Source organism: Triticum urartu, chromosome 5A (assembly GCF_056163025.1).
Source record: "Triticum urartu cultivar PI428250 chromosome 5A, HENAU_Tu73, whole genome shotgun sequence".
NCBI classification, from domain to species: Eukaryota; Viridiplantae; Streptophyta; class Magnoliopsida; order Poales; family Poaceae; genus Triticum; species Triticum urartu.
Window position 1 is genome coordinate 330,501,148 of NC_141877.1, and position 72,089 is coordinate 330,573,236.

Consider the following 72,089-nt stretch of genomic DNA (forward strand, 5'->3'; position numbering starts at 1 on the left):
AAACAGGAGTTAACATAGACTAGTTGAGGGCGAGGTGACGATGTGTGTTGGAAGTAATTCCAAGGTTGATAAGATCACCATCGCACACTCCCTTTACCTTCGGGATTAGTGTTGAACCTAAAATAAATGTTATTTGGTGTTTGCGTTGAGCATAATATGATTGGATCATGTTTATTGCAATACGATTATTCATTTAAGTCAAATAGTAATTGTTATTCTATTTACATGAATAATATCTTCTGTGGTCATACACCCAAGGTGAATGGTTTATTGAATCTCGATCGTAGTAATACACATATTCATAATATTGATGCCAAAAGATGCAAAGTTGATAATGATAGTGCAACATACTAGTGGCACTGCCGTTTAGGTCATATTGGTGTAAAGCGCACAAAGAAACTCCATGCGGATGGACTTTTAGAATCACTTGATTATGAATCATTTGATGCTTGCGAACCATGCCTCATGGGCAAGATGACTAAGACTCCATTCTCTCGAACAATGAAGCGAACCACTAACTTATTAGAAATAATACATACTGATGTATGTGATCTGATGAGTGTTGAGGCTCGTGGCGGGTATCGTTATTTTCTGACCTTCATGGATGATTTAAGCAGATATGGGTATATCTACTTAATGAAACACAAGTCTGAAACATTTGAAATGTTCAAAGAAATTCAGAGTGAAGTTAATAATCATCATAACAAGAAAATAAAGTTTCTACGATCTGATCGCGGAGGCAAATATTTGAGTTACGAGTTTGGCCTTCGTTTAAAACAATGTGGAATAAATTTCACAACTCATGCCACCTGGAACACCACGGAGTAATGGTGTGTCCGAACATCGTAACCGTACTTTATTAGATATGGTGCGATCTATAATGTCTCTTACCGATTTACCACTGTCATTTTGGGGTTATGCATTAGAGACAGCTGCATTCACGTTAAATAGGGCACCGTCTAAAAATCCGTTGAGACGACACCATATGAACTGTGGTTTAGCAAGAAACCTAAGCTGTCGTTTCTTAAAATTTGGGGTTGTGATGCTTATGTGAAAAAGTTTCAACCTGATAAGCTCAAACCCAAATCGGAGAAGTGCGTCTTCATATGATACCCAAAAGAAACTGTTGGGTACACCTTCTATCATAGATCCGAAGGTAAGATCTTTGTTGCTAAGAGTGGATCCTTTCTAGAGAAGGAGTTTCTATCGAAAGAAGTGAGTGGGAGGAAAGTAGAACTTGATGAGGTAATTGTAGCTTCTCTCGAATTGGAAAGTAGCTCATCACTGAAATCAGTTCCAGTGATGCCTACATCAATTAATGAGGAAGTTAATGATGATGATCATGAAACTTCAGATCAAGTTACTACAAAACCTCGTAGGTCAACCAGAGTACGTTCCGCGCCAGAGTGGTACGGTAATCCTGTTCTGGAAGTCATGTTACTAGACCGTGACGAACCTATGAATTATGAGGAAGCGATGATGAGCCCAGATTCCGCGAAATGGCTTAAGGCCATGAAATCTGAGATGAGATCCATTTATGAGAACAAAGTATGGACTTTGATTGACTTGCTCGATGATCGGTGAGCCATTCAGAATAAATGGATCTTCAAGAGGAAGATGGACGCTGATTGTAGTGTTACTATCTACAAAGCTCGAATTGTCGCAAAATGTTTTCGACAAGTTCAAGGTGTTGACTATGATGAGATTTTCTCACTCGCATCGATGCTTAAAAGTCTGTTCGAGTTATGTTAGCAAATTGCCACATTTTATGAAATCTAGCAAATGAATATCAAAACTACATTCCTTAATGGATTTCTTAAAGAAGAGTTGTATATGATGCAACCAGAAGGTTTTGTCAATCCTAAAAGTGCTAACAAAATGTGCAAGCTCCAGAGATCCATCTATGGACTGGTGCAAGCATCTCAGAGTTGGAATATACGATTTGATAAGTTGATCAAAGCATATAGTTTTATACAGACTTGTGGTGAAGCCTGTATTTATAAGAAAGTGAGTGGGAGCACTGCAACCTTTCTGATAAGTATATGTGAATGACATATTGTTGATCGGAAATGATGTAGAATTTTCTGGAAAGCATAAAGGAGTGTTTGAAAGGAGTTTTTCAAAGAACGACCTCGGTGAAGCTGCTTACATATTGGGCATCAAGATCTATAGAGATAGATCAAGATGCTTGATAAGATTTTTCAATGATTACATAACTTGACAAGTTTTTTGAAGTAGTTTAAAATGGGATAGTCAAAGAAGGAGTTCTTGCCTGTATTGCAAGGTGTAAAGTTGAGTAAGACTCAAAACACGACCACCACAGGAAATAGAAAGAGAATGAAAGTCATTCCCTATGCCTCAGCCATAGGTTCTATAAAGTATGCTATGCTATATACCAAACCTATTGTGTACCTTGCCATGAGTTTGGCAAGGGGTACGATATTGATCCAGGAGTGGACCACTTGATAGCGGTCAAAATTATCCTTATAAGACTAAGGAGATATTTCTTGGTTATGGAGGTGATAAAGAGTTTGTCGTAAAGAGTTATGCCAATGCAAGCTTTTACACCGATCTGGATGAGACTAAGCTTCTCTCACAAGCAAAACATGATCACACCTTAGTACTTTTTGGGTGTTAATCACATATCGATGTGAACTAGATTATTGATTCTAGTAAAACCCTTTGGGTATTAGTCACATGGCGATGTGAACTAATCACATGGTGATGTGAACTATTGGTGTTGAATCACATGGCGATGTGAACTAGATTATTGACTCTAGTGCAAGTGGGAGACTGGAGGAAATATGCCCTAGAGGCAATAATAAAGTTGTTATTTATATTTCCTTATATCATGATAAATGTTTATTATTCATGCTAGAATTGTATTAACCATAAACTTAGTACATGTGTGAATACAAAGACAAAACAGAGTGTCCCTAGTATGCCTCTACTTGACTAGCTCGTTAATCAAAGATGGTTATGTTTCCTGACCATAGACATGTGTTGTCATTTGATGAACGAGATCACATCATTAGAGAATGATGTGATGGACAAGACCCATCCGTTAGCTTAGCATAATGATCGTTTAGTTTTATTGTTATTGCTTTCATCATGACTTATACATGTTCCTCTAACTATGAGATTATGCAACTCCTGAATACCGGTGGAACACCTTGTGTGCTATCAAACGTCACAACGTAACTGGGTGATTATAAAGATGTTCTACAGATGTCTCCGAAGGTGTTTGTTGGGTTGGCATAGATCGAGATTATGATTTGTCACTTCGTGTATCGGAGAGGTATCTCTGGGCCCTCTCGGTAATGCACATCACTACAAGCCCTGCAAGCAATGTGACTAATGAGTTGGTCACGGGATGATGCATTACGGAACGAGTAAAGAGACTTGCCGGCAACGAGATTGAACTAGGTATGATGATACCGACGATCGAATCTCGGGCAAGTAACATACTGATGACAAAGGGAACAACGTGTGTTGTTATGCGGTTTGATCGATAAAGATCTTCGTAGAATATGTAGGGGCCAATATGAGCATCCAGGTTTCGCTATTGGTTATTGACTGGAGATGTGTCTCGGTCATGTCTACATAGTTCTCGAACCCGTAGGGTCCGCACGCTTAACGTTTGATGACGATTTGTATTATGAGTTATGTGCTTTGATGACCGAAGTTTGTTCGGAGTCCCAGATGAGATCACGAACATGATGAGGAGTCTCAAAATGGTCGAGACATAAAGACGATATATTGGAAGGCTATATTTGGACATCGGAAAGGTTCTAAGTGGTTCGAGTATTTTTCGGAGTACCAGAGAGCTACGGGAATTCGTCGGGGGAAGTATTGGGCCTTCATGGGCCTTGGTGGAAAGGAGAGAAGGGCCACAAGGGGAGGCCGCGCGTCCCCATGGGCTGGTCCGAATTAGACTAGGGAGGGAGCGACGCCCCCCTCTTCCCTTCTCCCTCTCCTACTCCTTCCCTCTCTCCCCTCTTGGAAAAGGATAGGGACTCCAACTACGATTGGGAATCCTAGTTGGACTCCCCCTATAGGCACGCCCCTCCTAGGCCGGCCTCCTCTTCCCCCCTCCTTTATATACGTGGGCAGGGGGGCACCCCAAAGACACAAGTTGATCTTTTAGCCGTGTGTGGTGCCCCCCTCCACAGTTACACACCTCGATCATATCGTTGTAGTGCTTAGGTGAAGCCCTGCGTCGGTAACTTCATCATCACCGTCACCACGCCGTCGTGCTGACGGAACCCTCCCTCGGCCTCAACTGGATCAAGAGTTCCAGGGACGTCATCGAGTTGAACGTGTGCTGATCGCGGAGGTGCCGTGCGTTCGGTACTTGGATCGGTTGGATCGCGAAGACGTTCGACTATATCAACCGCGTTACTAAACGCTTCGGCTTTCGGTATACGAGATACGAGGGTACGTAGACACACTCTCCCCTCTCGTTGCTATGCATCTCCTAGATAGATCTTGCGTGATCGTAGGTAAATTTTTTGAAATACTGCGTTTCCTAACACAAACTCCATCCATTGGTGTCACAGTCATCAAACCACTCGACCTTATCACCTAAATAACTCCAAAGAAAAATCCAAAGTACACAGTGTGACGAATCACCTAAATTTCGAACATAGTTTAATCAGATCTTTTGCGAAATAATCAAACATGATCTAGGGAATAAGGCTGAACATTACAACAATCCTAAACATGACCTAAATTACATAGGTTTAGTGCAAGGCATGTGAATCAAACCACATTAATAAATTTCTTCAACTACAATCCTTACACAGCCGACTATCACATAACCTAGACCTAAATCCTTAACCTCTGCACAAATGACATAAAAGAGCGTCTCATAAAAAATTGACCGGCTCTAATTCCTAAATCAGCGGCGATCAAAATTGCTGATCAAACTTTTACTAGATGTGACCTTGGCCAAATCCCCACCTCGAGTGCACCTAAAACACAAGAGGATCAGATTTACTAACCGTGCCCAGGTGTTTTATCTTCCCATTGACAATGGTGAGCATCAACCGCTTGATGTAGTCTTCAGCTCACCAAGATCATCACAAGTCACCGGCATTGTTGCCGTCACCGCCATGATGAGAGAGGAGAGGAAAACCAAAGTGTCGGGTGTGATCAATTGAAGACTAAATCAATGTGAGGTCCTTTTCGCAGAAGCATATGTAAACGCCCTTCTTTGTCCATGTCAACGCCAACGTAGCAGATTTTTATCCTGCTTGGATGCATTTGCAATTTTATGGCCTCCTGTTATGGTTTTGCAGGTTCATGTACTAAAGCGTAATTTTTTTGAACTGCTAAATGGTGTTCTTTTTTTTGAACTGCTAAATGGTGCATTTCGCCAAGCCCCCCCTCGAAATTTCAGAGTTCCCGCTGGGCTGCCGATTCGAACCAAACAGGAAACTTCCAGACAAATTCAATTCCCCATCGCCATCTCACATCCCCGTTCCCGACGCCGCCGCCTCCGACGACGACTCCGGCGACGGCCGCATTTCCGGGGAGATATACGCATGGACTCTCCGACGCACATCCCCGCCGCCGCCGGATCCGGTGAGGCACCTCTCTCTCTCTCTCCCTCTGCGCGCGCGCGATTTGATTCAGTTATCCAATGGGGATCTTGGTGGGTGGGGGACCTAGGACCTAGATTTTGCGTCCGCGTGCTTCTCCACCGTTTTTAGCGCAACTAAATTTCCCTCCAGGTTTTACTTGGTCCAAGCTGCTGTTATTGTGCGTCCATCTGTACTGCTTCACGCCATTCAGCGATGAATTCATTGGTAGTAATTCTAGATTTCTGATTTGGCACAGATTCTCCTCCGCTCCCTGAAACTTGTGACAAAGAGAATATCTATCAAGACCGCGGCATTGTCTCCGATTGCCCGATGCTGCACAGGGAGGGGGCTGTCTCTGCAAAGAGGAAAAAGAAGCCTGGCGGGTTTAACCTCAGGAAGAGCATAGCATGGAACCCTGCTTTCTTCACTGAAGAAGGTTCGGTAGTTTTTTTTGCAGATCTTCATGTCAGACTGGGCTGGAGCTAACGGTTTTGTAAAATTCGCAGGTGTTTTAGATAACATGGAGCTTTCTGTGCTCAGTGGCTCACAAATGAAGGCAAACAGGAGCCCTGGCTCAGGGGTTGGTGGTATCGTTTCCCCATTGTGTAGGTATGGGAGATCCGACAGTTCATCCGTACTGAAGGAAGTCGTGGAGAACTCTCATGGAAAATTGCTTGTGAAGTATCGAAGCGCCGAAAACAAGGGAAGGAAATTGTTTTCTCCTGCAAAAAATTCTGAGCGGCATGAACAGAGAGAACTTCCGGTCAGTTCGCCACTAAGCGCATAGTTCACTTGTGGTAGTGGTGGACACTAATAATCATGCAATAACATTGCTCTTTCTGACCAATTGCAGGGAAAGCAGGATAAGAAGTCAGCACGAAGCATTCAAAATTCAATACCGCGGTCACCAGCAGGATATGCATATCCTTTGTCAAGTTTTAAGATAATTGGACAATCTTAGTTTTTTGTTACCACTTACCATCAGTAGGTTTAACTTATCGCCAATACTGCTGTATGACGTTTTCTTGATACCTATAAATACTGTTAGTCTTAACGTAGTTATACACAGAAGAAGGTGCCCAACTCAAACACTACAGTTCAAATGACAAGAACACCAAAAAAGTCATTTCAACCTTCTATTCCCACGGTCCCTAGAAGTACCTCATCCGCAGCAAATATTTCCAAACCAAGCACAAAGCTACCTCCAGGTATTCTTGTGTATATGTTTTTTTTTAAAGAAGCTTAGTCGTGTGAACTCAGCGAATATTTTTACCTAAACCCCAGGCTCCATTTAACTTACATTATTGCATTCTTGTATGTTACTACCAACTGGCTAACTCATCACACTGCTAATTTTCAGTTAAAGCCGAGCACCCAAGTAAAATGGAGGCACTCCCGCTTAAATCGAAGATTAAGCCTACACCTTTGACTAAATCCTCTGGATCTACCACAGAGAAAGATGTGGTGAGTGCTTGCACCAGTTACCATTTTAATATGGGAAAATTTCTATGCACGACTGATATTTCAAGCAATGTCAGTTCTATTCCTAAATTTTCGTCACTCCATCAGATTCAAAAAGTCTAAAATGTATGCTACTGTAAGTATTTGAAAATGTGGATGTTTACAGCCTAAAATTTTGAATTGTAAGCACCTCATTCTACATACATATTGCATTTCCTGATTTTAGAATCCATGGCTTTAGATTTACAGATCTTGATTTATCTCAGATATTTACTACTCCCTCTGATCCATATTAATTTTAGTATAAGTACAACTTGAACTAAATCAGAGACAATTAACATGGATCGGAGGGAGTATAAGATTCGTTTAGTCATTTGAGGTGATATTCAGTTGAATATGGCATCTGGCATCCTTTGCAAGAGAAAAATGGCATATAGATTAAAAATTTCAAATATTAATCTTACCCAAGGAGACAAAACTTAGTGCTGACCTGGCTTTTAGAATTTCAAGTGTTACATAATGAAGTTCACATCACCATTTGGAAAATTTGTCTGCAGTCATATTTGCAGTAATGAAGCATACCTATTTTTTTTGCAGGCGCCTCTTGTTACAGCCACCCATGAACAAGGGAGTAGTTCTAGAAACTGTTCAAGTTTCTCAACATATTCACAAAATAGTCCCTCCAGTTTTGTTGGTGTACCTGCATCAACTTTTGCTAAGCCATCAGCACTTCGCATACCTTCACCTTCAGTTGGTTTTTTCTCTCAGGTAGACTGTTACACTCTTCCATACCTAGTAACATGTGATAGTTTTACATCTACATCTTTTTAAGAATACATATCTTTTTTCTTCTGTGATTCAGTTCACTGGTGTTGTTTATAGTTCTCTCCGTTGCATGGTTTTTGAGTCGCTGATTAGTCGCTGTATAGTCGCCGACTAATCGCCAAGTCGTTTTCTAAAAATCAGGGTGACTTATGGCGACTATACAGCGACTTGGGTCGACTAATCGCCGAGCCGCTGGGCTGGCGGCGACTTGACTAGTCGCGACTCAAAAACCATGCTCCGTTGTATGCAAATAGTGCGATTATTCTACAGCTGCTTTGAGTAATAAATACTTAAATAAACATGTGATTCTATGTGATGTTCTTATCTGCATACCACCAAGCTTTGCAAATCAGTTCCCTGCAAATGTATGAAAGATAATGGTGCTGATATCCTAATTTTTGTGGAAGGTATTTCCTTTTTTTTCGATAAAGGGTGGATTTTATTGGCTCAAAATGGAGCATCAAGAGGACACAAACACAATGAGCACACACCCGGCCTCTGCATAGTTAGGATGCACACAGCCAACACCGACGCACGCACATAAAAACATGCAGGCAAATAGAAAAGTCATATAAGAGTATAAGACCAAAGCTATGCATAGGTGATGAAAAAAGAAAAGCCCAAAGCGATTGGCAAACTACAACAATGACCATATCCACACCAACCATCTCATGACACCAAAAGGACGACAAGGTTCTTCAACAACAATGACTTCAGAAAAGGAGCGACGCTCAAGCGCTGTCGTCACCGGTTCCAACCACTCAAGGCTAGAATCTAGGTTTTCACCCGAAAGAACCAGTCCGAGCATATCCGAGCAATGCCTTCAACAAGGTAACGACATAAAAACATTGTCATTGCCTAGGCTTTCACTTGGGAACTCGAGACCGGGTGCTTGAGTATTGTCGCCACCACTTTTCCGCGATCTCAGCAGCTACATGTGATGAGGATCGCCGCTGCTGCACAACCATCCCTCTGCGTCAAGCTGTCGTCCATAGTTTGCTTCTCCCCGCCGAAGTCAACCACCGGATCTAGAGAGAGGAACCCTCATGAAGACCTTTCGGTGGTCACCACAATCCTTAGCTAGTCCGCCGCCGCATGCCGGAGTGGTTGCCATAAGGACCAAAACCGATGAAGGAAAACATAACCGCCAACTAGGCAACTACCACCTCGCCGGAGAGTACCCTGTCTAGGCCCATCTGCCCAGGGGCCGACATGGCCGGATCGGGAGCACCGAAGGCAGATCAACATCGCCCGTGCGGAGCGCAGTCGCCGCTAGATCAGGAGCGCACTGCCGCCAGATCGTCGCCGCGCCTCTCGCCGTCCGGCGGCTGCAGCCCGACCTTTGTCTCAGACCGCTGCCATGGATGAAAGGTGAAGGTATTTCCTTAGCATACATGTAGAATGGTTTAATCATTAGTAGTTATTCCATATGGAGTTTTATATGAAAGTTGCTTGAAACAAGAGATGATCATGCTACAGACGCTACTTATAATTTTTCCATAAAACGAAACTCAAGCAATCGCCTGGTGGTCTTGTTTGTAGAAGAATGACTGAGGCAGGCGGTCTGTGAAATAAAAGTTCTGTCCAACGGGAGTCAAACCCTCGTGGTTGAGTTGGTGCTCACGCACTGCCCGCGAACTGGGTGACGCCCAGTTGTCACTAATAATTTCCGTAGGCAGCACTTAACTACGTAGGGATGCTCAGTACTGATTCTAATGGTGCTGTTTGGTCCAACTGTTAGAATGTGAAAGGCAAGAAACCTATAGTTGTGAATGCTGTTGGAACGAGCCAGCAGTTTAGTTCTGATATATTTCCGTGCCCCAAATGGATCCCATCAACTGAAGGCTGGATGAACATCAATGGGGACAGCTCGTTTGTTGCCACAATGAGAGAAGCCACTGTGTGCTGTTCTCCATGACCACCAAGGGAATGTGATTGAAGCAGCCGGGTGTGTCACGGAGAGATGTCATGATGCCGAGGAAGCTGAAGCTCTGGTGTGCCTGGAGAGAGCTCTACTCGGCACGAGTCGCGCTGTTATGCCCATCACCACTGAAAGCTGCAGCCGAGTTGTCTCGGCTCTGAAGAATGGATGCCAGGACATGTCAAGGCTGGTTGCTATTTATAGTTATATTCGGTGCGAAGTTTCATCTCGTGCCGATTGTAGCTTTGTCCAGATCAGAAGAGGTCAAAACCTTGTAGCCCATGAGATTGCTTCTTATGTGCGTCAGACCAGATTGCTACAGACTGTATTCTCCCTGTAATAGTTTCTGAATAAATACCTCTTTTGCCCTCAAAAATATAAAAATAAACATAATTATATGTCTCTAAGATAGTACACGTTTAGTTTCTCTTCTTTGATTAATTTAGTTTCCAAGTTTTCTTGCCTTTGAACTTCTGAAATCTGTTGGCTTGCCTTTGTCACTTAAATTCTTATTTTTTGAGATGGCTTTATTGTGTTTCATTAAAACTTTATTTCTTGAACATCGTCAAAACTTCACTGGTTGACTGTTTTTTTTTTTCCATTTCAGGGAAAGGCTCTTGTGTCACATGATGCTGCTGCTCAAGGAAATACATCATCACTTGTAAAGCCTCCTAGATATAAGCAGCCGGAGTACCTAAAAAGCAGACTCTATCAGGCTTCTGTGCTGAATGGTGATACTGCTCAAGCAAATGGGCAGATCTGCTTTACTAGAAATACTTCATCACTTGTAAAGCCTCCTAAATATAAGCAGCCTGAGGATTTAAAAAGCAGACACAGTCTAACACCGCAGCTGCCAATCAATTGCCCTGCGGCTTCGAAGCCTCTTGTGCATCCTATAACCAATGAGAACACTCTCAACACTTTGGTCTCTTCATTACCTGTTCTAGAGCATGCTAATGTGTGTTCTGGGAAAGATTCCTTGTCAAAAGGTACAATAACATGCTCAGCATATTCAGGAAATGCAAATAATCAACCAACGCAGAAGGTTGATTGCTCGTCTGCTGGAAGTGGAGATACTACACCGTCATCGAGTTCAGAAAAAAATGGCGCTTCCAGAAATGGCGCGCTAAATGCATATAGCGTTTCATCACATGTTGAAGAAACGGGCATTATAAACAGAACTGGACCTAATAAGGATCCCCACTCTCTTAGAGCTATTTGCTCCTCAATCACTGAGCATGGTGAGGATTCCTGTTCTCATGAACCCATTGGCTCCTCAATGAACCCTATTGCTGCGATTAGATTGTCATCTTCTTACATTTCTTCTCAAGTGTGCACCCTTAATGATCTCAATTGTCAAAGCAAGTCAGACAGTAGTGCTTGTTTAGCAATTGACTTGAAAAATTCTCTTGCTGGAGAGAAAACGCTCGCAGTTTCTTTGTCAGAAGACAACAGTTGCACTCCAGGTCCTGACTTCTTGCGTGAGTTTGATTCCCAGAATCAACAGAATGCTGAATGTTCCACTCTAAGGAAATCAGTAGAGTCTACAACATCTGCAGATCAGGTGCCACAATTTGGTAATCCACTTGATACAGAACCAGCTTCATCTGACAGCACAACAGATTTGCATGGTTCTTTGTGTAATGAAGCGGAGCCTAATTCAGCAGAAGAACCAAGTACTGATGGTGGAGCGGAGTTTGACTCAGATAGTCCACCAATTGGCAATGAACTTCAGCTGTTAATAGAGTGTGACCATGACCATGATTATAGGAGTACAGAATCTTCCCCTATACAGGTAGCAGCACATATGCCTTGTGCTGATTTTAGTGATTCGAAAGAAGTCTGCAAGACAGAAACACATGATTCATTGGCAGTGGGAAGACGGCCTGCTTTGTTGGACGAACCCAATACTGAAGATGATATGGATCTTGACTCAGATAGTCCACTGGTTGGCAAGGAAGAGGTGATAATAGGGTGTGAGAGTGACCATGATTATAGAAGTACAGAATGTTCCCCTATGGAACCAGCAGTACCTGTGCCTTGTATTGATCTTAGCGATTTAGAAGAAGTCACACTTGACTGTAAGACAGAAACACATGATTCTTTGGCAGTGGAAAGACGGTCTGCTTTATTGGAAGAACCAAATGCTGAAGACGATATGGATCTTGACACAAATGAGTTGTCAGCTCTAGAGGATGCATCACCTATAGGGTATGCCTGCACCAAGTATATCGAATGCATAAAGTTAACTGGCTTCAATTGCACAGCGCATTGATTATGTCTTGTTCTTATCTTTTGCAGAAAGAACAAGGCGGCGCACAAATCAGGCGCAAATACCATCCTTAAAGATCATCTAAAACAACTGGTACCATTTTCGGAAGAATGGCTTGCTGTCATGGAGGCTTGTGGGGAGGTCAGTTTACTTGAACACCACTGCATTTCAAACCTGGCATTCATATGAATTTAGTTCAGGTGGTTATCTTAATTCTGTACATGTGATGTTCTATATACAGCTGTAATGTGCCAGATCTCTCCCCACCCTTGAGCGACCAACATAATTCTTTAGTTTTATAGTCCTGCTTCTGTATATTAGTTATGATGAATCCGATGAAGCATCTGCATGCCATATACTCCCTCTGTAAACTAATATAAGAGTGTTTAGATAACTAAATTAGTGATCTAACGCTCTTATATTAGTTTACGGAGGGAGTAACTGGCAGTTACAAGTTTCATCGAATATATCACTATTTTCAGCACGATGTTTTTACCTGATGGGTAAATGAAATACATTTTAACAGGAAGTTCTGGAACAGAAGAGTGGAGCTGTGCAAAATTCTCCTACGGACAAATCTACCCCAGAACCCAGTCCGTGGTCACCGGTACGTAATTGCAAATATGGAACTCATCTTCCCTAAACATGCATCAAGTGTCGCTTTAATATTTCCATACTCCTTAGCTTTAGAGAGTGTACATGCAATGAATCTTTACAGAACTTGCAGTGCTTTGTATAGTTCTTATAAGAAATTCCATTCTTTTCTTTTCTTTTCTTTCTGAGGAGAGAAGCAAATGCACTGGTTAGGATCAGTGGATGCACTTTTCGTTGCATTTCTTGTGACTTTGTTCAAGAGATTTTGCATGTGTCTTTGTAGGTTAAACGCAAAGCTCAAGATGTCGGTCCATTTGACTGTACCAAGTACTCCAAAAGCGTTCGAACATCTGACACGCCTTAACCTGCACTTCACCTTCTCTTGAGGTACCATCAGGGAGCAGACTCGCTGTACAAAGTCACGCAGAGCTCAGCTCGGAGTGTTGTCACTCCTGTGATCTACCACTGGATCTTATTTTGTCCAATCCAACAGCCTCGTTGAAGTGCTTTTGTTGTCCAATCCAACAATCTTATTTTGATTAAATTGTACGTATAATCAACACTGTTGACATCACACGCCACAAGCAATGCTTGTGTGGTAAATAAAGAGATAACTTCTTCTGTTTCTTCGGAATCCTCAATAAGCTACTAATTGGTGTTTGGACATTATGTCTGGCAAGGTAAAATTTCTTATGTCTGAAATCTAATAGAGCGAGCAACATTATGAGATGGAAGATTCCTTCATACAGGGTAAAATTTCCTTGCTGCCATTATGCAATGATGGTTGATGATATATGATAAAACAGATAAAACAACAGCATTATGTACTGGCATCTAATAGAGCGAGCAACATCATGAGATGAAGATTCATTCATACAGGGTAAAATTTCCATACTGCCATTATGCATTGATAGTTGATGATATGAGGCAACAACAGCATTATGCACCGGCATCTCTTTGCGAGTTTGTAATTGTCAAAACTTTTGCGGGAGGAGTGAGGGATCTCTACTCTAGCTGGTCGTCGTCGTTGTCCTCGTCGCCGCCGCCGACGAGGGGCCCGATCCGCCACTCGCTGCCATAGTAGGAGTTGGGCAGGCCGAGCCAGAACTTGAATGCCTCCGCCGCGCGCTTGCGCTCCCTCCGGCGGTCCTGCCTGGCCTGCGACGCGTGCTTGCTGGTGAACATCCTCGAGTGCATCTCGATGTAGATCTTCTTGTACTTGGTCTTGTTGGGCGCGATGCCGTTCTCCTCCATGCACGCCACGATCTCCAGCGCCTTCTTGAAGAAGGCGCCGCGCACGCACACGTCCGCCAGCGCGTCCAGGAGCTCCTCGTCCGGCTTCAGCGCCGGCTTGCCGCTGCCGCTGCCGGCCTCGCACCGCTCCTTCACCTCGTTCCACAGCAGCAGCGCCTCCCCGGGCTTTCGGGCGACGGCGATCCCCTTGGCCAGGCTGCCGTACGTCGCCACGTCCGGCTGCACGCCGCTCTCCTTCATCCTCTCCACCGTCTGCTTCGCCGTCTCCAGCATCCCTTGCTGGCAGTACCCTTCCACCAGCATGTTCCACGCCGGCCTGTCCACCGTCACCCTCGGGTCCTTCTCCATCTCCTCGAACACCTTGTGCGCCACCTTGGGCTGCCCCGACGCCGCGAACGCCTTCATCAGCGTCGTGTAGCTCACCGTCGACGGCGCCACCCCGCGCGTCCGCATCTCGTTGAACAGGGCCAGCGCGCCGGCGCTGTCGTCCATCAGGACGCACCCGTCGATGAGGGTGTTGTACGTCACCACGTCGGCCTCGATGCCGGCCTCCGTCGTCATCTCCTCCAAGAGCTCCCTTGCCCTGCTCATCTGTAGCTGCTGGCAGTACCCCTTGATGAGCACGTTGTACGTCACCCGGCTCGCCGGGACCCCTGCTCTCGCCATCTCGTCGAGCACGGCGTGCGCGCGCTCCATGTCGCCGGCAGCCGCGAGGGTCGAGACCACCGTCGTGTACGTGACGTGGTCTGGCCGGCTCGCCGGCATCGTCTCCCCCTCCCGCCGCATGGCGCGCGCCATGGTCACCACGTCGTCCACGCGTCCGGCGTTCATGTACCCCTTCATCAGCGTGGTGTACACCCTCGAGTTGGGTGGGTACGTTTTCGACAGCAACGGCGCCTCGGTGCCTTCCTCCGGCTTTGGTCCGACGATGTCCTCGAGCACGTCGCTGTGCTCATCGACGACGATAGCAATGCCCTTCTCGTCGTTTCCTTCCACTGCGACATGCCTCAGCAGGAGGCAGACGTCGCTGCGGCCGTCCCGCATGGCCTGCACTATCCTCTCCGCCGTGGGGATGTCGCCGAAGCCGACGTAGGCGGCGACGAGGGAGTGGAAGGTGGTGGCGCAGGGGGCGAGGCCGGAGGAGAGTATCCGCTCGAGCACGCGCGCGACGAGGTCCCGGCGTCCGGCGCGCGCGCACATCTTGATGGCGACGTTGTAGGTGAGGGCGTCAGGGGCCGCGCCAGGCCAGCTGCGCATCTCGTCGAACAGCTGGCGGAAGCGGCGGCAGTCGCCGGCGTCGGCGCAGGCGCTGAGCGCGGCGTTGAACGCGGCCGTGTCGGGGAGCGCGAAGGACGCCGAGCTGGAGTCCGGAGCGCGGCGGAGGTGGTGGAGAACGGCGTCGAAGAGGCGGAGCGCGTGGGCGGGGCGGAGACGGGAGATGGCGGCTGTGTAGGCGCGGCGGTCGGGGAGAAGGCCACGGCGGAGCATGGAGAGGAGGAGGGAGTAGGCGAGGCGGGCGCTGCCGGAGCGGGCCGCGGCGGAGGCGGCGAGGGAGAGGGAGTTGGCGTCGAGGAGGTTGAGGCCGCCCTGGGCGCGGAGGCGGTGCAGCAGGCCCGCGGCGCGGGAGAAGGTGTGGGAGGATGTGGACCTGTAGGAGAGCTGCGCGAGGAGGCGGGAGGCCGCGGTGGGGGACTCGGGGAGGGAGGGGGAGGCGGCGAAGAGGCGGTAGGCGGCGTCCGTTTCTCCGGCGCGGAGGAGAGCAAGGAGGGCGTCATCGTCTTCGTGGGTAGTAGAGAGCGGTGGGGCGGGAGAAATGGCCGAGTGTAGGGTGTGGTGGTTGCGCCAGGAAGTGGAGGAGGTGGCGGTGGCCGGCGAGAATGGCGGTGGCGCGGGGAAAGGGGCAGCCGGAGGGCGGGGCTGGGGCTGGAGGCGGGGCTTGCCGTGCCCGTGCAGCATGATGGATGCGCCGCTCTGCTCTGCACAGGGGTGGGGAGGAGAAGAGGAGAGGGAGGGGATGACGCTGACGTGTTAAACTGTGAGTGTCTCAGACTCGAATGCAAAATCCTTTCTTCTTTTGTTTCTGCATGTGGAGCCTCTCCCAAATCGTGGACGAACCTGTACCAAGCTAGCTAACTTGGCCTAGTATCATTCACAGCCCAATGACTCACTACGAGCATTTATAGGCTCTTGACGAATCCGGCTCCTCAAACATCAAGGGACGCGACCAGGCGTGTCCAATCATACCTTATATTTGATGCTATGCATTCAAGTACATCATATTTCATTTTCTACATCCATAAAAATCATATAAAAAAATCCTTCATATTTTGGACATCACGTTAGCCTAACTCCGCTTCGTCGTCGGAGATGTCCATGGCGTCGGTGCCGGGCGTCGGGTAGATGCTAGAGCATATCTCTCTAATGGTTTTGATGATTGATGACAATATTATTTGCGGACTAACCATGTGTATTGAACATTTCAGATACTCTCACATATGTATGAGAACCCGGAATTAACTTCCAGACCCTCCTGTGTATATTTGTTCACTCTGTGCGCTCGGTTTATTCGGTTTATATGGTTCGGGTTATACGGTTTTTTGGTTTGTATGGTATTAATACTTCGATAAATATGGTATGAAATTAAAATACGATTCGGTTTCGGTATATACCAAATTGTTTCGGTATGGTTTCGGTATATACCATAATAACCAAAGTTGACGCGAATTTGAAAATGATGTAAATAATTTACAAATTTATGACTCAAAACACATATTGTTTTACACAAATAGTATATAACTATATATATAAGTATATACGCATGCATTAATTCATCTGTTGATGGTTATCGACGTGCTTAGCATTTTAAAAAGAGAAAAATGTCTGTTACAAGAAAAAATTACGTGCTTAGTAGTGAATTTGACTCATGTATAAGAAAATGACAACTTGTATGGTTGTTCATCACAAGAAATATAAAATTATTGTTTACTTCGGTTTATTCGGTTAACCGTTCGGTTTTTGGTATATACCATAAAAACCATAGTTCAAATCGGTATGAAAAGTTCATACCATACCGAAACCAGAAACCATAAAAACTGTAAATTTGGTTCGGTTCGGTTTATTTTCGGTATGGTTTTTCGGTTCGGTTTTCAAATGCACAGAGTGAATATTTGTCAACCCCATGATCATTGTTGACAACACAGCGAAATGGTATCATTGCACAATGCACAAATGTATTACAAGTTTAATAAATCTTGCCACAAGGCATGTGAGTATAGAACCACTAGAGGTCTAAACGAATAACACAAGCATCACACATACGAGTGATCATGATAAGATACTAAACTAGAATATGCTCTTAATAATAAAGAACAACTACTTAATAGCCAAATAGCCAGTAGCAATAATATTACCGACACATGCTTAAACAAGAGATCAAACTATGCACACTAGGCATATGAGAAAGATACAACTCAACTAACATGAAAGGTAACTATCATATGCATGTGATGAACTATTGCAACAACTATAGAGCACTCATAATACTAACGTATGACAAGTTAAGCATGTATAAGCAACACTAGAATAACTATAAACATGGAGTATAATAAGGCATGAAAGGTTATTAGCATGACATGTCTCGGCTTAAGCATACCACAACTGCAACAACTAGATAAAGTAAATATGACAAGTAGACATGTATGGTCATCACAAGAGATACGAGAGTATGCTACCAATACAATACTACTCATAACTATGACATAATTTAGTTGATATCAACCAACATGACTATCAAGCATGGCAATAGCACACAAGCCTACATACTAGTTATGACATGTAATCACATTGACTACGCATACAAACATGTAACCAAGTAATAATATATCATGGAATGAACAACATTAAGCAATGCACCATAGTAGCATGAATAGCAGGAACAAGATCATGGCATGCATTTCCTATCTATTACAACTTACACTTGTAAAGAAATAACATAACAACCTGGAATGATCTATAACATGAGTTTTTTTGACTATAAGATCTATAACATGAGTTGATACACCGACACACACTATGCACTCTAGTCATACAATCATAACAACATGGCATAGTATTGATCAAGCAAGAAGTTATTTAATCAAAGAAAGTATGAGATCAACAAACTACTATCATGTGAATCATCTTAATGAAGGCCAACCATATGTGCAATCACACGATAGTACATACTCGCAATGCTATAGCACATGGTAGTAGACAATCAAAACAAGCATTCTACTTGAAGCAATTGTTAACATGGCATGGTAATAAACCAATATAAATAAACACAAATGATAATTACCGGGATGTAATAAGCTAAGTTCTATGCCACAAGAATAAGCTAGTGATAGAAATGTAAACATGACCTAATGAGACCAACCATGTAATCTTGCATAACAATCATCTACAGAACAAAAGAACAACTAGGCGAAAATATGCTATGCGACAAATAACCACAATGGATTTATCCGCAAACAGGAAATCATTTCATTTGACTTCTAGCATAAAGGATCATGACAATGATTTCAAACCAATAAAACAACATGTGACATGGATGTAAATGAATATGCGAACCATATCCAAGATATATCCATGCTAAGCAAAAATTATAATAATCAAGACATAAAGTAATTCATGATTCAATGAACAAAGCAAAGCTTAGAATAATCCTACGAAATTATAAGCATGGCAAACATTTAACAGAAATTGTACGCATGCATAAGATAGCGCGACATGTTACGCAAAAATATCAGATGAGACAACGTACAAATATATAATGAATAAATAAAATAAATACTTATAATAAATCCATTCAATCGCATCTAACTCCTAGAATTTATGGAATAATTAGGAGCAGCTCCTAGTCATATAACGAACATACAAATATCATACTAACATAAAAGTTCCCGATCAACTACTATGCGTGTTAATAAATTACAAGAACTAATGTGAAACAAAAGTTTAACACACTACTACAATTAGGCATGAATTATATACATGAAACCATAGAAAACTATATTAAAATCTATAGACATGTCTAACACAAGACAATAACCATACAAACAAAATATTATCTACTTGCGACAACAAAAACTACAATCGGTAAACAAATAAACTAAAAATTTATTTGTCACGCAAAAATTATGAGACCAATAGGATGCACTCTTAGGCATATCATAAACATATGAACAATAACATATTAATGCAAAATTTAACCGATGAACAAATCACATTCAAACTTGGCCAAGGATGACTATAACAAAAATATATACTAAACTCCTATTGATGAAACTAGCGATCTAAGTCCACCATGGGGTTACTACGGGCATGAGAAACAAATCACATGTTGAACACAAGATCATCCGAGGAACTAAAAAGTACACGGACATGCCGATGGAATCCGTTCATGCATCGGCGCGAGCAACGGTATAGATAGGATGAACGATCATGTCCACGGGATAGAGTATACGATGGCGAGTACCCGTGCAAAAGGAATTTGATAGAGGCTCACCGTGTTTGACGGAACGGTGCGATGAACTTGACGAAAAGTGTAGACGGACATGTCAAATTGTTCACGTGTGGTCAACGGATTGAATCCTTTCTTCTCTGAATGGAGCTGCAGCATGGAGGAGAATCTTCTAGTGCGAGGGTTCATACGAAGATGATCTGTATCATCGGGATCAATCATCGGTGTCCATGGAGCACCATTCTTTGGAGAGAGTTTCTGGAGAGGTAGAGAAAGGGAGAGGGCAGGGGTTGCTAACGTACTGGAAGAGAAGGTGGAGGCACATAATAAGGTGTGTTTAGTTTGGAAACTGATGGAATTATGGGAGTAAGAGGAGGAGGAGAGTCGTTGGCTATACCTTTCTTCTTCTGTGTATATGCTAACGTACAGAGAAGAGGAAGGAGTAGAGGCGCTAGCTGGTGGGAGAGAAAGGAAGTGGAGAGAAATAGGCAGGGAGGAGGAATTAAAGGAAGGACATCAGTTAACATGCGTGGTGGCTGTTGTCAGTTGTGAACGTGAACCTATAGGAAGGAGAGGAGGTGCTCGTTAAGAGAGCTGGGTGTTGACCCAGTTCGGCTAGGCCCAAGTGGGAGAGAAAGAAAAAAAATAAGGCCCAAGTGGGAGAGAAAGAAAAAAAATAAAAGTTGGCCTTTGGGCCATTCATGTTGAGAGAACAGAGAATAGAAAAATAAAGATGTTGTAGAATGAGCTTAGAAAATTTGGCCTAGAGTTTAACAGATGGAAAAGAATTGACTTCTCTTATTGGAAAATATAGAGAACTAATAGAAGCTGAAACAAATATCAAACAATCCAAGAAATCCACGAAAATGCAGACTCACATGTTTAAATGTGTTGAAGACAAAAGATAAAACCCAACTAGAAGAAAAGAACAAAACTCAAATTTAATTTAAGTTCGCATTAGGTCAAATTAAATACTCCAAATTATAAAAGTCCAATTTAAGCTTTGTTAACAAATAAAACAAATGAAATTTCTCACTCTGATTTTTGGAGAACTTTTTCTTAAACATTCGGAGAATCGGGATGTTACAATATGGCACAAGACGGTTTTATTCCCCTCGTTGAAAGAAAGAGCGAAGGCGGGTTTTCGGCGTTTCTTCTTCGGTTAATTTGAGTTGTAGGAAATCCGTACTATTAATAGAGGGTATGTTTTAAAAAGGTTGAGGCACAACCCCATATGCACCCACATACCCTTTCTGCATCATGGAGGATCCATCTGTTAATGCTTGGGCAGTTTTTTAGTACGATAGTACCGCTTGGGCGGTACTTCTGCCTACTACTACCGCCCCTACTTCCGCTTGCTTTTGAGGAGTGCACAAGCTTCTGTTGCCCATTTTGTTTTCGTGCTATCTGGACGGTAGTTACAAGGTAGTACCAACTTGGGCGGAACTTTGGCTCTGGCACCGCTCCAATACCGCTCGCTCATCTGTATCCCGCGACAATTAGCGGTAGTATTGCTGAGCGCAGACGATAATCCTGTTTCGGCGGCACTACCGCTCTAGTATCCCCACTAATCCCTTGCGTATCTTGTTACTCTTTGGGTGTTTGGATATCCTAGACGGAAGAGGTCACCTTGGAGTCACATTCCACTGTGGTTAAGCTTCGTGGTGGTGTAGGGAGCCTCCAATTAAGTTGTGGAGAGAGCTCTAACCTTGTTTGTAAAGATTCGGTCACCACCTTCAAGGGCACCACTAGTGGAATCATGACATCTTACATTGTGCGAGGGCATGAGTAGAATAGGATGGCCCTAGTGGCTTCTTGGGGAGCATTGTGCCTCCATACCACTCCAACGAAGACGTACCTCCTCCTAAAGGGAGGGAACTTCGGTAACACATCCTCGTCTTCATCGACTCCACTTGTGATTATTCCTAACCTTTACTTTGTGCTAGCTTATATTATGTTTATACCTTGTGCTTGAATGTGTGCTTGTTTGAAAGTGCAACTAACCCCAGGGTGGTTTTGGTAATTAATAACAACATATACATCATTGAACACTAGCCTATTCAAAGACTATTTCAGGAAAGTTCAATGTAGGTATGGTAAGGAAATGTGAATGTCGATCCCTCAAATGAAAAAGAACATGGATTTCCAATAGCTCCAAGACTCTAGATTTTTAGTTAAGTGATGCAAGATCACATTGAGTCCTCAGGAAAGCCAATATTATTAAGAAGATGAGATTTTGATCATGAGTCATTTGCTCAAGTGCTTGAAGATATTGCTCCAAAACCCTCAGTCACAATCCAATTTGTCCAAAACCCTAAAGTTATTCTCGGTCCCACCGAAACACTTACATATGGATCCACCAAGGTACATCAGAGCCACTGCCTAAACCTAGAAACTCGGTCTCATCAAGATGACATTCGACCCCACCGAAGTGCGCGTGGCAACTCTCTGTAACCCACCGTGTTCATTCCGGAATTATCGAGTGAAACCGATCAGAACTACCGAGATGTGGAAAGTGCTTAAGTCATCACTAATCAGTCCCACCGAGTAGATTCATTCGGTCTCACCGAAGCGTCTGAAGTTCAAACCTTTTACACTAATATGTCCCTCGAGTTTTTGACCCGGTTCCACTGAGTTGTGCATAAAGGTGTGTAACGGCTAGATCTTTCGTGATGGCTATATATACCCCACCCACACCACCTACTCTCAGTGAGAGCAACAAGGATGAATCCACCACTTCCCATATCCATTTTTGAGAGAGAACCACCTAGACTTATGTTGAGATTAGCTCGATTCACACGAACAAGGACGAAGATGGACACTGCAGTTTTACCCAGGTTTGGGCTACCTTGCGATGTAAGACCCTACTCCTGCTTTGTGGTGGATTGCCTCACGAGGGGCTGAGGATGAACGAGTACAAGGGATGAACAACCTCGCGAGGTTCGGGGGTGAGGGAATGATTCGATCGGGGTTAGATCCCTTATACGGTGGTGGCTAGCCTATACTTATAATGGCCCCGGTCCTTTTCCCCCAAGGCGTAGGCGGGAAGGGACCCCACAGTGGCCAATTTGAAAGGGGACAAGTAGTACATCTTATCCTGATGAAAGGTAGTCCTCGCATGCAAAGCTTTTGGTCGTGACGCGGCGGTGGGCTTGGAGATGACATCCATCCTGCCGTCTTGGTGGTCTTGGTCTCATTGCACCGGAATGGAAACCTTTGCCAGATTCCTCGGGAACCCACGCCCGCGCTTGCCTCCTTAGCACCAAAGAGGAAACTGCCTCCACTGCGCCCGTTGACGCCCGCTGACGCCCGCCTGCCTTGGTCGTCACGGCTTGCCTCATCACAACCTCATGAGGTCGGGTACCTGCATAGAAATCTCCGCTCCTCGGGAGGCCGCCTGGGGAGAGGCCGCCTCCTCGGGAGGTCTTGGTGTCATCCGCCTCGCGAGGCTTGGCCCCTCGTGAGGGTCTTGTCTTGATGACCTTGTAGATGGGCCGTACCAGGCCGTCGAAGGAGCCATGCCGTGGGCCGCAGGCAGGCTAGTCTGGGTACCCTGGTTCCCAGAACACTGACAGTAGCAGCCTTCCCGACGGCAAGGCGTGCCGGAGAGCAACTAAAGTACAAGACCAAGACTAGGCGACTTGAATATAAAGATGACCTCCAAGCTAGACATCAAGAATACAGAAGATCAAGCTTGGCATTCCTGGCAAGACCCTTGTTGGGAAGGTAATGAAGACCCAACAAGCTCTGAGCCTGGCAAGAATCCCACTACCTTGCCACCGCTCCACCTCATCGATCAGGTTGTCACTTGTCGTTAAAGGTACTAGTAGAAGAAGTATCGAGCATGGATTGATCATTATGAAAAAGCAGAGCATAAAAGTTTTGTATAATTATTTATCTTGAGATCTCATGATTGGGGCATGTATGCATCATGTATTTAAGCCTCCCCAAGCTTGAGTGATACTTTCTCCTTCACGAGGCCAAAAATTATATATATAATTCCGATCACGATGAACTAAATGCATAGGATAAAACTTTGGTTCAAATCCTATGTTCTACTATCATCCAATACCCTATACCATGTAAATGACTTTCCCTCTAAAGATAAAGGGAATATCTTATTCTTAACTCCAACCTCGTATAAACCTACAAGCTTAAACAATCCACAAATTTCATCCACATAGATTAAGTGCATATCAGGATGTACCGTTCCATCTCCTGCATAAGGATTAACTGGTACTTTCTCTAACATACCCGAAGGAATCTCATAATAAATATTTTTAGTAGGTTCATTAGGTTGAGGGGCAACTCTTATTGCTTCCGGTAGAGGTGAAGATACCCAGACAAACCCCTCAAATGATTATTTTCCATACTGACAAGTGACAGAAAATTTTAGCACGTAATATAAATGTTTCCTTACCAAAGGCGCTTCACTCCTCGACAACAACACTAGAAAAGAGTCTTGATGACCCACAAGTATAGGGGATCAATACTAGTCCTTTCGATAAGTAAGAGTGTCAAACCCAACGAGGAGTCGAAAGAAATGATAAGCGGTTTTCAGCAAGGTGTTCTCTGCAAGTACTAAAAGTTACGGTAACAGGTAGTTTGATAGCAAGGTAATTCGTAAAAAGTAACAATAGTAACAAAGGTGCAGCAAGGTGGCCCAATCCTTTTTATAGAAAAGGACAAGCCAGAAAGTTCTCTTATATAAAGAAAGGTGCACTCGAGGACACATCAGAATTGTCGTTTACTCACGTTCATCATGTTTAGTTTTCGTGTTCGCTACTTTGATAATTTAATATGTGGGTGGACCGGTGCTTGGGTGCTGTTTTTACTTGAACAATCTTGGAGCAAAATATTGGTGCATTGTTGCCTTGTTTCATGCTATTATATTATCAATCTTGGATGTTTTATATTCATTTTATAGCAACTTTATATCATTTTTAGGACTAACGTATTGACATAGTGCCCAGTGAAAGTTGCAGTTTTTTGCTTGTTTTTACTTCGCAGAATATTAGTACCAAATGAAGTCCAAATGCCACATAACTTTTTGGAGAATTTTTTTCTGCCTAGAAGACAACTTGGGAGCCAAGGAAGTGCTAGAGGGGAGGACCATGGGGCCCATAGGCCCCCTCTCCACTGCCGCTTAGCTCTGTAAATACCCAAATATTCCAGAATCCCTAGAGAGTTGGGAGATCAGAGTTTCCACTGCCGCATGTTCTAGAACCATGAGATCCAATCTAGAGGCCTTTTCCGGCACCTTGCCAGAGGGGGAAACGATCACGGAGGGGTTCATCATCCTCATTGGTGCTCCTCCGATGATGCGTGAGTAGTTTACCACAGACCTACAGGTCTGTAGGCAGTAGCTAGATGGCTTCTTCTCTCTTTTTGATTTTCAATACAATGTTCTCCTCGGAGATCTATTTGATGTAACCTTTTTGCGGTGTGTTTGTTGGGATCCGATGAATTATGAGTTTATGATCAGATCTATGAATATTATTTGAGTCTTTGTTGATCTCTTATATGCATGATTGTTATAGCTTCATATTTCTTCTCTGAATCTTTGGTTTGGTTTGGCCAACTAGATTGATTTTTCTTGCCATGGGAAGAGGTGCTTTGTGATTGGTTCGATCTTGCGGTGCTCAATCTCAGTGACAGAAAGAGACATGACATGCATGTATCGTTGCCATTAAGGATGAAAAGATGGGGTCTATTCCTACATGAATAGATCTTGTCTACATCATGTCATCATTCTTATTGCATTACTCCATTTCTTCATGAACTTAATACACTAGATGCATGCTGGATAGCGGTCGATGTGTGGAGTAATAGTAGTAGATGCAGGCAGGAGTCGGTCTACTAATCTTGGACGTGATGCCTATATACATGATCATTGCCTTGGATATCGTCATAATTATTTGCTTTTCTATCAATTGCCCAACAATAATTTGTTTACCCACCATACGCTATTTTCTCGAGAGAGAAGCCTCTAGTGAAATCTACGTCCCCCGGGTCTATTTTCTATCATATTGCTTTATATATATTTATCCAAAAAACCCCAAAAACCTTGCTGCACCTTTTATTTATTTATTTTATTTTGTGTTTCTATCAGATCTATTTATCCAATCTTATACTATTTAATATATCTCAATACCGAGGAGGGGTTGATAACCCCTCTTACGCGTTGGGTTGCAAGTTTTTGTTATTTGTGTGAAGGTACTGCTTGCATAGTTTGGTGGATCCTCCTACTGGATTAATACCTTGGTTTCATAACTGAGGGAAATACTTACCGTTGCTGTGCTGCATCATCCTCTCCTCCTCGGGGAAAATACCAACGCAAATACAAGCAATTATTGACGGGGCCGCATGCTCTCGCCTTCCATGGCAGGTTGTGCCTCCGTGCGCACATCACCGCCCACATACCTTAAACCTTTAACAACGATGTCATCCCCATCCCGCACCAGAACTAGTCAACCCCCGTACTCCTCTCTGCGTGTAACTACACTACCACATCTTTCCTGGCTCCTGTTCGTTGCCGTCTGAGGCCTCGCTGTCATCCTTCGCCTTGGTCTTCTCGCCGCGGTGCTGCCATCTAGCATCAACATGGTAAACAAACAAGAGGAATCGAGAGAGGACTATATGTGGAGAGGATGATAGTAGGGACCCACCATGTGACCGTACATAAACAAGTGTCTCCTTGTTACAAGCAAAAAAATGCTTCCTTCTAATGATTTGCTGACATCTGGGTGTTGGGGAGCGTAGTAATTTCAAAAATTTCCTACGCACACGCAAGATCATGGTGATGCATAGAAATGAGAGGATAGAGTGTTTTCCACGTACCCTCGTAGACCGAAAGCGGAAGCGTTAGCACAACGCGGTTGATGTAGTCGTACGTCTTCACGATCCGACCGATCAAGTACCGAACGCACGGCACCTCCGAGTTCTGCACACGTTCAACTCGATGACGTCCCTCGAACTCCGATCCAGCCGAGCTTTGAGGGAGAGTTCCGTCAGCATGACGACGTGGTGACGATGATGATGTTCTACCGACACAGGGCTTCGCCTAAGCACCGCTACGATATGACCGAGGTGGATTATGGTGGAGGGGGCACCGCACACGGCTAAGAGAACCAAGGGATCAATTGTTGTTTTTTTGGGGTGCCCCTACCCCCGTATATAAAGGAGTGGAGGAGGGGGAGGGCCGGCCCTCTCTATGGCGCGCCCTAGGGGAGTCCTACTCCCACCGGGAGTAGGATTCCCCCTTTCCTAGTAGAACTAGGAGCCCTTCCAAGTAGTAGGAGTAGGAGGGAAGGAAAGGGAAGGGAAAAGGAGAAGGAAGGAAGGGCCCCCTCCCTAGTCCAATTCGGACCAGCCCATGGGGAGGGGTGCGGCCACCTTTTGAGGCCTTTATCTCCTTTCCCGTATGGCCCATTAAGGCCCAATACGAATTCCCGTAACTCCCCGGTACTCCCAAAAATATCCGAATCACTCGGAACCTTTCCGATGTCCGAATATAGTCGTCTAATATATCGATCTTTACGTCTCGACCATTTCGAGACTCCTCGTCATGTCCACGATCTCATCCGGGACTCCGAACTCCTTCGGTACATCAAAACACATAAACTCACAATATAACCGTCATCGAACTTTAAGCGTGCGGACCCTACGGGTTCGAGAACTATGTAGACATGACCGAGACACGTCTCCGGTCAATAACCAATAGCGGAACCTGGATGCTCATATTGGCTCCTACATATTCTACGAAGATCTTTATCGGTCAAACCGCATAACAACATACGTTGTTCCCTTTGTCATCGGTATGTTACTTGCCCGAGATTCGATCGTTGGTATCTCAATACCTAGTTCAATCTCGTTACCGGCAAGTCTCTTTACTCGTTCCGTAATACATCATCCCGCAACTAACTCATTAGTTGCAATGCTTGCAAGGCTTTAAGTGATGTGCATTACGGAGAGGGCCCAGAGATACCTCTCCGACAATCGGAGTGACAAATCCTAATCTCGAAATATGCCAACCCAACAAGTACCTTTGGAGACACCTGTAGAGCACCTTTATAATCACCCAGTTACGTTGTGACGTTTGGTAGCACACAAAGTGTTCCTCCGGTAAATGGGAGTTGCATAATCTCATAGTCATAGGAACATGTATAAGTCATGAAGAAAGCAATAGCAACAAACTAAACGATCAAGTGCTATGCTAACGGAATGGGTCAAGTCAATCACATCATTCTATAATGATGTGACCCCGTTAATCAAATGACAACTCATGTCTATGGCTAGGAAACTTAACCATCTTTGATTCAACGAGCTAGTCAAGTAGAGGCATACTAGTGACACTCTGTTTGTCTATGTATTCACACATGTATTATGTTTCTGGTTAATACAATTCTAGCATGAATAATAAACATTTATCATGAAATAAGGAAATAAATAATAACTTTATTATTGCCTCTAGGGCATATTTCCTTCAGTCTCCCACTTGCACTAGAGTCAATAATCTAGTTCACATCGCCATGTGATTTAACATCAATAGTTCACATCACTATGTGATTAACACCCATAGTTCACATCGTCTTGTGACCAACACCCAAAGGGTTTACTAGATTCAATAATCTAGTTCACATCGCTATGTGATTAACGCCCAAAGAGTACTAAGGTGTGATCATGTTTTGTTTATGAGAGAAGTTTAGTCAACGGGTCTGCCACATTCAGATCCGTAAGTATTTTGCAAATTTCTATGTCAACAATGCTCTGCACTAAGCTACTCTAGCTAATTGCTCCCACTTTCAATATGTATCCAGATTGAGACTTTGAGTCATCTAGATCAGTGTCAAAACTTGCATCGACGTAACCTTTTACGACGAACCTTTTGTCACCTCCATAATCGAGAAAACATATCCTTATTCCACTAAGGATAATTTTGACCAATGTCCAGTGAACTAATCCTAGATCACTATTGTACTCCCTTGCCAAACTCAGGGCAGGGTATACAATAGGTCTGGTACACAGCATGGCATACTTTATAGAACCTATGGTCGAGGCATAGGGAATGACTTTCATTCTCTCTCTATCTTCTGCCGTGGTCGGGTTTTGAGTCTTACTCAACTTCACACCTTGTAACACATGCAAGAACTCCTTCTTTGACTGTTCCATTTTGAACTACTTCAAAATCTTGTCAAGGTATATACTCATTGAAAAACTTATCAAGCGTCTTGATCTATCTCTATAGATCTTGATGCTCAATGTGTAAGTAGCTTCACCGATGTCTTTCTTTGAAAAACTCCCTTCAAACATTCCTTTATGCTTTGCAGAATAAATCTACATTATCTCCGATCAACAATATGTCATACACATATACTCATCAGAAATGCTATAGTGCTCCCACTCACTTTCTTGTAAATACAGACTTCACCGCAAGTATGTATAAAACTATATGCTTTGATCAACTTATCAAAGTGTTTATTCCAACTCCGAGAGGCTTGCACCAGTCCATAAATGGACCGCTGGAGCTTGCACACTTTGTTAGCTCCCTTTGGATCGACAAAACCTTCCGGTTGCATCATATACAACTCTTCTTCCAGAAATCCATTCAGGAATGCAGTTTTGACATCCATCTGCCAAATTTCATAATCATAAAAAGTGGCAATTGCTAACATGATTCGGACAGACTTAAGCATAGATACGAGTGAGAAACTCTCATCGTAGTCAACACTTTGAACTTGTCGAAAACCTTTTTGCGACAATTCTAGCTTTGTAGATGGTAACACTACTATCAGCGTCCGTCTTCCTCTTGAAGATCCATTTAATCTCAATGGCTCGCCGATCATTGGGCAAGTCAATCAAAGTCCATACTTTGCTCTTATACATGGATCTCATCTCAGATTTCATGGCCTCAAGCCATTTCGCGGAATCTAGGCTCATCATCGATTCCTCATAGTTCATAGGTTCATCATGGTCAAGTAACATGACCTTTAGAACAGGATTACCGTACCACTCTGGTGCGGATCTCACTCTGGTTTACCTACGAGGTTCGGTAGTAACTTGATCTGAAGTTACATGATCATCATCATTAGCTTCCTCACTAATTGGTGTAGTAGTCACAGGAACAGATTTCTGTGATGAACTACTTTCCAATAAGGGAGCAGGTACAGTTACCTCATCAAGTTCTACTTTCCTCCCACTCACTTCTTTCGAGAGAAACTCCTTCTCTAGAAAGGATCCATTCTCAGCAATGAATAACTTGCCTTCGGATCTGTGATAGAAGGTGTACCCAACATTTTCTTTTGGGTATCCTATGAAGATTTACTTCTCCGATTTGGGTTCGAGCTTATCATGTTGAAACTTTTTCACATAAGCATCGCAGTCCCAAACTTTAAGAAACGACAGCTTAGGTTTCTCGCCAAACCACAGTTCATACGGTGTCATCTCAACGGATTTAGATGGTGCCCTATTTAACGTGAATGTAGATGTCTTTAATGCATAACCCCAAAACGATAGTGGTAATCGGTAAGAGACATCATAGATCGCACCATATCTAACAAAGCACGGTTACAACGTTCGGACACACCATTACACTGTGGTGTTCCAGGTGGCGTGAGTAGTGAAACTATTTCACATTGTTTTAACTAAAGGCCAAACTCGTAACTCAAATATTTTACTTCTGCGATCATATCGTAGAAACTTTATTTTTGTTACGATGATTCTCCACTTCACTCTAAAATTCTTTGAACTTTTCAAATATTTCAGACTTGTGTTTCATGAAGTAGATATACTCATATCTGCTCAAATCATCTGTGAAGATCAGAAAATAATGATACCTGCCGCGAGCCTCAATATTCATCGGACCACATACATCAATATGTATGATTTCCAACAAATTTGTTGCTCGCTCCATTGTTCCGGAGAACGGAGTCTTAGTCATCTTGCCCATGAGGCATGGTTCGCAAGCTTCAACTGATTCATAATCAAGTGATTCCAAAATCCCATCAGCATGGATTTTCTTCATGTGCTTTACACCAATATGACCTAAACGGCAGTGCCACAAATAAGTTGCAATATCATTATTAACTTTGCATCTTTTGGCTTCAATATTATGAAAATGTGTATCACCACGATCGAGATCCAACAAACCATTTTCATTGGGTGTATGACCATAGAACGTTTTATTCATGTAAACAGAACAACAATTATTCCCTAACTTACATGAATAACCGTATTGCAATAAACATGATCCAATCATATTTATGCTCAACGCAAACACCAAATAACATTTATTTAGGTTCAACACTAATCCCGAAAGTATAGGGAGTGTGCGATGATGATCATATCAATCTTGGAACCACTTCCAACACACATCGTCACTTCACCCTTAACTAGTCTCTGTTTATTTTGCAACTCCCATTTCGAGTTACTACTCTTAGCAACCGAACCAGTATCAAATACCATGTATATCAAATATACCTATGTTCACTTTGCCATCCTTCTTATCCGCCAATTACTTGGGGTAGTTCCGCTTCCAATGACCAGTCTCTTTGCAGTAGAAGCACTCAGTTTCAGGCTTAGGTCCAGACTTGGGTTTTTTCACTTGAGCAGCAACTTGTTTGCCGTTCTTCTTGAAGTTATCCTTTCTTCCCTTTGTCCCTTTACTTGAAACTAGTGGTTTTACCATCAACACTTGACGCTTTCCTTGATTTCTACCTTCGTCGATTTCAGCATCACGAAGAGCTTGGGAATCGTTTCCGTTATCCCTTGCATATTATCGTTCATCACGAAGTTCTACTAACTTGATGATGGTGACTAGAGAATTCTGTCAATCACTATTTTATCTGGAAGATTAACTCCCACTTGATTCAAGCGATTGTAGTACCTAGACAATCTGAGCACATGCTCACTGCTTGAGCTATTCTCCTCCATCTTTTAGCTATAGAACTTGTTGGAGACTTCATATCTCTCAACTCGGGTATTTACTTGAAATATTAACTTCAACTCCTGGAACATTGCATATGGTCCATGACGTTCAAAACGTCTTTGAAATCCCGATTCTAAGCTGTTAAGCATGGTGCACTAAACTATCAAGTAGTCATCATATTGAGCTAGCCAAACGTTCATAACGTCTGCATCTACTCCTGCAATAGGTCAGTCACCTAGAGGTGCATTAAGGACATAATTCTTCTGTACAGCAATGAGGATAAACCTCAGATCACGGATCCAATCCACATCATTGCTACTAACATCTTTCAACTTAGTTTTCTCTAGGAACATATCAAAAATAAAACAGGGGAGCTAAACGCGAGCTATTGATCTATAACATAGATACGCTAATACTACCAGGACTAAGTTCATGATAAATTTAAGTTCAATTAATCATATTACTTAAGAACTCCCACTTAGAAAGACATCCCTCTAATCTTCTAAGTGATCACGTGATCCAAATCAACTAAACCATAACCGATCATCACATGAAATGGAGTAGTTTTCAATGGTGAACATCACTATGTTGATCATATCTACTATATGATTCACGCTCGACCTTTTGGCCTCAGTGTTCCGAGGCCATATCTGCATATGCTAGGCTCGTCAAGTTTAACCTGAGTATTCTGCGTGTGCAAAACTGGCTTGCACCCGTTGTAGATGGACGTAGAGCTTATCACACCCGATCATCACGTGGTGTCTGGGCACGACGAACTTTGGCAACGGTGCATACTCAGGGAGAACACTTTTATCTTGAAATTTAGTGAGAGATCATCTTATAATGCTACCGTCAATCAAAGCAAGATAAGATGCATAAAAGATAAACATCACATGCAATCAAAATATGTGAAATGATATGGCCATCATCATCTTGTGCCTTTGATCTCCATCTCCAAAACATCGTCATGATTTCCATCGTCACCGGCATGGCACCATGATCTCCATCATCTTGATCTATATCAATGTGTCGTCACATGGCCGTCTCGCCAACTATTGCTCTTGCAACTATTGCTATCGCATAGCGATAAAGTAAAGCAATTATTTGGCGCTTGCATCTTATGCAATAAAGAGACAACCATAAGGCTTCTGCCAGTTGTCGATAACTTCAACAAAACATGATCATCTTATACAACAACTTATATCTCATCACGTCTTGACCATATCACATCACAACATGCCCTGAAAAAACAAGTTAGACATCCTCTACTTTGTTGTTGCAAGTTTTTACGTGGCTGCTACGGGCTAAGCAAGAAGCGTTTTTACCTGCGCATTAAAACCACAACGATAGTTTGTCAAGTTAGTGATGTTTTAACCTTCTCAAGGACCGGGCATAGCCACACTCGGTTCAACTAAAGTTGGAGAAACTGACACCCACTAGTCACCTGTGTGCATAGCACAACGGTAAAACCAGTCTCGCATAAGCGTACGCGTAATGTCGGTCCGGGCCGCTTCATCCAACAATACCACCGAACCAAAGTGTGACATGCTGGTAAGCAGTATGACTTATATCGCCCACAACTCACTTGTGTTCTACTTGTGCATATTACATCGACGCATAAAACCTGGCTCTGATACCACTGTTGGGGAACGTAGTAATTTCAAAAATTTCCTACGCACACGCAAGATCATGGTGATGCATAGCAACGAGAGGATAGAGTGTTGTCCACGTACCCTCGTAGACCGAAAGCGGAAGCGTTAGCACAACGCGGTTGATGTAGTCGTACGTCTTCACGATCCGACCGATCAAGTACCAAATGCACGACACCTCCGAGTTCTGCACACGTTCAACTCGATGACGTCCCTCGAACTTCGATCCAGCCGAGCTTTGAGGGAGAGTTTCGTCAGCACGACGGCGTGGTGACGATGATGATGTTCTACCGACGCAGGGCTTCGCCTAAGCACCGCTACGATATGACCGAGGTGGATTATGGTGGAGGGGGCACCGCACACGGCTAAGAGATCCAAGAGATCAATTGTTGTTTTTTTGGGGTGCCCCTGCCCCCGTATATAAAGGAGTGCAGGAGGGGGAGGGCCGGCCCTCTCTATGGCGCGCCCTAGGGGAGTCCTACTCCCACCGGGAGTAGGATTCCCCCTTTCCTAGTAGAACTAGGAGCCCTTCCAAGTAGTAGGAGTAGGAGGGAAGGAAAGGGAAGGGAAAAGGAGAAGGAAGGAAGGGCCCCCCCTCCCTAGTCCAATTCGGACCAGCCCATGGGGAGGGGTGCGGCCACCCTTTGAGGCCTTTCTCTCCTTTCCCGTATGGCCCATTAAGGCCCAATACGAATTCCCGTAACTCCCCGGTACTCCCGAAAATACCCGAATCACTCGGAACCTTTCCGATGTCCGAATATAGTCGTCCAATATATCGATCTTTACGTCTCGACCATTTCGAGACTCCTCATCATGTCCACGATCTCATCCGGGACTCCAAACTCCTTCGGTACATCAAAACACATAAACTCACAATATAACCGTCATCGAACTTTAAGCGTGCGGACCCTACGGGTTCGAGAACTATGTAGACATGACCGAGACACGTCTCCGGTCAATAACCAATAGCGGAACCTGGATGCTCATATTGGCTCCTACATATTCTACAAAGATCTTTATCGGTCAAACCGCATAACAACATACGTTGTTCCCTTTGTCATCGGTATGTTACTTGCCCGAGATTCGATCATTGGTATCTCAATACCTAGTTCAATCTCATTACCGGCAAGTCTCTTTACTCGTTCCGTAATACATCATCCCGCAACTAACTCATTAGTTGCAATGCTTGCAAGGCTTTAAGTGATGTGCATTACCTAGAGGTCCCAGAGATACCTCTCTGACAATCGGAGTGACAAATCCTAATCTCGAAATACGCCAACCCAACAAGTACCTTTGGAGACACCTGTAGAGCACCTTTATAATCACCCAGTTACGTTGTGATGTTTGGTAGCACACAAAGTGTTCCTCCGATAAATGGGAGTTGCATAATCTCACAGTCATAGGAACATGTATAAGTCATGAAGAAAGCAATAGCAACAAACTAAACGATCAAGTGCTATGCTAACGGAATGGGTCAAGTCAATCACATCATTCTCTAATGATGTGACCCCGTTAATCAAATGACAACTCATGTCTATGGCTAGGAAACTTAACCATCTTTGATTCAACGAGCTAGTCAAGTAGAGGCATACTAGTGACACTCTGTTTGTCTATGTATTCACACATGTATTATGTTCCCGGTTAATACAATTCTAGCATGAATAATAAACATTTATCATGAAATAAGGAAATAAATAATAACTTTATTATTGCCTCGAGGGCATATTTCCTTCACTAGGACCCACGGTATCATTAACGTATAGTCAATAAATGAGAGAATTGCACAAGGAGCGGCTGACACCTGGGACCTAGCAGCTCAAGCGGTTTTTTTACTGTTGAGACGGAGCAAGGTATCTACTAGGCTATGTGTGGGTTGTGGCCCGTCTAGTCCAGGATTTTCTCGTATGTTTACAACATAACTAGCCCAACTGTTGTTATTCTAACCCCTCAAAAAAGTTGTTTTCTTTCTTTGTGAAAATGGCTAGCCCAGTTTTTTTTGAAGAATACCCAACCCCGGCCAACTTGTTTTTCTCCACCCTGTTGGGCTGCAAATCTTTCAAGAGGGTTGTCAATCTTAAAAGTAATACAAAATGGGTGGTTAATATTAAAAAACATAGGAAATTGGCAATTACTTTCAAATTTATGATTTTTCGGCTTTTAAGATTTCAAATTTCTTTGGATTTTAACCCAATTTAAATTTATTTTGAATTTGGCTCGACATTTCAGGATTAAAAATAGTTTGGACTCCACTGAAATATGCAAAATTTCATTGAAAATTTTAACCATGTCCTGGCCAACAAAAAGAAAATGGGCCGCAATTGTTGCGGGAAACCACGGCCACCTATGGGGCCATCAGCCCCTTGTGGTTCGGCAGGGGGGGATGAGCACATTGCACAAAGAGCGGAGAACGTAGCACAACACGACAGAGATCACACGGGCAATTTTACCCAGGTTTGGGCCATCGTGAGGCGTAAAACCCTACTCCTGCTTTGGTGGATTGATGGTGGACTAGGGTGGAAACGCATTGCTCTAGCCCGACAGGGTTGCCTTGGGGAGAGAGCGGCTACGCGCGTATGAGTGTACAAGGGTCCGAATCCTTTCTATGGTTGCCACGACCCCCCTTTATAGATCAAGGGGTCACCACAGTGGAAAATCAGTCATTGTGCAATGATTAGATAGCAAACAATGCTAACATACCTAACTCTGCACACAGGGTAGAGCACATTAAATGCGTCACTTAGTGTCACATCAGGCACGCCCGACAAGCCTTGCCAGGATGTTCGGCCACCTTCTAGTTTGTCTGCTTGACACGTTTCTGGACGGGTGTCACTTGGAGGCGATTTCCTTCGGAAGTAGCTGCCATGTGTTAGGAAACAACCACTTAGTCACTCGGGGGCTTGACACCGCACCGATTGATGACTTGCGTCGCTGTGAGGTGGAGCGGTGGAGCCTTGGCGGGGTAGTTCGCCCTTGGTATCCTCGGCAAGCCTGCCGAGACAGTCTTGAGACTTGTCTTTGAATCAACCTCGACCTCGCCAGGCTCGCCTGCCCGACAAGGGAGGCTTTCTCTTAGTGATATCTTGTTTCCGTTGGCTCGACTTGGTATTCTTAATCCGCTCTCTGACTCCTCAAAGAGCTATCTTCTCAACTTGGTCTCATCTTCAGATGTCGGAATCTTGCTCTTAGGCCTGTGCACGGTCTGGGCAACAGAACCAGGGTTTGTTGCACCGACAGGAGCCCCCAGGCCTGGCCCGAACGCTTTGCCGGGTGTCGTCGGGGTAGGCCCTATCCAATGCACAACCAAGAGTGTAGTAGTTGCTTGTCCTTTGAGATCTTCTTTTCTTATTCATTAACCTGAGCCTAGGCCAGTTTCCGGTTCTCCCGCGCGTCGCATGACACCAATTGTAGTGGGGCTGCCCTTGTAATGGCCCGTTAATGACTTTAACGCACGGGCGAGTAACTGCCAATTCACTCTTCCCACCACGCTCTTATCCTTGGCCACATATGTTGAATGCATTGAGTGGGGTAGGTAATGGAGGCGCGTGGTGTGGGAGGGCTTCAAGGCAGGGGCCCAACCTTCTTGGATAGGTGGAGGAGGATGGTGGTTACCCGCTGAAGGATCGGCTCCCAGCCCCAGTCCGTCTATAAAAGAGGGGGTGGGGGAGGAGTGGGAGTGTTCATCCACACACCTCTCCATCTCCATTCCCTGCTTTCTTCTGGTTATGCTAAAAGGGAGAGCCCCGGGCCCTAGCTTGGGGTTGATGATGTCGAATGTTCATGCTGATGCTCGGGGAGAAGAAGGGTGAGGTCACGCCTTTGCTGGGATAGGACCTGTGGGAGTCCTGGATTAGGGGGTCTCCGGACAGCCAGACTATCTCCATTGGCCGGACTGTTAGACTATGAAGATACAAGATTGAAGACTTTGTCTCGTGTCCGGATGGGACTCTACTTGGCGTGGAAGGCAAGCTAGGCAATACGGATATGTGTATCTCCTCCTTTGTAACCGACCTTGTGTAACCCTAACCTCTCCGGTGTCTATATAAACCGGAGGATTTTAGTCCATAGGACAACATACAATCATACCATAGGCTAGCTTCTAGGGTTTAGCCTCTCCGATCTCGTGGTAGATCTACTCTTGTACTACCCATATCATCAATATTAATCAAGCAGGACATAGGGTTTTACCTCCATCAAGAGGGCCCGAACCTGGGTAAAACATTGTGTCCCCTGCCTCCTGTTACCATCCGCCTTAGACGCACAGTTCGGGACCCCCTACCCGAGATCCGCCGGTTTTGACACCGACATTGGTGCTTTCATTGAGAGTTCCTCTGTGTCGTCGCCGTTAGGCTTGATGGCTCCTACTATCATCGATAGCGATGCAGTCCAGGGTGAGACTTTTCTCCCTGGACAGATCTTCGTGTTCGGCGGCTTTGCACTGCGGGCCAATTCGCTTGGCCATCTAGAGCAGATTGAAAGTTACGCCCCTAGCCACCAGGTCAGGTTTGGAAGCTTAAACTACACGGTCGATATCCGTGGAGACTTAATCTGCGACGGATTCGAGCCTCTGCCTTGTGCGTCACACGGTCACGATGAGTACGATTTAGCTCTACCATCGGACAGTGTTCAGGAGATCGCACAGGCAGCCGCTCCTACCCTCAATTCGGAGCCAGTTGCGCCATCCATGGACGGGTGGATGGACCCCGCCACGGAGGCCTTACCCTCAGTGGCGATCGAGCCAAACATCAACCTTACCTTGCACGAGAGCCGTGTTGTTAAACTGCCGGATACTTCTCCGGCCACGGACTCCGAACCGCCTGCGCCCGCTCCGATCGAATCCGGTTGTGCGCCAATCATGGAGTTTACCTCCGCGGATATCTTTCAACACTCGCCCTTCGGCGATATACTGACTTCATTAAAGTCTCTCTCCTTGTCAGGAGAATCCTGGCCAAACTATGCCCGGCAGGATTGGGATGCGGATGACGAAGAAATTCGCCGCCCACCCACCACCCACTTAATAGCCACCATCGATGACTTAACCGATATGCTCGACTCCGACTCCGAAGACATCGACGGTATGGACGACGATGCAGGAGACGAACAGGAACCACTGCCCCCAGGGCATTGGACGCCCACTTCACCACATGACGTATACATGGTGGACACACCAAAGGAAAACGACAACGAGGAATGGAAGGACGCGACGAAGGGTTGTTCCCTCGAGAAGCAGTCGAAACGGCGGCGTAAGCGCCGCCCCAAATCCCGCCTCGGTAGAAACAACAATCATACAGACCCAGCGTTAGAGCAGGGGGAACCATTGCCGGACCACGGCAACATGGAGAATCAAGCCGAACAACCCGATTCTGTCAAAGATCATAGTCCAGATGACGTCACACCGGACAGACACCCGGAGCAACAGAATGCCCATCAAAGGCTCGTTGCCACCGCGAGGAGTCTAAAAAAGCAGAAGCAAAGGCTCAAGGTTGCGCAAGACACACTCCAAATTAGATGGAACAAAGTACTCAACACAGCAGTGTAGTATGGCGGTAATCGCCCCACCAAGAGCTACCCGAAGCGGAAGTTGCTACCTGAATTCGATGAGGAGGCCTTAGATCCCCCACAACCAAAAATCAAAACAGCCATCTGGCCAGATAAGAGACCTCACGGCCAACATAGCGCGGAAAACAACGCCGCACATAAGCCAATACGCGATCCACGCGAGGACTCGCACCAAAAGGACGGCACAACCAGATCCATCTATGGACCACGTAAGCGCGCTCCAGCATACAACGCAACACAACAAACATCCGAAGAACGCGGTACACCCAGATACAGGGGTGCCGCACACCCCCTATGTTTCACCGATGAGGTGCTGGATCATGAATTTCCAGAGGGATTCAAACCCGTAAATATAGAGGCATACGACGGAACAACAGACCCTGGTGTCTGGATTGAGGATTATATCCTCCATATCCATATGGCTAGAGGAGATGACCTCCACGCCATTAAGTATTTACCCCTCAAACTCAAAGGGCCAGCTTGGCACTGGCTTAAGAGCCTCCCCGAAAGTTCCATTGGAAGATGGGAAGAGCTCGAAGATGCTTTTTGGGAAAATTTTCAGGGGACTTACGTACGACCTCCGGACGCGGACGATTTGAGTCATATAACTCAACAGCCCGGAGAGTCAGCCCGAAAGCTTTGGAACATGTTTCTTACTAAAAAGAACCAAATAGTCGACTGTCCAGACACCGAAGCCTTGGCAGCTTTTAAACATAGCGTCCATGACGAATGGCTTGCCAGACATCTCGGCCAAGAAAAGCCGAGAACAATGGCAACATTAACAAGCCTCATGACCCGCTTTTGCGCGGGTGAGGATAGCTGGCTAGCCAGATGCAGCATCAGCGACCCCAGTACATCCGAAGTTAGAGATGGAAACGGGAAATCATGGCGCAACAACAATAACAAACGCCGGAATAAAGAAGACAGCACGAGGAGCACGACAGTAAACGCCGGATTCAAAAGCTCTCGGCCAAGTCAGCAAAAGCTGCCCTCTAAAGGCGCCAGAGATGAACTGTCCAGCCTAAACAAAATTTTGGACCAAGTATGTCAGATCCATAGCACCCCTGGTAAACCCGCTAATCATACCCACAGAGAATGTTGGGTCTTCAAGCAGTCTGGCAAGCTCAACGCCGTACACAAGGGGGAGGATACACCAAGCGAAGACGAGGATGAACCTCTCAAGCAAGACACTAGGGAACAAAAGAAGTTTCCACCAGAAGTCAAAACAGTCAATGTGTTACACGTGATCAAGGGGAGAAACAAAGCGGCACTCCCAGAAAAATATGCCCAAGGGTCTATCACCGCGGAGTCCTGCCACTGGTCGTCTCAACTGATCACTTTCGACCATCGTGATTACTCAGCAAGTATCCGGCGTGCAGGATGGGCTGCCCTGGTATTAGACCCAATAATTGACGGATACCACTTCACACGAGTCCTGATGGACGGTGGCAGCAGTCTAAACCTGATATACCAGGATACAATCCGCAAAATGGGGATAGACCCAACGAAAATTTGCCATAGCAACACTACCTTTAAAGGAGTAACGCCAGGCCCAGGGGATCACTGCATAGGCTCCCTGCTACTAAAGGTTATATTCGGCTTCCCCGATAACTTCCGTAGTGAAAATTTAACCTTCCACATTGCTCCGTTCCAAAGTGGCTATCAAGCACTACTTGGACGCGAAGCTTTCGCTCGCTTTAATGCAATACAGTGAATGGAAATATTGAGCGATCTTTGCGCACCGAAGAGAATGGCAAGGCAGCCGCACACTAAAAACGGCCTCACCAACTAAAGCATTTGATAGGTCATCAAGACCACGGACACAGTTAGACGAGTCCGGCGCAGCTATATGTAATTCATACCGGTTTGATGGCCACACCCCTATTATAAATACAAGGGGCTCAACGCGCGCAGACAAGTGGCAATTTTTACTCATCTTTAATTATACATGGTTTCTTTAAAAACTACATTTCTGCACGACAACTTTTCACCTAAATTCCTCTCTTTTACAGATGACCATCGTGCTACAACCGTCCAGGATACGGCACAACGGAGACACAGGCGCAGACATGCAGCAGGGACCCGCTCCAAGGATTCTTTTTAGATGAAGACCCTGCGTAAACCTTTTTTACTGTCTCTTGTTGATACACATCCCTCGGATTCTCAGTACAATTGAGAAGGATGCCGACGTCTTGGCATGTGGCCACGTCAGAATAACGCCCATACCTGGACACAAGGGGCTTCTTACAAAGGGCACTATTTAGGCCCGGTTTATACCATAAAGACCGAATACCTTAGGGAGTGTTCGGCGTCGCGAGTTTGGCCTTATATGCATCAGCTCCGAATCATGTCTTTGGTCAAATGTTGGGTTTGCCCGGCTCCTGTGTTTTGGTGCCTTACGTTCCATTCTGTCGGCTAAGGCAGCACCAGGAGAACTACTGCGATTGTGCCCTGGTTCGTCCGGACGAGCACCTCAGTAGAGAAAGCCGAAAACTGACTGTCATGATATAGCGCGAGACTGGTCAACCACTCAATGACCTATCAGAATGTTAGAATTCCTCCTCTTTAACGAAGGGCCATTTACCGGCCAGGCATATACGCACCCCGAGTTCGGGAGAGTGCGGAGCCACCAGGGGCTATATAGTAGCCCCACCGTCAAACTCCTATGGCTAAGTGAAAGTGTTAAAGCATCATAGTCCGGTTGCCTCGTTTGCTGCGCTATCACCTCCTTAATAGGAGCAAGACGTTGGGTTAAGTGTGAACATGCGTTTTCTGCGAGCACCTCCGCATTATATGCATGGGGGTTGAAGTCGACGACTGCAATCCTTCAGGTTATATACATATATACGTCAACGGCCGCACAGGAGGCACCATATTACTTTTCGGCAAAAGTATAAATACATCCTTACTACATTTCATAAAAACATTGTGTTTACAATGGGAATACATGTCACTCAAACATAATATTCTTCGAGCACCGGGCCTCTATCAAACGAGCACCCTCAAGAACCTCTTCAAAATAGTGCTCGGCAGCTACTCGGCCTATGGCCGAACCTTGCGCCGCAACAGTGGTAGCATCCATCTCCGCCCAGTATGCCTTGACACGGGCAAAGGCCATCCACGAGCCTTCTATGCACGCCGACCTCTTCATCGCATTGATGCGCGGCACCGCACCAAGGAACTGCTGCACTAAGCTGAAATAGCTGTTCGGCTTCGGCTTCTCCGGCCATAAATGATCTATGACGGACCTCATGGCAAGTCCGCACAACCTATTAAGTTCAGCCCATTCGGCTAGCTGATCAGCCAAGGGAAGCGGATGCTCTAGAACATTAAATTGCGACCAGAACAGCTTGTCCACTTCACGATCTGTCTGTGTCGGCATTCTGGGAATGGGGGTCCCCAGACTTGCCTGCCTGCGGCCTACGGCGTGGCTCAAAAGGGGGCCCAGCGCGGCCCATCTTCATCAACACAGACCCAAGACCCTCGCGAGGGGCCAAGCCTCGCGGGGCGGATGACACGGAGCTTCCTCAGGCATGGCCTCATCAGGCTGGCTCACGAGGAGGCGGAGAGATCAAGGCGGGGTACCTCACGAGGTGCCCGTGACGCAAGCCATGACGACCAAAGGCGCCAGGTGGGTGCCAGCCGCGCAGTGTCCTCCTTTCCTCTTTGGTGCAAAGGGAGCAAGCGCAGGCGAGAGCATCAAGCAAAGGCACCCGTTTCGGTGCAACGAGACCAAGACCAGTCCAACGGCAGGGAGGACGTCATTGTGGAGCCCAAGCCAGCGTCACCACCAGAGCCTTTGGCAGGCGAGGACCAACTTTAGTCAGGATAAGTGTACCAGATGTTCCCCTTCAAAATGGCCAATTGTTGGCGCCCTTCCCGCTCAATATTTGGGAAGAGGCCCAGGGCCTTTGCCTATAAATAGGACTAGCCACCCCCAGGGTAGAGGGATGGAGATCGGATCTAGAATCGGCCAACCCAGAAACAAGCTGGGATCGGATCGAGTAGCATCAGAGAGAGAGAGAAGGGTGACTGAACTCCTCCTAGCAGTTCATCCCCTCAGCCAAGAACAGACCCTCGTGAGGCTGTTCTTCCTTGTATTGCTCATCATCATCAGCCCAAGAGGCAATCCACCACACCACACACTGGAGTAGGGTATTACACCACAACGGTGGCCCGAACCAGTATAAACCCTGTGTCTCTTGTGCTGTTCTTTCCATAGCTTAGATCTTAGCGAGGTGGAGGGGAGCAGGTAGGTAGAAGGCAAAATCTCCGCGCGCACCCCAGTGTTCGAACCTTAAGGGTCTGCCGGAACCCGAAATCTAACATTTGGCGCGCCAGGTAGGGGTGCGCCGGAATCCACCTTCTACCGCTTCGTGTCCCGTCGTGTCGTCATCACCATGTCCGGCGACCAGGCGGGCAACCCAGATCCATGGGCGGCGTGGCCTGCCCGCGCAGAGCCGCTCGCCTTGGGCGACCCCGGGCCCCAGGCAGCTCGCGGTCCGCAGGGCGTTGCGGGCCACGGGCGACGCGGACAAGCTTCGACAGCTCTCACACCGCGGCAGGCGGGGTCGGCAGCAAGGGCCTCCAATCACGCCGCGACCACGACACCGTACACCCGCCGGGAGCAGGCGAACTCAAGGGCCGCGCTCACGGTGGCCCGAGAGCTGCTGCAGTGCAGGCTGCTGGAGGGCGGCCGCGACGTGCTGCTGGAGCGGGTGGCAGAGCTCCTGGGCTTCGCCACCTCGGGGGCTCACCTCTTCTGCACCCAGCTCCCATCTCAAGCCCAGGGCGGCCCACGCGGGGGCTTCGCGCGCGCCCGCGGGCTCCAAGGCTACTCCAACGCCAGCGAAGCTGTCGGCATCGGACCGGCGGCGGCGCTGCCCCCGTCCGCGAAGAAGAAGGACTCGACGCGACCCACGGCCCCAGTGGACAGCCGCGCTACCACCCCACGGTGGGCGCGTCAAGCAGAGCTGCTGGCACACGGAGCACTACGGCATGGCCTTCGGGATGACGGCGCCAGAAGAATACGTGCCCCTCATGATGGACCAAGGACAGGAGATGCAGGTCGCCACAACGAGCAGCTGCCCCGCTCCCACAGTCTCCTACCCCTCGGGAGGAGGGCGCAGGGGGCTGCAGGAGAGGGGCCGAGATCCGACATCATCCCCGCGGTGTTCGGAGCAAGGTGTTGTCAGGAGGTAGGCCCTCTGCTGGGGAGGTGCCTCAGGGCCTGCCCCTGGCGGAGGACCCATGGTCGTCTGGGGAACTGCTGGCGACCGCTCTACCCCATCGGCGGCGTCCTGGTTTCCGGTCGTCGTTGATGGCACTAGAGTGTGGCGCAAGGCGGGGCCCTCGTCTGGCGATATGAAGCAAGGCCGGTACCTGTGAAGCTCGCCGCCCCGTGACACTCTCACGTAATAATGAGTGGGGCTGTACACGCCCCGGAGTCTCAGGGGTGCCAGTCTCAGGCCCCGGGGCTCCCTCCCATGCCCAGTGGCAGCACTTAGCTCCGCGCTGGTGAGAAGACGTCCAAGACTAGATTAGGTGCCGGACGCGGCCTTTTGTCTGCTTTCATTGCTTTTCCCTTTGGTTGTCGCTTTCCCCCGCTGGATTTAAGTTGGATTCGAATTTGAGATTTGCGTGTGTTCGGGGAAGGGGTGCTTAGTCTCGTTCGAGCAATTTCTCGCATTTTGGTTACCACTTTGCCTCAGCTGCCTCCCCTCGTGAGCCCCTTGCGAGCCGGGTCAGGCCCAGCTTACGTGCAGCCCAGACTGCCGCCGCCGCGTCCTCTCAGGAGGGTTTTTTACTGCAGATCCCACGGATTTGATCAGGGAACACTGGGGACACCACAGCCTCCCACAGGCTACCTCAGGGGCCGCACGGGACAAAGGTAAACTAGCCGACCAGCGCGTCGCTTAAGCCAACCACTTGGCGCGGGCGCATGGGCAATGTAGCGTCTACTAGTACAATGAACACAAGTTTTACATGAGGGGCTCCCCCTCCCAAAATGCTCTCACAGCCATCAGGCCAAAACCTGAGTTCTATTCATGCAGGGTAAGGAAACAGGAACGATGCATGATCAGTCGGATAAATCCCCCAATGCATCCTCAGGAGCACCACCCGAACCGTTGCTGGCGTCGCTGGACTCGCCATCGCTGTCTGCATCGCCGCCAGCAGCGTCAGGGCCGTTCACCACACCGCCCTCGTCGGTAGCCACGATCACGCCGTCGTTTTCTGAAGCGAAGGCCCTGACAAGAGCATCCACATTGTCTTCCACCCAGTGCGCCAGGTCGTCTCGGACGGCCTGGGGGACTGGGGCGATGGCGGCGTCGAAATCGAAGTGGGGATCCAAGTTTCGGAGATGGCTGAAGACGCGAGAAAAGGCGCGCCCGAGCAGGGCGCGGCTCCTCTCCTCCATCAACCTGTCGGCCCTGACCGACCGCGCCTCCAGCTGCGTCACCACGTCGGTGAAGAACTGAAGGTTGCTGGCGTAGTTGACTGCGTGCGGCTCGCCAACAGTCGCCTCGCAGATGTTGCCCAAGGCTGTGTTGGCTCTCTCCCGGAGCGTGGTGAGCATGGGGCCGTGCTCATGCTCCAGGATCCGCCACTGACGTATCTCGTCCGCATTCTGGCGCGCGACGACCTCAGCCTCCTCCACCCGCTGGCGAAGAAGGAGCACCTCGGCCTGGGAGGTGGTTGACTCCCCTTGCGCTACCTCAAGGGCGGCCCGAAAAGCATCGGCCCGCCGCGTCGCTTCCTCCAGCTTGGCCCTCAAGGCAGCAGTCCTACCTTCAGCCTCGGCCCGGATCAACTCCAGCCTCTCCTCGAACTCGTGCTCGAGGTTCAAGCGCGCCATCGCCACCCGACATCCGACCTCCTCCAGGACACAGGCTTCCCGTGTAGCGACATCATCCTCCGCCTGCGTCACCAAGCGCTCCCTTGTCTCCAGACGCTCATACTCGCGGGTACGTTCGGCGGCTTCCAGCGTCAGCGCCTCCTCATGCTTCTGGAGCTCTGCTGGGTCGCCAGAGGCCACCTTCATCGACGCGAGGGCTGCCTCGCGCAGCTCCACTTGCTCCTCCAGTGAGTGGCACCAGGCCAGGAGCTCCCGAGCCCGCTCCACCGCCGCCTCTCGCCGCCGGTCAGCTTCCCAGGCCTCCTCAGTGGCCCAAGATCGGGCCTCCTGAGAGGCCACTAGCGACGCCTTGGCCTCTGCGTCGTCAAGATCGCGCTGACGGCACGCAAGGGCGATGGCGCCCTCCAGCTCGCGCCTCTCTGCAGCCAGGCGCAGGCCCTCGGCCTCAAGGCGCGCGTCTTCATCAGCAAGCTCCTCACCAAGCAGGCTCACCGCATCAGCCGCCTTTCGAAGGAATCCTTGGCGAAGAGCGCGACGCTCCCGGGTGCGCTCGAGCACGTCTTCCACACCATCATCTGCCCCGAGCAAGCGCCGGGGGCCACGAATAAGCACTCCCCCTCCGGGCAGGGGGCTGGGGGCTGGCACCCTCGCGACGGCCGGGCATGCCACGCCAGAAGCCCGGCCTGGAGCCAGCCCGTCCCCAGATGAAGAGCGCAGGGAGCGCCTCAGCCAATCGCAGTCCACGACCAGGAGAGAAGCCCACGGCAGGCTGGCTATGCCACGAGAAGGCCCGCGAAGGAGGATCGTGAGGTGCGCAGGGCCACGATGCGCCTCGGGGCGGTTCGCCTCTCCGATCGCCCTCACCGCAAGGGCTCTGCTGCTCGGAGCGCTTGAGGACGGTGGAGGGGGCGAAGCCAAGGGAGATGGCACCTCAGCCATCTCTGCGAGCTCGGCTGGAAGGGGCCTGCGGAGCAAGGATCAGTAAAAGCAATAGAAGGATCGGGAGCTGGGAAAGGAGAAGGCTTACTCATCAGTGGCGAAGTACTTCCTACGCTTCAGCAGGCGACAAGGGTAATCGTTGCCCAGGGCCTCCCGTCTCTTCCGGAGGGCCTCAAAGTCCATGCGGAAGCGACCCAAGAGTTGAGCGCAGGGATCAACCTGCGACGAAGACGGAGCGTCAAGGTGATCCGTGTCAGGGGTGCCTGCCTGATGCGCGCTGCCAATCGCCTCGCCAAGAGAAGCAGCTGGAGCCTCAGGGGCCTCAGTCGCAGGCGCTGAGGGCAGCTGCTTGCCACCCTCAGCCTCAGCGGCACGGGCCCCAAGAGATGCTCCCTCATGAGCACCGCCCGGCGCTGTCACCCCGCCGGGAGCCCCCTCGGCCTCTGGCGCCTCATGCCTCCCTACTCCGCCACTTGAGGAAGAGTTTCCTTGACCGACTGGAAGGGCAGTCACCATCACTGGGTTCTTGCGAGGCCCCTGGAGGCCGGCGGGGCGCGGCCCCCACTCATCAAAGATAGGCATCTGATTCACAAAATCGCCCCTGTTCTGGCAGAGGTACAGCAAGGCCCCTCCCTGCTGGATGCTGCCAGGGTTGGGGTCCCCAGTCAGGATCAAGAGCACTGTCCTCAACACTTCAGGCGTCAGGTCCTCTTCCTGGAGCCTCATACGATCATCACGCCCGCTGAAGGCCCACATACGGTGGGAGTGGCGTTAGAGAGGAGCAATGCAGCGAAGCAGGAACTCCTTCATCACCTTGGGCACTGTCACGCCAAGCGACCTCAAGAACGCAAAGCAGTGCCAGATGAAGATGAGTCGGGGGCTCTCAAGCATCTCCTGGCCCCAGCCCGAATTGGGGACAGCAGGCGAAGTTGGCTCCGATAGCAGGGGGCTGGGCACCCCTGCATCCACATACAGCCACCGCTCACGGAACCCAGCCGCGGGCAGAGGGGGCCTGAAGTCAATCCCTGAGGCCGCTGTCTCAGACGCGGCAACGAAGCTCACGCACGCCCAGCATTGGGTAGGGTCGACAAGGCGCAGAGAGAAGAAGTGGCGTAGCAAGGCAACCGAAGGAAGGATGCCCATCATTGCCTCGCAAACAAAGGCGAAGACCGAAAGGAGGGTGATGGATTCAGGACCCAGATGCATCATGTGGATCTGATAGTGGGAAAGCACGGCATTGAAGAAATCAGAAAAGGGGGGAACCAGACCCGCCCACAGGGCGTCAGCAAAATACGGGACCTCGGTGACTATCCTGTCGATGGAGAAGTGGGACGCGGGCCAGGCCGTCGTCCTCCCGCATTCGTTGAAGCTAGTGGCCGGAGCCGAGCTGACCTTGCCCAAGCCCTCGGCGGGGGCCGCCAACGGCGGCGAGCAAGGCGGAGGCATGGGTTTCTTCCCTCTTCCCTTCTTCGTCGGAGCCATGGCGATAGGAAGGGGGGGGGGAAGGTTCGAGATTGGGTTGAAAACAGAAGCTGGAGTTTGAGAGGAGGAAGGACAGAGGGCGCTCGAGCAACAGAAAGGGGAGCGGCTATGTACGACTACGAGTCCGCCTAGCATGGCGCAAAATAAGGGGGCGTGGGGGAACAGTGCCGCCCACGCCCAATCAACCGCCATGCGGCGCCCAAGGCCGCAGGCTGTTAGGGCCCGTGGCGCTTCGCTCTTGCCCTTTCGCCTCCCTGCACGGCTAAGTCCGGGCGCGCCTTGGGCCCGGGGGCTACTGTCGGCGTTCTGGGAACGGGGGTCCCCAGACTTGCCTGCCTGTGGCCTGCGGCATGGCTCAAAAGGGGGCCCAGCATGGCCCATCTTCATCAACACAGACCCAAGACCCTCGCGAGGGGCCAAGCCTCGCGGGGCGGATGACACGGAGCTTCCTCAGGCACGGCCTCATCAGGCTGGCTCACGAGGAGGCGGAGAGATCAAGGCGGGGTACCTCACGAGGTGCCCGTGACGCAAGCCATGACGACCAAAGGCGCCAGGCGGGCGCCAACCGCGCAGTGTCCTCCTTTCCTCTTTGGTGCAAAGGGAGCAAGCGCAGGCGAGAGCATCAAGCGAAGGCACCCGTTTCAGTGCAACGAGACCAAGACCAGTCCAACGGCAGGGAGGATGTCATTGTGGAGCCCAAGCCAGCGTCACCACCAGAGCCTTTGGCAGGCGAGGACCAACTTTAGTCCGGATAAGTGTACCAGATGTTCCCCTTCAAAATGGCCAATTGTTGGCGCCCTTCCCGCTCAATATTTGGGAAGAGGCCCAGGGCCTTTGCCTATAAATAGGACTAGCCACCCCCAGGGTAGAGGGATGGAGATCGGATCTAGAATCGGCCAACCCAGAAACAAGCTGGGATCGGATCGAGTAGCATCAGAGAGAGAGAGAGAGAAGGGTGACTGAACTCCTCCTAGCAGTTCATCCCCTCAGCCAAGAACAGACCCTCGCGAGGCTGTTCTTCCTTGTATTGCTCATCATCATCAGCCCAAGAGGCAATCCACCACACCACACACTGGAGTAGGGTATTACACCACAACGGTGGCCCGAACCAGTATAAACCCTGTGTCTCTTGCGCAGCTCCTCCTTCTTTGCCCTCATAGCAGAGCGAGTGTCTTTGGTCGCCATCGTGGCCTTTTCAAGGTCCGCTGCCTTCACTCGGTTTTCTTCTTCAAGGAACTGGCAACGGTCGGCAGTGCCTTTTAATTCCACCGCCATCTTGGCCATCTTCTCTTTGCTTTCGCAATGCGCAACCTTCTCGGCTCTTAACTCTTCGGCCGCCTTCAAAGCAGCCGCATTACTAGCTCTTGCTTGTTCTTCGGCTCGGGCAAGTTTCGCCCGAAGGGTCTCCACGGTGGCAGCTCCGTCTGCAGTCACACCATATTAAAGATACTGGCATCATGCTGCTCTTATTATGTGACATTCACCAGAAAACATTACTTACCCTGTGACTCGTCAAGCCGCTTGTTAACAAGCTCGATGTCGGCGTCTGCCGCATCCAATTGCCGCTTTAGTTTGGCAAACTCATTAGTCCGGCTAGCCACCGGAGCCTCCACCTCCTGCACATAAAGGCAGTCTGGTTATTACCTGGGACTATGATCCTCTGTCCGTCGCTGTTCTCGACGACAACCCGAGTCTTAGGGGCTACTATCTACACAGGGCACACCTAACATGTGCGGTACTATCAAAAAGTATATCATTTCACGTACCTCAAAGCCCGTCAGTAGACTCATAAAGGCTTCATGTAATCCGCTTTTGGCGGACGAAATTCTTTCCATCACCGTACCCATCAACGTACAGTGTTCTTCTGAGATGGCCGCTCGCTCCAACAGCTCCCTCAGAATGTCTGACCGCATACCAGACGGTGCCGGACTCTTTTGTTTGCTCTCTTTGAGAGCCGGATGCTGGGGACTTCGGCTGACTATGGGATTATCTTCTGGCCTCACCGGACCCGGAGAGGCCCTCCGTGACGACACTTCAAGGTCGCCCGCTTCTTGAGCGGGGGAGTCCGGGGGAGGCGTTTCGCTCTCCATCATCTCCGGAAGAAGATCCCCCGAAGACGAGCTCAGCTGAGAAGGGCTAAGATCCGAACTGCAAGATATATGCTTCGGTTATTTTTCTCAGAGGAAAGGTAGTATACCTTCACTATTAAAGTATTTTTTTATCACTTACAGCTCGTTGGAGGGCTGGTCCCCGCGCGGACTTTGTGCGGCAAGAGCACCCCCCGAGGCAGGACCGTCTGTTGGAGACTTCTTCTCCCGTTTGGAGGCCTCGGTTTCCGGATCCTCAATGGCAGTCCTCTTCCTCCCCCGTAGCGAGAGAAGGTCAGAATCTTCTCCTTGGTTATCCTCCCTTGTGGAGGCGCTCATTCCCTCGGTTGGAACTGGCAGCGATGGGGCCCCGCTTTCACCCATATTATTCCCCCCCGCATCTTCCTTCGAGGGCTTCCGAGCAAGGTGCGCGCTCGAACATCTTTTCCAGTACCGGATTTTCCAAACCCTCAGTGAGGGGGCCTAACACCGAATCATCTTCGCCTTTGTTAGCCAGTCCTGGTCAAAGGGCGATTTCTCAGAAATGACGTCATGATAAATAAAAGACGGTGTGTTTAGCTTGAGGATTACTTACTTGTTCCGCAGTGCGGTTTCTACTCAGGCCCACGTCCTCGGTAGTGTCCGGACATTCTGTTTGAGGTCCGAAGAATGACTTGTACATCTCCTCGTGCGTCAGGCCGAGGAAACTTTGAATAGCACGCGGTCCTTCTGGGTTCAACTCCCACAAGCGAAGGGGCCGGCGTTTGCAAGGCTGGACTCGACGAACCAGCATGACTTGCATTACCATAACCAAATTGAAATCTCCCTCGAAGATATCTTGAATGCGGCTTTGCAGTATAGGCACGTCCTTGGCTGGACCCCAGCTCAGCCCTCTGCTAATCCATGACATCAGTTGTGGTGGGGGGCCCGAGCGGAAAGCGGGGGAAGCCACCCACTTGGCACTTCTGGGAGCTGTGATGTAAAACCACTCCCGTTGCCATAGTCGGGACACCTTTGGAAAGGAACCTTTTGGCCACGAAGCTCCCGCAATCTTGCTTATTAATGCTCCTCCGCATGCTACATGCTGTCCCTCGATTGTCTTCGGCTTCACATCAAAAGTCTTGAGCCACATGACGAAGTGAGGGGTAATGCAGAGGAAGGCCTCACACACGACAATAAATGCCGAGATGTGAAGAAAGGAGTCCGGGGCTAGATCATGGAAGTCTAGCCCGTAGTAAAACATCAAACCCCTTACGAAGGGATCCAGAGCGAGGCCTAGACCTTAGAGGAAGTGGGAGATGAACACGACGTCGTCGTTGGGTTCAGGAGTAGGGACGACCTGCCCTCGGGCAGGCAGCCGATGCGAAACTTCGGTGGTCAGATATCTGGCCTCCCTCAACTTCTTGATATCTTCTTCCGTAACGGAGGAGGGCGTCCATCGGCCTTGAAGGCTGGATCCGGACATGGTTGAAGATCCGGAGCACCTGACCTGGGCTTTGGGTGTTAGAACTCGAGGCGGGGGAAGGATTCAATTGAGCACGGGAGGGGAAAAAGTGAAAACCTTGGCCCTTTATAAAGAGGGTGAATACCAAGCGTCCTCTCCGTGGCCATTTGGGGCTTTCCTATAATCTAGGAGTCCTAAACGCGGTTGGGTTACCCACGCCCGTATTGATGAGAATCCCGTGATAAGGGGGCACGATCTTTGCTTTGACGAGACGTGTCAAAAAACTGCCTTGCGTTATGTGCGTGGCAAGTTAAAAGAAACAGTTTGAATAATCGATGGGCCGTGACATAATGTCGTGTTGCCAAAACAAGTCAGCAAATTGGATTTGTGGAAATATTATTCTCTCTACGGTGGTATGTGGAACTTATTTTGCAGGGTCGGACATTATCCTTATATTCAAATTCTTCCGTGGTGTATTCGGAGGAGGAACCAGCCTTGCAATGCCGAAGACAATACTGCACGCCGGACTCATCGTCATTGAAAGCCTGGTTCAGGGGCTACTGTGGGAGTCCTGGATTAGGGGGTCTCCGGACAGCCGAACTATCTCCATTGGCCGGACTGTTAGACTATGAAGATACAAGATTGAAGACTTCGTCTCGTGTCCGGATGGGACTCTACTTGGCGTGGAAGGTAAGCTAGGCAATCCGGATATGTGTATCTCCTCCTTTGTAACCAACCTTGTGTAACCCTAACCTCTCCGGTGTCTATATAAACTGGAGGATTTTAGTCCGTAGGACAACATACAATCATACCATAGGCTAGCTTCTAGGGTTTAGCCTCTCTGATCTCGTGGTAGATCTACTCTTGTACTACCCATATCATCAGTATTAATCAAGCAGGACGTAGGGTTTTACCTCCATCAAGAGGGCCTGAACCTGGGTAAAACATTGTGTCCCCTGCCTCCTGTTACCATCCACCTTAGACGCACAGCTCGGGACCCCCTACCCGAGATTCGCCGGTTTTGACACCGACAGGACCCCTCTCCCGTCTTCGCATAGGCCTCAGGTGAGCACGCAGGCGGCGTGGCGGTAGCACCAGAGGTAGCGAATCTGGTGCGCTCATCGCTGGGCTGCCCCGGGCTTCAACTTTAGTGAGGGGCTACATGAGTGACACCACTCCGGAGGCCATAATGGACGCAAAGCGTGGTAGTCACCGTGTCCTATCCCCCCTTTTCCTGTGACGTCAAAGGGAGACCGCGGGAGTGATTCGCCATTGGTAACGGCAGATCCCTTCCTTTCAGGGTACTACATGTCTTGTGTATGGGCGGGTTCCTTGTGCCTGTGCATGCTTCTTTAGGGGACGACATCCTTCTAGCTTCGGGTCATTGGGGACGACCATGCTCTCTGTGGAGCCACCCGGAGCGCCTAGTGCCTGCCCTGGCTGCTATGGTGGGGGCTTAAGGGACAACGGTGAGGAAGGTGGCGACAACCCAGGACGCGTCAAGAGCGAGGACGACCGCTCCAACGAGGCATGATTGCTGGCAACACCATCATCACCGGCTGGGCCTCCGGCAGTGTCATCATCCGCACCTGCCCTCCGGTTTCTTCCTCCCAACCTGGGAATGGTGCCATCCTAATCCTGGGGAGGCGCCGAATCCTAGCCAGGCCTTCCCTCTCTCTTCTTATTACCCCCATGCAGTTTCAAGGAGGGGAGGGATAGAGCAAAAGGCATCATGGGCATTTTTTTTCAATCTAAAATGTGTAGGCACTTGCCAAACTTTAGTTTAAATTATGTAATCTTCTTTACCCATGTTTGTGTTCTGTAAGACCTGTACTTGTTGATCAGCATATTAATGAAAAAGACAAACCTTGCCGGGTACTTGTGCATGTAACATGTCCATGCAGAGGTGAAATGCCTCTATACCTTCAAGTAAACAAGTTTTCCCCGACAGGCTTATCCTACCGGTACCCTCAGTTTGCTGCCACGAAGCTAGGCTTGCTGGGCAAAAATCGTAAAAAGGGACCAGCCCCCCGCCAAACTTTTTCGCCGAAGGCCACTACAACCATTCTGACCGAAGCAACGTTTGAGTCAAGGGATGGGAGCACATAAGTTTCAAAATTGGTGTGGTTTTCATATGCACAAGTCTATACTTACATAACATGTATGGGTAAGAGAGAACTTATCTGTTTGGCTTGCCGGGGATCGCAATGTAGGCTCTTCTTCCCTTCTCTTCTTCGGGACCAAGTCCACAGTGAGAGCTTGCAGCTTAGTGCAGATGAAAATGATGCCACATGCGATCTTGTTTATATGAACATGCTATGCTCATGATATGCTTATGGATGCATGCAATTTGTCGGGGGCCCCCCAACGCTTCATTTATTTCTCTGTTGCTCATGGTCTGTGCCTGGCTTTGTACAAGGGGTTACATGCAACATTGGCAAGGCCTGTACAAAAGGGTGGCTGCCGGGCAGGGCCTGACAGCCGCGCCTTATGGGTAGAACTTACGGAGATGCTCAATGTTCCATGCATTTTGCAACTGAATGCCATCTTCGGTCTCCAAATGGACTGCGCCAGGTCTGGTGGCTCGTACTACCCGGTAAGGGCCTTCCCACTTTGGCGTCAACTTGTTTGTACCCTTGGCGGACTAAACATGCCAAAGGACAAGGTCTCCTTCCTCAAAACTCCAGGCATGAACCCTACGACTGTGATAGTGACGTAGGGCTTGCTGGTAGCGTGCAGCACGCGTAGCAACCCAATGACGGTTCTCCTCGAGTAGCACAATGTTGTCACGCCGGTGCTGTTCTTGCGCTACTTCATCATAGGCAAGCACTTGAGGTGACCTGTAAATGAGTTCTGTGGGGATAACTGCTTCTGCCCCATAGACTAGGGAGAAGGGAGTCTGCCCGGTAGCTTGATTTGGTGTCGTTCTGAGGGACCAAAGAACCACCGGCAGCTCGTCGATCCATCGTCTGCCACACTTATGCAGCTTATCAAATGTCCTTTTCTTGAGTCCTCGTAACACTTCAGTGTTCGCCCTCTCAGCTTGCCCGTTTCTCCTTGGATAAGCAATAGAGGCGACTGAGATCTTGATTCTGAGGGCATGAACGTATTGCATGAAGGCGTGGCTCGTGAAGTGGGTGCCATTGTCGGTGATGATTCGGGCAGGGATCCCGAAACGACACACCAATCCTTTCAAGAACTTGATAGCTGACTGAGCAGTCACCTTTCTCATGGGATCTACTTCCGGCCACTTTGCAAATTTGTCGATTGCAACGAACAAGAATTCAATGCCCCCGGTAGCACGGGGGAAAGGGCCCAAGATGTCGAGCCCCCAGACCGAAAACATCCATGATAAAGGGATTGTCTAAAGAGCTTGGGCATGCAGATGGATATTCTTGGAATGGAACTGGCAGGCTTCACATTTGGTGACCAACTCAACTGCATCTTGGAGGGCTGTGGGCCAGTAAAATCCTGGTCCGAAGGCTTTTCCCACCAGATCCCTCGATCCAATGTGTGAGCCGCACATACCCTTGTGTATCTATGCCAATAGTTCCTTTCCTTACTCCTGGAAAATGCACTTCAATTCACACCGTTGGGCCTTCTTCTGTATAATGTGTCGTCAACAAACTGATACATACTGGCCCTCCGGGCTACTCTTTCAGTTTCTTCTTGCTCTTCAGGATGTTCTCCAGTTTGGAGGAAATGGACTATGTGCCGCACCCAAGTTGGAGCCTGAGGCTCGGCAACGAGGACTAGCGACACCTCCTCAATCGTCGGAGCGCATTCCTCGACCACAGGGACCGCAGGGACCAATGCAAGGAGTTAGAGCTTGGGTGTCCACTAGGAAAATCTGATCACCACTTCATGAAAGATTGTCAGTGCTGGATGACACAACCAGCGGAAATCACTCTTGGATTTGTGAGACCGGCATATATTTCAGTTGTGAGGATCAATCACAGTCAGTTAAGTCAGCAGATCTAAAAAGAAACTGGAGGCTGTATAAGCATGAACAAGCAAGGTAAGATCTGTCAGAATATGGATATATTAAAGCAAACCACCCCAGGGCCAGTCAGATAAAAATTTAGTGGGAACAAAAATAAGAAAAAGGATACCCGAGTTGGAAATGGTTTCCTTAAGTCAGTATTTTCATACTTGTTCCCTGAGCAACCAAATCTTGAGGATGAGATTTCTTTAAGGGGGTAAGGTTTGTGACAGCCTAATTTTTGGCCCTTTCTTTTTCTTTTATTTTTCTCAGGTTTTTGCTTGAGTTTTCTTTTTCCGTGGCCTTGTGGTCTGGAAAGTGAAGAAGATGAACTCTTCTTTGCTTCTAGAGTGGCTTGTCATACCCAAATCCTTCCCTAGACCCTATCATTTTCATCCTAGCCCAAATCCCAATATTCTTTTTATTGGGAATATTCCTTTTCTATTAAAGGAACAACTCAAATTGCCCTAGGTTGTGAAGTAACCTTTATTTCCATCACTCCTAAAATTCCCAAATAATTCTCATAAATTGTTTGGATCACATCTTTCTCAAATATGGAAAAATATTTCATTTGCCATCTTCCCCATCATGCTCAATTAATTCATTTCCTATTCTGTCCTGAATGGTAGAATGTGAAGCAAGTGCCATTTATCTTTTCCCAATTGACCTCAGACTCCTTGGACACCTTTTCCTGTCCATATCACTGACACATGCCAAAATGCAACCTCATTTTCCTAGTAATTATTTAATTATGATTTTCCAAAGTTCCTGTCTGAGGGAACTGGTTGTGAAGGAAGTACAAGCTAGGCATATCCAAATGAGTTGCCATTTTGCATGATCCCTCATATCATCATATCATAGCTATCCACCAAAGTAGAGCTCATCATGTTGAAACTTTTTCACATAAGCATCGCAGTCCCAAACTTTAAGAAACGACAGCTTAGGTTTCTCGCCAAACCACAGTTCATACGGTGTCATCTCAACGGATTTAGATGGTGCTCTATTTAATGTGAATGTAGATGTCTTTAATGCATAACCCCAAAACGATAGTGGTAATCGGTAAGAGACATCATAGATCGCACCATATCTAACAAAGCACGGTTACAACATTCGGACACACCATTACACTGTGGTGTTCCAGGTGGCGTGAGTAGTGAAACTATTTCACATTGTTTTAACTAAAGGCCAAACTCGTAACTCAAATATTTTACTTCTGCGATCATATCGTAGAAACTTTATTTTTGTTATGATGATTCTCCACTTCACTCTAAAATTCTTTGAACTTTTCAAATATTTCAGACTTGTGTTTCATGAAGTAGATATACTCATATCTGCTCAAATCATCTGTGAAGATCAGAAAATAATGATACCTGCCGCGAGCCTCAATATTCATCGGACCACATACATCAATATGTATGATTTCCAACAAATCTGTTGCTCACTCCATTGTTCCGGAGAACGGAGTCTTAGTCATCTTGCCCATGAGGCATGGTTCGCAAGCTTCAACTGATTCATAATCAAGTGATTCCAAAATCCCATCAGCATGGATTTTCTTCATGTGCTTTACACCAATATGACCTAAACGGCAGTGCCACAAATAAGTTGCAATATCATTATTAACTTTGCATCTTTTGGCTTCAATATTATGAAAATGTGTATCACCACGATCGAGATCCAACAAACCATTTTCATTGGGTGTATGACCATAGAAGGTTTTATTCATGTAAACAGAACAACAATTATTCTCTAACTTACATGAATAACCGTATTGCAATAAACATGATCCAATCATATTTATGCTCAACGCAAACACCAAATAACATTTATTTAGGTTCAACACTAATCCCGAAAGTATAGGGAGTGTGCGACGATGATCATATCAATCTTGGAACCACTTCCAACACACATCGTCACTTCACCCTTAACTAGTCTATGTTTATTTTGCAACTCCCATTTCGAGTTACTACTCTTAGCAACCGAACCAGTATCAAATACCGAGGGGTTGCTATAAACACTAGTAAAGTACACATCAATAACATGTATATCAAATATACCTATGTTCACTTTGCCATCCTTCTTATCCGCCAATTACTTGGGGTAGTTCCGCTTCCAATGACCAGTCTCTTTGCAGTAGAAGCACTCAGTTTCAGGCTTAGGTCCAGACTTGGGTTTTTTCACTTGAGCAGCAACTTGTTTGCCGTTCTTCTTGAAGTTATCCTTTCTTCCCTTTGTCCCTTTACTTGAAACTAGTGGTTTTACCATCAACACTTGACGCTTTCCTTGATTTCTACCTTCGTCGATTTCAGCATCACGAAGAGCTTGGGAATCGTTTCCGTTATCCCTTGCATATTATCGTTCATCACGAAGTTCTACTAACTTGATGATGGTGACTAGAGAATTCTGTCAATCACTATTTTATCTGGAAGATTAACTCCCACTTGATTCAAGCGATTGTAGTACCTAGACAATCTGAGCACATGCTCACTGCTTGAGCTATTCTCCTCCATCTTTTAGCTATAGAACTTGTTGGAGACTTCATATCTCTCAACTCGGGTATTTACTTGAAATATTAACTTCAACTCCTGGAACATCGCATATGGTCCATGACGTTCAAAACGTCTTTGAAATCCCGATTCTAAGCTGTTAAGCATGGTGCACTAAACTATCAAGTAGTCATCATATTGAGCTAGCCAAACGTTCATAACGTCTGCATCTACTCCTGCAATAGGTCAGTCACCTAGAGGTGCATTAAGGACATAATTCTTCTGTACAGCAATGAGGATAAACCTCAGATCACGGATCCAATCCACATCATTGCTACTAACATCTTTCAACTTAGTTTTCTCTAGGAACATATCAAAAATAAAACAGGGGAGCTAAACGCGAGCTATTGATCTATAACATAGATACGCTAATACTACCAGGACTAAGTTCATGATAAATTTAAGTTCAATTAATCATATTACTTAAGAACTCCCACTTAGAAAGACATCCCTCTAATCTTCTAAGTGATCACGTGATCCAAATCAACTAAACCATAACCGATCATCACATGAAATGGAGTAGTTTTCAATGGTGAACATCACTATGTTGATCATATCTACTATATGATTCACGCTCGACCTTTTGGCCTCAGTGTTCCGAGGCCATATCTGCATATGCTAGGCTCGTCAAGTTTAACCTGAGTATTCTGCGTATGCAAAACTGGCTTGCACCCGTTGTAGATGGACGTAGAGCTTATCACACCCGATCATCACGTGGTGTCTGGGCACGACGAACTTTGGCAACGGTGCATACTCAGGGAGAACACTTTTATCTTGAAATTTAGTGAGAGATCATCTTATAATGCTACCGTCAATCAAAGCAAGATAAGATGCATAAAAGATAAACATCACATGCAATCAAAATATGTGAAATGATATGGCCATCATCATCTTGTGCCTTTGATCTCCATCTCCAAAACATCGTCATGATTTCCATCGTCACCGGCATGGCACCATGATCTCCATCATCTTGATCTATATCAATGTGTCGTCACATGGCCGTCTCGCCAACTATTGCTCTTGCAACTATTGCTATCGCATAGCGATAAAGTAAAGCAATTATTTGGCGCTTGCATCTTATGCAATAAAGAGACAACCATAAGGCTTCTGCCAGTTGTCGATAACTTCAACAAAACATGATCATCTTATACAACAACTTATATCTCATCACGTCTTGACCATATCACATCACAACATGCCCTGAAAAAACAAGTTAGACATCCTCTACTTTGTTGTTGCAAGTTTTTACGTGGCTGCTACGGGCTAAGCAAGAAGCGTTTTTACCTGCGCATTAAAACCACAATGATAGTTTGTCAAGTTAGTGATGTTTTAACCTTCTCAAGGACCGGGCATAGCCACACTCGGTTCAACTAAAGTTGGAGAAACTGACACCCACTAGTCACCTGTGTGCATAGCACAACGTTAAAACCAGTCTCGCATAAGCGTACGCGTAATGTCGGTCCGGGCCGCTTCATCCAACAATACCACCGAACCAAAGTGTGACATGCTGGTAAGCAGTATGACTTATATCGCCCACAACTCACTTGTTTTCTACTCGTGCATATTACATCGACGCATAAGACCTGGCTCTGATACCACTGTTGGGGAACGTAGTAATTTCAAAAATTTCCACGCACACGCAAGATCATGGTGATGCATAGCAACGAGAGGATAGAGTGTTGTCCACGTACCCTCGTAGACCGAAAGCGGAAGCGTTAGCACAACGCGGTTGATGTAGTTGTACGTCTTCACGATCCGACCGATCAAGTACCAAATGCACGACACCTCCGAGTTCTGCACACGTTCAACTCGATGACGTCCCTCGAACTTCGATCCAGCCGAGCTTTGAGGGAGAGTTTCGTCAGCACGACGGTGTGGTGATGATGATGATGTTCTACCGACGCAGGGCTTCGCCTAAGCACCGCTATGATATGACCGAGGTGGATTATGGTGGAGGGGGCACCGCACACGGCTAAGAGATCCAAGAGATCAATTGTTGTTTTTTTGGGGTGCCCTTGCCCCCGTATATAAAGGAGTGCAGGAGGGGCAGGGCCGGCCCTCTCTATGGCGCGCCCTAGGGGAGTCCTACTCCCACCGGGAGTAGGATTCCCCCTTTCCTAGTAGAACTAGGAGCCCTTCCAAGTAGTAGGAGTAGGAGGGAAGGAAAGGGAAGGGAAAAGGAGAAGGAAGGAAGGGCCCCCCCTCCCTAGTCCAATTCGGACCAGCCCATGGGGAGGGGTGCGGCCACCCTTTGAGGCCTTTCTCTCCTTTCCCGTATGGCCCATTAAGGCCCAATACGAATTCCCGTAACTCCCCGGTACTCCCGAAAATACCCGAATCACTCGGAACCTTTCCGATGTCCGAATATAGTCGTCCAATATATCGATCTTTACGTCTCGACCATTTCGAGACTCCTCGTCATGTCCACGATCTCATCCGGGACTCCGAACTCCTTCGGTACATCAAAACACATAAACTCACAATATAACCGTCATCGAACTTTAAGCGTGCGGACCCTACGGGTTCGAGAACTATGTAGACATGACCGAGACACGTCTCCAGTCAATAACCAATAGCGGAACCTGGATGCTCATATTGGCTCCTACATATTCTACGAAGATCTTTATCGGTCAAACCGCATAACAACATACGTTGTTCCCTTTGTCATCGGTATGTTACTTGCCCGAGATTCGATCGTTGGTATCTCAATACCTAGTTCAATCTCGTTACCGGCAAGTCTCTTTACTCGTTCCGTAATACATCATCCCGCAACTAACTCATTAGTTGCAATTCTTGCAAGGCTTTAAGTGATGTGCATTACGGAGAGGGCCCAGAGATACCTCTCCGACAATCGGAGTGACAAATCCTAATCTCGAAATACGCCAACCCAACAAGTACCTTTGGAGACACCTGTAGAGCACCTTTATAATCACCCAGTTACGTTGTGACGTTTGGTAGCACACAAAGTGTTCCTCCGGTAAACGGGAGTTGTATAATCTCACAGTCATAGGAACATGTATAAGTCATGAAGAAAGCAATAGCAACAAACTAAACAATCAAGTGCTATGCTAATGGAATGGGTCAAGTCAATCACATCATTCTCTAATGATGTGACCCCGTTAATCAAATGACAACTCATGTCTATGGCTAGGAAACTTAACCATCTTTGATTCAACGAGCTAGTCAAGTAGAGGCATACTAGTGACACTCTGTTTGTCTATGTATTCACACATGTATTATGTTCCCGGTTAATACAATTCTAGCATGAATAATAAACATTTATCATGAAATAAGGAAATAAATAATAACTTTATTATTGCCTCGAGGGCATATTTCCTTCACTGGGACCCACGATATCATTAACGTATAGTCAATAAATGAGAGAATTGCACAAGGAGCGGCTGACACCTGGGACCTAGCAGCTCAAGCGATTTTTTACTGTTGAGACGGAGCAAGGTATCTACTAGGCTATGTGTGGGTTGTGGCCCGTCTAGTCCAGGATTTTCTTGTATGTTTACAACATAACTAGCCCAACTGTTGTTATTCTAACCCCTCAAAAAAGTTGTTTTCTTTATTTGTGAAAATGGCTAGCCCAGTTTTTTTGAAGAATACCCAACCCCGGCCAACTTGTTTTTCTCCACCCTGTTGGGCTGCAAATCTTTCAAGAGGGTTGTCAATCTTAAAAGTAATACAAAATGGGTGGTTAATATTAAGAAACATAGGAAATTGGCAATTACTTTCAAATTTTTGATTTTTCGGCTTTTAAGATTTCAAATTTCTTTGGATTTTAACCCAATTTAAACTTATTTTGAATTTGGCTCGACATTTCAGGATTAAAAATAGTTTGGACCCCACTGAAATATGCAAAATTTCATTGAAAATTTTAACCATGTCCTGGCCAACAAAAAGAAAATGGGCCGCAATTGTCGCGGGAAACCACGGCCACCTATGGGGCCATCAGTCCCTTGTGGTTCGGCAGGGGGGATGAGCACATTGCACAAAGAGCGGAGAACGTAGCACAACACGACAGAGATCACACGGGCAATTTTACCCAGGTTTGGGCCATCGTGAGGCGTAAAACCCTACTCCTGCTTTGGTGGATTGATGGTGGACTAGGGTGGAAACGCATTGCTCTAGCCCGACAGGGTTGCCTCGGGGAGAGAGCGGCTACGCGCGTATGAGTGTACAAGGGTCCGAATCCTTTCTATGGTTGCCACGACCCCCCTTTATAGATCAAGGGGTCACCACAGTGGAAAATCAGTCATTGTGCAATGATTAGATAGCAAACAATGCTATCATACCTAACTCTGCACACAGGGTAGAGCACATTAAATGCGTCACTTAGTGTCACATCAGGCACGCCCGACAAGCCTTGCCAGGATGTTCGGCCACCTTCTAGTCTGTCTGCTTGACACGTTTCTGGACGGGTGTCACTTGGAGGCGATTTCCTTCGGAAGTAGCTGCCATGTGTCAGGAAACAACCACTTAGTCACTCGGGGGCTTGACACCGCACCGATTGATGACTTGCGTCGCTGTGAGGTGGAGCGGTGGAGCCTTGGCAGGGTAGTTCGCCCTTGGTATCCTCGGCAAGCCTGCCGAGACAGTCTTGAGACTTGTCTTTGAATCAACCTCGACCTCGCCAGGCTCGCCTGCCTGACAAGGGAGGCTTTCTCTTAGTGATATCTTGTTTCCTTTGGCTTGACTTGGTATTCTTAATCCGCTCTCTGACTCCTCAAAGAGCTATCTTCTCAACTTGGTCTCATCTTCGGATGTCGGAATCTTGCTCTTAGGCCCGTGCACGGTCTGGGCAACAGAACCAGGGTTTGTTGCACCGATAGGAGCCCCCAGGCCTGGCCTGAACGCGTTGCCGGGTGTCGTCGGGGTAGGCCCTATCCAATGCACAACCAAGAGTGTAGTAGTTGCTTGTCCTTTGAGATCTTCTTTGCTTATTCATTAACCTGAGCCTAGGCCAGTTTCCGGTTCTCCCGCGCGTCGCATGACACCAATTGTAGTGGGGCTGCCCTTGTAATGGCCCGTGAATGACTTTAATGCACGGACGAGTAACTGCCAATTCACTCTTCCCACCACGCTCTTATCCTTGGCCACATATGTTGAATGCATTGAGTGGGGTAGGTAATGGAGGCGCGTGGTGTGGGAGGGCTTCAAGGCAGGGGCCCAACCTTCTTGGATAGGTGGAGGAGGATGGTGGTTACCCGCCGAAGGATCGGCTCCCAGCCCCAGTCCGTCTATAAAAGAGGGGGTGGGGGAGGAGTGGGAGTGTTCATCCACACACCTCTCCATCTCCATTCCCTGCTTTCTTCTGGTTATGCCTTTGCTGGGATAGGACCTGTGGGAGTCCTGGATTAGGGGGTCTCCGGACAGCCGGACTATCTCCATTGGCCGGACTGTTAGACTATGAAGATACAAGATTGAAGACTTTGTCTCGTGTCCGGATGGGACTCTACTTGGCGTGGAAGGCAAGCTAGGAAATACGGATATGTGTATCTCCTCCTTTGTAATCGACCTTGTGTAACCCTAACCTCTCCGGTGTCTATATAAACCGGAGGATTTTAGTCCGTAGGACAACATACAATCATACCATAGGCTAGCTTCTAGGGTTTAGCCTCTCCGATCTCGTGGTAGATCTACTCTTGTACTACCCATATCATCAATATTAATCAAGCAGGACGTAGGGTTTTACCTCCATCAAGAGGGCCCGAACCTGGGTAAAACATTGTGTCCCCTGCCTCCTGTTACCATCCGCCTTAGACGCACAGTTCGGGACCCCCTACCCGAGATCCGCCGGTTTTGACACCGACATTGGTGCTTTCATTGAGAGTTCCTCTGTGTCGTCGCCGTTAGGCTTGATGGCTCCTACTATCATCGATAGCGATGCAGTCCAGGGTGAGACTTTTCTCCCTGGACAGATCTTCGTGTTCGGCGGCTTTGCACTGCGGGCCAATTCGCTTGGCCATCTAGAGCAGATTGAAAGTTACGGCCCTAGCCTCCAGGTCAGGTTTGGAAGCTTAAACTACACGGCCAATATCCGTGGAGACTTAATCTGCGACAGATTCGAGCCTCTGCCTTGTGCGTCACACGGTCACGATGAGTACGATTTAGCTCTACCATCGGACAGTGTTCAGGAGATCGCACAGGCAGCCGCTCCTACCCTCAATTCGGAGCCAGTTGCACCGTCCATGGACGAGTGGATGGACCCCGCCACGGAGGCCTTACCCTCAGTGGCGATCGAGCCAAACATCAACCTTACCTTGCACGAGAGCCGTGTTGTTAAACTGCCGGATACTTCTCCGGCCACGGACTCCGAACCGCCTGCGCCCGCTCCGATCGAATCCGGTTGTGCGCCAATCATGGAGTTTACCTCCGCGGATATCTTTCAACACTCGCCCTTCGGCGATATACTGACTTCATTAAAGTCTCTCTCCTTGTCAGGAGAATCCTGGCCAAACTATGCCCGGCAGGATTGGGATGCGGATGACGAAGAAATTCGCCGCCCACCCACCACCCACTTAATAGCCACCATCGATGACTTAACCGATATGCTCGACTCCGACTCCGAAGACATCGACGGTATGGACGACGATGCAGGAGACGAACAGGAACCACTGCCCCCAGGGCACTGGACGCCCACTTCACCACATGACGTATACATGGTGGACACACCAAAGGAAAACGACAACGAGGAATGGAAGGACGCGACGAAGGGTTGTTCCCTCGAGAAGCAGTCGAAACGGCGGCGTAAGCGCCGCCCCAAATCCCGCCTCGGTAGAAACAACAATCATACAGACCCAGCGTTAGAGCAGGGGGAACCATTGCCGGACCACGGCAACATGGAGAATCAAGCCGAACAACCCGATTCTGTCAAAGATCATAGTCCAGATGACGTCACACCGGACAGACACCCGGAGCAACAGAATGCCCATCAAAGGCTCGTTGCCACCGCGAGGAGTCTAAAAAAGCAGAAGCAAAGGCTCAAGGTTGCGCAAGACACACTCCAAATTAGATGGAACAAAGTACTCAACACAGCAGTGTAGTATGGCGGTAATCGCCCCACCAAGAGCTACCCGAAGCGGAAGTTGCTACCTGAATTCGATGAGGAGGCCTTAGATCCCCCACAACCAAAAATCAAAACAGCCATCTGGCCAGATAAGAGACCTCACGGCCAACATAGCGCGGAAAACAACGCCGCACATAAGCCAATACGCGATCCACGCGAGGACTCGCACCAAAAGGACGGCACAACCAGATCCATCTATGGACCACGTAAGCGCGCTCCAGCATACAACGCAACACAACAAACATCCGAAGAACGCGGTACACCCAGATACAGGGGTGCCGCACACCCCCTATGTTTCACCGATGAGGTGCTGGATCATGAATTTCCAGAGGGATTCAAACCCGTAAATATAGAGGCATACGACGGAACAACAGACCCTGGTGTCTGGATTGAGGATTATATCCTCCATATCCATATGGCTAGAGGAGATGACCTCCACGCCATTAAGTATTTACCCCTCAAACTCAAAGGGCCAGCTTGGCACTGGCTTAAGAGCCTCCCCGAAAGTTCCATTGGAAGATGGGAAGAGCTCGAAGATGCTTTTTGGGAAAATTTTCAGGGGACTTACGTACGACCTCCGGACGCGGACGATTTGAGTCATATAACTCAACAGCCCGGAGAGTCAGCTCGAAAGCTTTGGAACAGGTTTCTTACTAAAAAGAACCAAATAGTCGAATGTCCGGACACCGAAGCCTTGGCAGCTTTTAAACATAGCGTCCATGACGAATGGCTTGCCAGACATCTCGGCCAAGAAAAGCCGAGAACAATGGCAGCATTAACAAGCCTCATGACCCGCTTTTGCGCGGGCGAGGATAGCTGGCTAGCCAGATGCAGCATCAGCGACCCCAGTACATCCGAAGTTAGAGATGGAAACGAGAAATCATGGCGCAACAACAATAACAAATGCCGAAATAAATAAGACAACACGAAGAGCACGGCAGTAAACGCCGGATTCGAAAGCTCTCGGCCAAGTCAGCAAAAGCTGCCCTCTAAAGGCGCCAGAGATGAACTGTCCAGCCCAAACAAAATTCTGGACCAAGTATGTCAGATCCATAGCACCCCTGGTAAACCCGCTAATCATACCCACAGAGAATGTTGGGTCTTCAAGCAGTCCGGCAAGCTCAACGCCGTACACAAGGGGGAGGCTACACCAAGCGAAGACGAGGATGAACCTCTCAAGCAAGACACTGGGGAACAAAAGAAGTTTCCACCAGAAGTCAAAACAGTCAATGTGTTACACGTTATCAAGGGGAGAAACAAAGCGGCACTCCCAGAAAAATATGCCCAAGGGCCTATCACCGCGGAGTCCTGCCACTGGTCGTATCAACCGATCACTTTCGACCATCGTGATTAATCAGCAAGTATCCGGCGTGCAGGATGGGCTGCCCTGGTATTAGACCCAATAATTGACGGATACCACTTCACACGAGTCCTAATGGACGGTGGCAGCAGTCTAAACCTGATATACCAGGATACAATCCGCAAAATGGGGATAGACCCAACGAAAATTTGCCATAGCAACACTACCTTTAAAGGAGTAACGCCAGGCCCAGGGGATCACTGCATAGGCTCCCTTCTACTAAAGGTTATATTCGGCTTCCCCGATAACTTCCGTAGCGAACATTTAACCTTCCACATTGCTCCGTTCCAAAGTGGCTATCAAGCACTAGTTGGAGGCGAAGCTTTCGCTCGCTTTAATGCAATACAGTGAATGGAAATATTGAGCGATCTTTGCGCACCGAAGAGAATGGCAAGGCAGCCGCACACTAAAAACGGCCTCACCAACTAAAGCATTTGATAGGTCGTCAAGACCACGGACACAGTTAGACGAGTCCGGCGCAGCTATATGTAATTCATACCGGTTTGATGGCCACACCCCTATTATAAATACAAGGGGCTCAACGCGCGCAGACAAGTGGCAATTTTTACTCATCTTTAATTATACATGGTTTCTTTAAAAACTACATTTCTGCACGACAACTTTTCACCTAAATTCCTCTCTTTTACAGATGACCATCGTGCTACAACCGTCCAGGATACGACACAACGGAGACACAGGCGCAGACATGCAGCAGGGACGCGCTCCAAGGATTCTTTTTAGATGAAGACCCTGCGTAAACCTTTTTTACTGTCTCTTGTTGATACACATCCCTCAGATTCTCAGTACAATTGAGAAGGATGCTGACGTCTTGGCATGTGGCCACGTCAGAATAATGCCCATACCTGGACACAAGGGGCTTCTTACAAAAGGCACTATTTAGGCCCGATTTATACCATAAAGACCGAATACCTTAGGGAGTGTTCGGCGTCGCGAGTTTGGCCTTATATGCATCAGCTCCGAATCATGTCTTTGGTCAAATGTTGGGTTTGCCCGGCTCCTGTGTTTTGGTGCCTTACGTTCCATTCTGTCGGCTAAGGCAGCACCAGGAGAACTACTGCGATTGTGCCCTGGTTCGTCCGGACGAGCACCTCAGTAGAGAAAGCCGAAAACTGACTATCATGATATAGCGCGAGACTGGTCAACCACTCAATGACCTATCAGAATGTTAGAATTCCTCCTCTTTAACGAAGGGCCGTTTATCGGCCAGGCATATACGCACCCCGAGTTCGGGAGAGTGCGGAGCCACCAGGGGCTATATAGTAGCCCCACCATCAAACTCCTATGGCTAAGTGAAAGTGTTAAAGCATCATAGTCCGGTTGCCTCGTTCGCTGCGCTATCACCTCCTTAATAGGAGCAAGACGTTGGGTTAAGTGTGAACATGCGTTTTCTGTGAGCACCTCCGCATTATATGCATGGGGGTTGAAGTCGACGACTGCAATCCTTCAGGTTATATACATATATACGTAAACGGCCGCACAAGAGGCACCATATTACTTTTCGGCAAAAGTATAAGTACAGCCTTACTACATTTCATAAAAACATTATGTTTACAATGGGAATACATGTCACTCAAACATAATATTCTTCGAGCACTGGGCCTCTATCAAACGAGCACCCTCAAGAACCTCTTCAAAATAGTGCTCGGCAGCTACTCGGCCTATGGCCGAACCTTGCGCCGCAACAGTGGTAGCATCCATCTCCGCCCAGTATGCCTTGACACAGGCAAAGGCCATCCACGAGCCTTCTATGCACGCCGACCTCTTCATCGCATTGATGCGCGGCACCGCACCAAGGAACTGCTGCACTAAGCTGAAATAGCTGTTCGGCTTCGGCTTCTCCGGCCATAAATGATCTATGATGGACCTCATGGCAAGTCCGCACAACCTATTAAGTTCGGCCCATTCGGCTAGCTGATCAGCCAAGGGAAGCGGATGCTCTGGAACGTTAAATTGCGACCAGAACAGCTTGTCCACTTCACGATCTGTCTGTGTCGGCATTCTGGGAACGGGGGTCCCCAGACTTGCCTGCCTGCAGCCTACGGCGTGGCTCAAAAGGGGGCCCAGCGTGGCCCATCTTCATCAACACAGACCCAAGACCCTCGCGAGGGGCCAAGCCTCGCGGGGCGGACGACACGGAGCTTCCTCAGGCATGGCCTCATTAGGCTGGCTCATGAGGAGGCGGAGAGATCAAGGCGGGGTACGTCACGAGGTGCCCGTGACACAAGCCATGACGACCAAAGGCGCCAGGCGGGCGCCAGCCGCGCAGTGTCCTCCTTTCCTCTTTGGTGCAAAGGGAGCAAGCGCAGGCGAGAGCATCAAGCAAAGGCACCCGTTTCGGTGCAACGAGACCAAGACCAGTCCAACGGCAGGGAGGACGTCATTGTGGAGCCCAAGCCAGCGTCACCACCAGAGCCTTTGGCAGGCGAGGACCAACTTTAGTCCGGATAAGTGTACCAGATGTTCCCCTTCAAAATGGCCAATTGTTGGCGCCCTTCCCGCTCAATATTTGGGAAGAGGCCCAGGGACTTTGCCTATAAATAGGACTAGCCACCCCCAGGGTAGAGGGATGGAGATCGGATCTAGAATCGGCCAAGCCAGAAACAAGCTGGGATCGGATCGAGTAGCATCAGAGAGAGAGAAGGGTGACTGAACTCCTCCTAGCAGTTCATCCCCTCAGCCAAGAACAGACCCTCGCGAGGCTGTTCTTCCTTGTATTTCTCATCATCATCAGCCCAAGAGGCAATCCACCACACCACACACCGGAGTAGGGTATTACACCACAACGGTGGCCCGAACCAGTATAAACCCTGTGTCTCTTGTGCTGTTCTTTCCATAGCTTAGATCTTAGCGAGGCGGAGGGGAGCAGGTAGGTAGAAGGCAAAATCTCCGCGCGCACCCCAGTGTTCGAACCTTAAGGGTCTGCCGGAACCCGAAATCTGACATTTGGCGCGCCAGGTAGGGGTGCGCCGGAATCCACCTTCTACCGCTTCGTGTCCCGTTGCGTCGTCATCACCATGTCCGGCGACCAGGCGGGCAACCCAGATCCATGGGCGGCGTGGCCTGCCCGCGCAGAGCCGCTCGCCTTGGGCGACCCCGGGCCCCAGGCAGCTCGCGGTCCGCAGGGCGTTGCGGGCCGCGGGCGACGCGGACAAGCTTCGACAGCTCTCACACCGCGGCAGGCGTGGTCGGCAGCAAGGGCCTCCAATCACGCCGCGACCACGACACCGTACACCCGCCGGGAGCAGGCGAACTCAAGGGCCGCGCTCCCGGTGGCCCGAGAGCTGCTGCAGTGCAGGCTGCTGGAGGGCGGCCGCGACGTGCTGCTGGAGCGGGTGGCAGAGCTCCTGGGCTTCGCCACCTCGGGGGCTCACCCCTTCTGCACCCAGCTCCCATCTCAAGCCCAGGGCGGCCCACGCGGGGGCTCCGCGCGCGCCCGCGGGCTCCAAGGCTACTCCAACGCCAGCGAAGCTGTCGGCATCGGACCGGCGGCGGCGCTGCCCCCGTCCGCGAAGAAGAAGGACTCGACGCGACCCACGGCCCCAGTGGACAGCCGCGCTACCACCCCACGGTGGGCGCGTCAAGCAGAGCTGCTGGCACACGGAGCACTACGGCATGGCCTTCGGGATGACGGCGCCAGAAGAATACGTGCCCCTCATGATGGACCAAGGACACTCTCACGAGGGCGAACAAGGCTCGCTCCTCAGCCCAAGCTGGGGGGACGAGGCGCCAGAAGCTGAGCCCTTCCAGGAGCCCCGGGACGGTCCCACTGGCCACGCTGGAGGCAACGATTATCGGGTACCGCTAATTCCTCAGGAGCAGGCATACGCTAATCATGGATCACAGGAGATGCAGGTTGCCACAACGAGCAGCTGCCCCGCTCCCACAGTCTCCTACCCCTCGGGAGGAGGGCGCAGGGGGCTGCAGGAGAGGGGCCGAGATCCGACATCAACCCCGCGGCGTTCGGAGCAAGGTGTTCTCAGGAGGTAGGCCCTCTGCTGGGGAGGTGCCTCAGGGCCTGCCCCTGGCGGAGGACCCATGGTCGTCTGGGGAACCGCTGGCGACCGCTCTACCCCATCGGCGGCGTCCTGGTTTCCGGTCGTCGTTGATGGCACTAGAGTGTGGCGCAAGGCGGGGCCCTCGTCTGGCGATATGAAGCAAGGCCGATACCTGTGAAGCTCGCCGCCCCGTGACACTCTCACGTAATAATGAGTGGGGCTGTACACGCCCCGGAGTCTCAGGGGTGCCGGTCTCAGGCCCTGGGGCTCCCTCCCACGCCCAGTGGCAGCACTTAGCTCCGCGCTGGTGAGAAGACGTCCAAGACTAGATTAGGTGACGGACGCGGCCTTTTGTCTGCTTTCGTTGCTTTTCCCTTTGGTTGTCGCTTTCCCCCGCTGGATTTAAGTTGGATTCGAATTTGAGATTTGCGTGTGTTCGGGGAAGGGGTGCTTAGTCTCGTTCGAGCAATTTCTCGCGTTTTGGTTACCACTTCACCTCAGCTGCCTCCCCTCGTGAGCCCCTCGTGAGCCGGGTCAGGCCCAGCTTACGCGCAGCCCAGACTGCCGCCGCCGCGTCCTCTCAGGAGGGTTTTTTACTGCAGATCCCACGGATTTGATCAGGGAACACTCGGGACACCACAGCCTCCCACAGGCTACCTCAGGGCCCGCACGGGACAAAGGTAAACTAGCCGACCAGCGCGTCGCTTAAGCCAACCACTTGGCGCGGGCGCATGGGCAATGTAGTGTCTACTAGTACGATGAACACAAGTTTTACATGAGGGGCTCCCCCTCCCAAAATGCTCTCACAGCCATCAGGCCAAAACCTGAGTTCTATTCATGCAGGGTAAGGAAACAGGAATGATGCATGATCAGTCGGATAAATCCCCCAATGCGTCCTCAGGAGCACCACCCGAACCGTTGCTGGCGTCGCTGGACTCGCCATCGCTGTCTGCGTCGCCGCCAGCAGCTTCAGGGCCGTTCACCACACCGCCCTCGTCGGCAGCCACGATCACGCCGTCGTTGTCTGAAGCGAAGGCCCTGACAAGAGCGTCCACATTGTCTTCCACCCAGTGCGCCAGGTCGTCTCGAACGGCCTGGGGGACTGGGGCGATGGTGGCGTCGAAATCGAAGTGGGGATCCAAGTTCCGGAGATGGCTGAAGACGCGAGAAAAGGCGCGCCCGAGTAGGGCGCGGCTCCTCTCCTCCATCAACCTGTCGGCCCTGACCGACCGCGCCTCCATCTGCGTCACCACGTCGGTGAAGAACTGAAGGTTGCTGGCGTAGTTGACTGCGTGCGGCTCGCCAACAGCCACCTCGCAGATGTTGCCCAAGGCTGTGTTGGCTCTCTCCCGGAGCGTGGTGAGCATGGGGCCATGCTCATGCTCCAGGATCCGCCGCTGACGTATCTCGTCCGTATTCTGGTGCGCAACGACCTCAGCCTCCTCCACCCGCTGGCGAAGAAGGAGCACCTCGGCCTGGGAGGTGGTTGACTCCCCTTGCGCTACCTCAAGGGCGGCCCGAAAAGCATCGGCCTGCCGCGTCGCTTCCTCCAGCTTGGCCCTCAAGGCAGCATTCCTACCTTCAGCCTCGGCCCGGATCAACTCCAGCCTCTCCTCGAACTCGTGCTCGAGGTTCAAGCGCGCCATCGCCACCCGACATCCGACCTCCTCCAGGACACAGGCATCCCGTGCAGCGACATCATCCTCCGCCTACGTCACCAAGCGCTCCCTCGTCTCCAGACGCTCGTACTCGCGGGTACATT

General features: G+C 48.4%; 2 protein-coding genes across 2 annotated transcripts; one reads left to right on the forward strand and one right to left on the reverse strand.

Moving 5' to 3' along the window:
- Positions 1-5,389: 5,389 nt before the first annotated feature.
- On the forward strand, positions 5,390-13,284 carry LOC125508837 (uncharacterized). Its single transcript, XM_087525987.1, has 11 exons — positions 5,390-5,586; positions 5,842-6,021; positions 6,092-6,348; positions 6,439-6,505; positions 6,650-6,793; positions 6,946-7,049; positions 7,644-7,814; positions 10,400-12,003; positions 12,094-12,205; positions 12,591-12,671; positions 12,942-13,284. Exons 1-11 carry the CDS (start codon positions 5,547-5,549, stop codon positions 13,020-13,022), a joined length of 2,841 nt encoding a protein of 946 aa, XP_087382113.1. The 5' UTR covers positions 5,390-5,546; the 3' UTR covers positions 13,023-13,284.
- A 207-nt stretch (positions 13,285-13,491) lies between these two features.
- On the reverse strand, positions 13,492-16,049 carry HCF152 (Tetratricopeptide repeat (TPR)-like superfamily protein). The gene has a single exon (XM_048673633.2). The coding sequence runs from the start codon at positions 15,866-15,868 to the stop codon at positions 13,664-13,666; it is 2,205 nt and encodes a 734-aa protein (XP_048529590.2). The 5' UTR covers positions 15,869-16,049; the 3' UTR covers positions 13,492-13,663.
- Positions 16,050-72,089: the final 56,040 nt, after the last annotated feature.

Bases quoted from the DNA above. Each gene is read 5' to 3' on its own strand.
- LOC125508837 (XM_087525987.1), top strand. From the start codon at position 5,547: ATGGACTCTCCGACGCACATCCCCGCCGCCGCCGGATCCG. The intron at 6,349-6,438 runs GTCAGTTCGCCA...GACCAATTGCAG, and splicing joins ATGAACAGAGAGAACTTCCG to GGAAAGCAGGATAAGAAGTC. The intron at 6,506-6,649 runs CATATCCTTTGT...AACGTAGTTATA, and splicing joins GCGGTCACCAGCAGGATATG to CACAGAAGAAGGTGCCCAAC.
- HCF152 (XM_048673633.2), bottom strand. From the start codon at position 15,868: ATGCTGCACGGGCACGGCAAGCCCCGCCTCCAGCCCCAGCCCCGCCCT.